The 72089-nt window shown below is 38.0% G+C and overlaps 1 protein-coding gene and 2 long non-coding RNA genes across 3 annotated transcripts; 2 read left to right on the top strand and 1 right to left on the bottom strand.

Moving 5' to 3' along the window:
• Nucleotides 1–41797: 41797 nt before the first annotated feature.
• On the top strand, nucleotides 41798–42746 carry LOC108947957 (uncharacterized). The gene is made up of 3 exons (XR_001972567.3): nucleotides 41798–42110; nucleotides 42204–42266; nucleotides 42439–42746. It is a non-coding gene; the product is annotated as an uncharacterized lncRNA (long non-coding RNA).
• Nucleotides 42747–45942: 3196 nt separating this feature from the next.
• LOC138910031 (uncharacterized) lies at nucleotides 45943–46563 on the top strand. The gene has a single exon (XM_070201250.1). It carries the CDS (start codon nucleotides 45943–45945, stop codon nucleotides 46561–46563), a length of 621 nt encoding a protein of 206 aa, XP_070057351.1.
• Nucleotides 46564–62389: 15826 nt separating this feature from the next.
• LOC138910649 (uncharacterized) lies at nucleotides 62390–62929 on the bottom strand. The gene is made up of 3 exons (XR_011415789.1): nucleotides 62779–62929; nucleotides 62619–62681; nucleotides 62390–62444 (listed from the first exon to the last, which is right to left on the bottom strand). It is a non-coding gene; the product is annotated as an uncharacterized lncRNA (long non-coding RNA).
• Between the last annotated feature and the right edge of the window lie 9160 nt (nucleotides 62930–72089).

Below are 72089 nucleotides of genomic sequence, written 5' to 3'. Positions count from 1 at the left end.
ATATTCCAAGAATAACAACTTCAAGTAAAGAATTCACGGCTAAATAATGAATAAGGAATAGAGAAGACAACAACAACTTCAACTAAACATGTAAGGCAATTAACAAGTAAGAGTATGTGAAGATAGAGTAGAAATGATGATTATAACATATTAAGGTAACTCAATTAATGCATGAAAGGAATCTACATAGCTAAAACCGGTAAATTTCCACATTTAGCCCGTGCACACACTCGTCACTTTGTGTACACGGCTTTCACACATCACAGTTATCACAAACAACACCAATCCTAAGGGGTAATTTCACCACACAAAGTTAGGCAAGACACTTACCTCAAAACACGCTAACTCAATCCACTAGTAGGCATTTTCCTCGATTATCTAACTTCGAACGGCTCAAATCTAGCCAAAACAACTTCATACCATAAATATAAACTATAGGAAACTATTTCGAACAATAAAATTACGATCTTTGCAAAGAAATAAAAATTCAACTCAAATAGTCAACTCGGGCTCGCATCTCGGGACTCGACCAAAATTACAAAATCCGAGAGCCCATTCGATAAAGAGTCCAACCATACAAGAATTTCTCAAATTCGACCCTAAATCGCCTTTCAAAACTCCAAAGATTAGTCTAGGAAGTTTTCACAATTTCCCCCTAAATTTCCAACTCAAATCACTAACTAGATGATGAAATTAACAATAGATTCATGAAATATAATTCAATCCGTGTTAGAATTACTTACCCCAATGATTTTCTTGAAAAATTCTCGAAAAGCGCCTCACACCGAGCTCTCTAGGTCCAAATTATGAAAAATGAGATGAAACCCACGTTTTGAAACATTAAATTCTGCCCAAGTGTTCTTCTTCGTGATCGCGGGAAATACTTCACGATCACAAAGCACAAATTTCACAGGCTTCCAAAATACTCTCCACGAACATAGAACTCCACACGTGAACGCGACTCACAACCTCCACAAGCTGCGCGATCGCGGAACCATTCACGCGATCGCGAAGAACAAAGTGCGTGGTTCCCTAGTTCCTTCTTCCTTCTTCGCGGACGCGACCTCCTTCACGTGTCCGCGATGCACTGAAATCCAAAGCTCCGCAATCGTAGACCTCTTTTCGCTATCGCATAGAACAATTTTCCACCAGTATCAACGCTTCACGATCGCGTATAAGGAAACCAGCAACATAAATCAGTAGTTAATCCAAGGTTCAAAATGCGCCGACCATTTTTCGAATCATACCAGAGGCCCCGATACCTCAACCAAACTTACTGACAAGTCCTAAAACATCATACGAACTTGCTCGAATCGTCAAATCACATAAAACATCACTAAAATCACGAATAGCGCGTCGACTCAAACCTAATGAACTCATGAACTTCAAACTTCTACATTCGATGCCGAAACCTATCAAATCAACTCCGATTGACCTCAAATTTTGCACACAAGTAATAAATGACATGACAGACCTATTCCAACTTCCAAAATCGGAATCAAACCCTGATATCAAGAGAGTCAACCCCCGGTCAAACTTTCCAACCTTCTAAAACTTCAACTTTCTAACTTGTTTCCCGCCGAAACGACCTATGGACCTCCAAATCAACATCCGGACACGCTCCCAAGTCTAAATTCACCATACGGGGCTATTGGAACTGTCAAAACTCTATTTCGGAGTTGTCTACACAAAAGTCAAACTACAGTCAACTCTTTCAACTTAAACCTCTAACTCAAGGACTATGTGTCCCATTTCACTCCGAAACTCACACGAAACCAAAACCAAATACCTCGACAAGTCACATAACCACAATATAACATAGAGGAGGAAATAAATAGGGGATCAGGGCTAAAATACTCAAAATAATCGGTTGGGTCGTTACATCATCCCCCTCTTAAAACAAACGTTCGTCCTCGAATGAGTATAGAGACATATCTGAAGTGGTAAAAAGATGAGGATAACAGCTACGCATATCATGCTCGGTCTCCAAAGTCACCTCCTCAACTGGTTGAGCCCTTCACTGAACCTTCACTGAAGCAATGTTCTTCGACCTCAACCTTTGTACCTACGTGTCCAAAATGGCCACCGCCTCCTCAACATAAGCCAAATTCTTGTCCAATTGGACTGAGCTGAAATCTAACACATAAGACGGATCACTGTGATACTTACGGAGCATAGAAATATGGAATACTGGATGAACTGTAGCTAGACTAGGTGGTATTGCAAGCTTGTTGGCCACCTCTCCAATCCTCTCAAGAATCTCAAAAGGTCCGATATACCTAGGGCTCAACTTGCTCTTCTTCTCGAACCTCATAACACCCTTCATGGGCAAAACCCGGAGCAAGACCAGCTCCCCAACCATGAATGCAACGTCATGAACCTTCCGATCCGCATAACTCTTTTGTCGAGATTGGGCTGTGCGAAGCCGATCTTGAATCAATTAAACCTTTTCCAAAGCATCCTGAACCAAGTCTGTACCCAATAGCCTAGCCTCACCTGGATCGAACCAAACCACCGGAGACCGACACCGCCTCCCATACGAGGCCTCAAAGGAGCCATTTGAATGCTCAACTGGTAGTTGTTATTGTAGGCAAACTCCGCAAGCGGCAAGAACTGATCCCAAAAACCCCCGAACTCCATGACAGATGCACAAAGCATATCCTCTAATATCTGAATAGTGCGCTCAGACTGTCCATCCGTCTGAGGGTGGAATGTTGTGCTCAACTCAACCCGCGTGCCCAACTCACGTTGTACGACCTTCCAGAACCATGATGTAAACTGCATACCCCGATCAGAGATGATGGATACCAGCACGCCATGAGGTCTGACGATCTCGTGAATATAGACTTAAGCCAGCTGCTCTGAAGAATAAGTAATCACCACTGGAATGAAATGAGCTTACTTGGTCAACCTATCCACAATCATCCATACTGCATAGAACTTCCTCTGAGTCCATAGGAGCCCAACAACAAAATCCATAATAACCCACTCCCATTTCCACTCTGGAATCTCTAGCCTTTAAAGCAATCCACTTGGTCGTTGATGCTCATGATTCACCTGCTGACAATTTAGGCACCAAGCTACATACTTCACTATGTCCTTCTTCATTCTCCTCCACCAATAGTGCTGCCTCAAGTCCTATTACATCTTGGCGGCACCCAAATGAATGGAGTACCGCGAACTGTGGGCCTCCTGAAGAATCAACTTATGCAAACCATCTACATTGGGCACACATAGCGTGCCCTACATCCGTAACACACCGTCATTCCCAATAGTGACCTCCTTGGCATCACTGTGTTGAACCGTGTCCTTAAGGACAAACAAGTGGGGGTCATCGTAGTGACGCTCTCTAATACGATCATAAAGAGAAGACCGAGAAATCACACAAGCCAAAACTCGACTCGGCTCTGAAACATCCAATCTAACAAACTGGTTGGCCAAGGCCTGAACATCCAATGCTAATGGACTCTCCGCTACCGGTAGATATGCTAAACTGCCCAAGCTCACCGCCTTTCGACTCAAGGCATCTGCCACCACATTGGCCTTTTCGGGATGATATAGAATGGTGATATCATAGTCCTTAAGCAACTCTAACCATCTCCACTGATGCAAGTTAAGGTCCTTCCTAATGAGCTCATGAACTTCTAACTTCTACATTCGATGCCGAAACCTATCAAATCAACTCTGATTGACCTCAAATTTTGCACACAAGTTATAAATGACATGACGGACCTATTCCAACTTCCAGAATCAGAATTTAACCCCTATATTAATAAAGTCAACCCCTGATTAAACTTTTCAACTTTCTAACTTTCGCCAATTTTTACCGAAACGACCTACAGAACTTTAAATCAACATCCGGACATGCTCCTAAGTCTAAAAGCACCATACAGAGCTATTGAAACCATCAAAACTCCATTACGGAGTCGTCTATACAAAAGTGAAGCTACTATCAACTCTTTCAACTTAAATCTCCAACTCAGGGACTATGTGTCCCATTTCACTTTGAAACTCACCTGAAACCAAAACCAAACACCCCGGAAAGTCACATAACCACAATATAACATAGAGGAGGAAATAAATAGAGGATTATGGCTAAAATACTTAAAATAACCAGCTGGGTCGTTATAGTCCGTGCGTATGCTAGATTCTTGATCATGTCCGAGTAGACTTAGAGTCACACCATGATTTAACTATATTACTTGAGGTATCCTTGCCTTTTTAAACACCTTAATTTACATTTTAGCCTGAGACAAGACTTGTGTAGAGTATCTGACTTGCAATTGTAATACTTAACTAGCTACTTGATTAGTCGTGAAAATTATTCTTCATTTTACGGATTCCTTCCGCGTTGAGCATATTCGTCTGAAAGTTTCTAGAATTTCATAACTCACATGTTTATTTGTGAGTGGGGCCTGTGACCCGTCAAAGTTTCATTTTCTTATGGGATCAAGACGTTCACCTCAGCAGTATCATGTAACATATTCTTATAGGATCGGGTTGAACGCCTCAGCAGTACTCTTATGGGACCGGGCCGTTTGCCTTAGCAGTATTATGTAACGCGCTCTTATGGGATCAGTCCGTTCGCCTCGACAGTATCATATAACATATTTTTATGCGATTGAGTTGTACGCCATGATATGTTATTGTATCGTCACTCTTATGGGATTAGGCTGTTCACCTTGGTAGAATCGTGTGTAATATTCGATAAGGAGTCAGCGTACCTATGAGTCTTTCTGACTTGGGATGCGACATTTTATTTGGTATTGATCATTATGTATCCCATTCGAGGTAGTATCTGGTACTCGAGGGCTTAGTATTTACTCTTCTGTTGAGGATCATGATACACACATACATTTGCTTCGTTGCTTTTACTTGCCATGCTTCACACCTGCCTATCCTTTATTGTACTTTATTTATTGGACCACTAGTAAGTGATGACGTCGACCCTTCATTACTTCTTCTTTGAGGTTAGGCTAGATACTTACTGGGTACGTGTTGATTTACATACTCATACCACACTTTTGCACTAATTGTACAGGTATTGAGACAGATATTTCTGGTTGTCACATAGGCGTGTAGGCGTTGCCACTGAGGAGACTTTGTGGTGAGCTGCATTCCATGTTACAATCTGTAGCACACAGAGTCCCCATCCCATTCATTTATTGCATTCTGTCTATTTCTTTATTTCCAGACTGTTGATGTAGTAGTGGTATTGTATATTCTAATAGATGCTCATGCACTTGTGATACTGAATTTTTGAAATTTAGTCTATTAATCTTGGATATATTTCTATTATGACATTAGGTATTGTATTTTGATCATATTCGAAGTTTGAAGATAATTTAATATTTTCTATAAAAATAGAGCAAATCTCGCTTAATTGTTTCACCATTATTTTAAAATATGTTATGAAATGCCGATTATCGTGTTGATTAAAATTTTGGCTTGCCTAACGGAAACGTTGGGCGCCATCACGACCTTTGAAGGAAACTCGATCGTAACAATTGTAGTCATACCCTCAGTCATAATTTTCCATTTGTATGTTACGTTTTAGTCTCTGTACGTTACTTATTTTTCATATCACATATTGTTGTTGCTTTCTATATGTGATACTGTTTGGGCTGAGTTCTATGAGAGGTGAGCCATTGAGACTTAAGCGGTTGAGTACAGATGTGGGCCATTGAGTCGTGTTGTGAGTTATGTTGGATAGGAAGGTTGCACGCCGCAACAGTTATATTGATTATTGATTAGAGCTATGGCCAGGATCCGCCCCTTCGGAGTCTGATATTACAGTGAGTGCAGGCACAGTGATATAATGTGCTTTGGTAAGGAACATTTATGCCAGGCACCCGTACAGTGCTGAGTGTGGTTTTGTGTGATGGTGAGGGGCATTTGTGCCAGGCACCGTGAGCGTGCTGAGAGTGAGTGTACTTGATGATTTCATTGTGATGTTATTGACTTGACATGTATATTCGACAGATAGGCATAGAGATGTCTCTTCCTCATGCTAGCTAGTAAATGAAATGCCTTATCTGTATTGAGCTTACTATTATACTTGAAAAGCATGTCTAATTTCCCATAATTGTGAACGAGCTGAACATGATATCTTTTGAGTTATTTGTTTTTGCTATCTTCATTATATTATGAGTTGTCATTTATTATGGGTGTTGGATATTGACTTCCTTCCGAGCTCGTCACTGCTTTCAGTCCGAGGTTAGGTTTGTTACTTATTGATTACATGTTATCGGTTGTACTCATACTACATTCTACACTTTATGTGCATATCCATGTACCTTCGGGCGTGGTGATTACAAGAGGTTTGCACCGGTTCAGTTTGTGGAGATTACGAGGCAACTGCAATGTCATTCGTAGACCTTGAAATTATCTTAGTTATTTACTTATCACTGTTCTATCATTCAGTCAGTTTGTATTGAATATTGACTTTGTATACTGAGATTCGGTAATGTTCATATACTCGTTGACACTAAATTATTGGGATAATTGTTTCTGCGATATTGTTGTTATTTTTAAATATTTATGATTTTGTCGTTGTTGAGATTATTAAACTTATGTTAAATGAGTTTATTGCTATTGTGAAACTGTTGGCTTGCCTAACGAGTTGTGTTAGGCGTCGTCACGGCTCCGGTGGAAATTCGGATCGTGACAGAAATATATTTGTGCATGAGTAGTGTAAAAAATAAGCTTAAGAGAGCCCGGAATCAAAGTAACGTGAAAAATTCAACAAGAACCTAAATAATGTGCGACAAAAAAACAGAAAAAATCATATCAAATATAACACATGGGAAGCATGCGATATATGAGTTTGGGCTCATGGCTCAGCTAACGACCGTTAGCCAGGTCACACTTGTATGGCGAGCGTATGCCTACCATGAACTATTTGTCCACCTCTTCTTTTTTTTAAAGTTAATTTCAAGTTAAGTGTATTTTCTTTGTAAGTATTATGTGATGCTTGTTCACTACGAATATTTGATGATTTTTACTTCTTCACTATTATTTATATGTGTAAGAATATTACACATGGTTACAAGTAAGTAAAAACAAACCATCAATGTATGCCATAGCTTAAAACAAGTAATCAATGAATCCTTAAAAGTTTAATTATATTCACTATTAAAAAATTAAATAACAATAACAACATACCTAGTGTATTCCCACAAGTGGGGTTTGAAGAAGGTGGGGGGTGTACGCAGATCTTACCCCTACCTTATGAGCGCTAGAGAGACTATTTCCAATAGATCCTCGGCTCAAGAAAAATATTTTCAGAACAGGTTTGAAAAATATAAGAATAAAAAAGTATTGACAGCAAAATAGTAAAGATAACTAAAGTAGAAGAAACAATCGTAGTTATACATCTAGGAATAAGATAATAATAGAATAATATAAATTAATAATAATAAAGAGAAGAGGGAGCAAATGAAGTGCTCTAAATTAGTACCATGCTCTCTCCACACACAGAAAAAGAAATTGCTTGACTATCTATTAATCGTCTACCCTAATTTTTAATTTTCATGCTCTCCTATCTAGAGTCATGTCCTCTATGAGTTGTAGATATGTCATATTCTGTCTAATTATCTCTCTAAAAAAATTTCTACGTCTACGTCTACGTCTGCTTATGCTTATCACTGCCAACCTCTCTCATCTCCTTATTGGTATATCTGTGCTGCTCTTCTTCACATGCCCAATTCATCTCAACCTCACTTCCCGCATCTTGTCTACGATAGAGACAACTTTTTGTCCCGTATATTCATCATTAAAACATATACACAAAAATATAGAGTTTAGTTTAATATACACAAAATCTATTAGCCATCAAGAAGTACCACATCCTGTATGTCTTAGCCTATTTGTCAGCCTAAGGGGCATACTTTTTCGACCACCCACAATATCAAAGTCATCCTCATCCACTTCCTCTTAATAACACATATATTTTTAAGAATAATACATAATTACCTCATTGGGATTGTAGCTAATTGTCAAGTGCACCCTTGTACTTTGCGGGGTCCTATGACCCCTCCTCCCATCCTCATCTTGGATGTACCATTTACCTCCTTTCAAGATAAAGACCACTACAATGGCAGTGACTGATAGACATGCGTTGCCATGTGTCAACTTGCTAAAAATAAAAAATAAGATTATTTTCTATATTACACCCACGCCACTTCCCCCATGTCTTCTCTTCTTCCCCAAACAAACCCAACAGAGACCGATCCACCCACCCCCACCTCACCCCACCCCTTCTCCTTCCGTCAACAATCTATGAGAAAAGAAATTTCATCTCAACGACATAGCACAAAGTGAAAATGCACGAAACATAGGCATCTCAAAATGCACAAAATTGATTTTTCTCCAATTGATTGGTTGTGGCGTTGCCCAAAAAAAGAGGACAAAATGAATCTTAAGCAAGCTTTGTGGATCTTAAGGAAGAATTTGTAAATTCCAAAAACTTTGATCAAATTTTAAGAAGGATGACATGGAATGGGATAATATTTATCAGTCGCCGGACATTTTTGCCGGTCACCGGATCTATTTCTTCTGGCCTTTCTCTCCCCACGTTAGTGTATTGTTTGGGTTCAATATTGGGGAACTTCCTTTGATTTAAAATTGATAGAGTTTCTTGTTATTGTTTAATGTTTTAGAATTTTTAATTTATGAGATTGAAGTTAGCTCTATCATATTAATCTCCATTGTTTCAGGTGAGGAGTAAGTGAAGAAGAAAAGAGAAAGAAGTAAAAGTAAAAGGAAAACTTGGAAAAAAAACTATAATAAAAAAAATAGGAAATACATTTAAAATGCGACAGAATAAAATTTTTAACCTGTGTTTTTGTCTCTCACTCTTCTCAAGAGAGTGTATATCACTCTCTATGGCACATCAGTTTAAAATAGAATACATATAGTGGGGTCATAAGACCCCCACAAAGTACAAGGGTGCTACTGACAATTAGCTACAACCCCAATGGGTAATTATATATTATCCCATTTTTTTACATTGACCAGAATTGACTACTTCCTCTAACCGCTTGGCATTGGCATTGCTCTAAGCATGTAATCTGAGTCATGGGGATCAGCATTAGCATTGCGATCATATGGATCATCAAGAGCATCGGAATCATCGAATTATCAGGATCAACGAGATGCAGTCGGATGGCTAGTCGAATCTACAGAAGAGACTGCATGCATCGAATAAAGCTAGAAAAATATGTTTTAAAATAATAATTTTTGACTAATACTGAACGGATACTCAATAAATTAAATGTATTGTCTAACATGCATCTTAAAGGACTCCTGAACGGGCCCCTCCATATATTTATGTTGTACATGTTATTTTTAAATTTTTCACTCCGAGTATTAGGAAGAGTCTCGTTTGTACCCATATCAATCCAATTTTTTATTCAATAAATAAACAACCCTAAGATACACCAAGCTCGCCAAATACCACACCGATTATAACGATTCGATCGGTTGATTTATGTAATTGAGTCTCGTTTCCCCTTTTGATTATCCACACATATGTGTTTATGATTTTATGACTTACGGGGTTCATTAGTTTTTTTCGAAAAAATTTCGGGTTGATTTGGACCCTTTGATTCTTGGCTTAGAAGCTTAAGTTGTGTATGTTGACCAATGGCTGACTTTTGTGAAAATGGTCTCGGAACGATAGAAAACTACGCATTTGCGATGTATCAGTCGCATTTGCAAAGCGATTAGGGTTCGCAATTGTGAACCCATTGTCGCATTTGCAAAGATCCCCTTAAGTATGTTAGTGCTGCAATTTCAAGAATTTCTTCGCAATTACGAGGGTTTGCAACTGCGAACCCAGTGTCGCAATTGCGACACCGCCAATTGAACAAAGGTTAGAAAGTCGGGATTTCATGTCATTTCTCACATTTTAGAAACCTAGACTCAATAGGAGGCAATTTGGAGAGTGAATTTTTATCTACAAATATTGGGTAAGTGATTCTAATCAATTTCCAACTATATTTTATCAATATATCTTAGATTTAACATCAAAATCATGTGAATCAAAGTAAAAATTTGTGAAACTTTGTCAAGTTTTTGAAAAATAAGAATTTGAGTTTTGAGAGTCGATTTGGACTCGAATTTTGAAACTAATCACATTTATGAACTCATGGGGTTATGGGTAGTTAGAATCTACCCTTGGACCCGAGTTTTGACCGGGCGAGGATCGAGTTGACTTTTATTGACCTTTTGAAAAAAGTGTAAAAATTATAGCTTTATCTATTGTAATTATTTTTCCTTGCATTGTTTGATAATAATAAGTCAATATTTGTTAGATTTGAGCTGTGTGCAGGCGAATTTTAGGGGAAAGCTATTTCCGAGGGTTGAGTTGGCCTAGTTGAGGTAAGTATCTTGCCTAATTTTGTGCAGGAAAAACTACCCCTTAGGAATTGGTTTGTTTGTGTAAATTGTGTTATGTGAAAGCCGTGTACGCAAGGTGACGAGTGGGTACACGGGTTATATGTTGTATTTGACCGATTTTAGTTATTTAGACTCTTTTCATGACTTTAATTGAATTGTCACATCTTATTTTAATTTTCATTGTCAATCTACTCTTACATGGGTTAGTATATCCTTACATGCCTTATTTTATTTTGTTAGCACTTGTTTTACATCTTACTTGATACTTTGCTCTTATGTTTTAGTTGAGTTTATTGCTTTCCTTATTGCCTTGCTACATCCTTAATTGTTGATTTACTTGTAAATGAAGTTGTTATTTCATGAAATATCATCTTGTTAAGTTATTGGTGTTGAAGTCGTGTAAGTCATTTTCACATTGAGTCGAAGATGTTAATTGTTGAGATTTCTCTCTTGTTAGGCAGTTCCGATTCATTTTGTTATTGGTATTCTATTGTTATTATTGATGTTGATATTCTTGCACACATTGTGGTTCAGCCATGGGCAATTATTTTGAAAATATTGATATTGTTGATTATTGGCTAGTTATGGCATATAAGCACTTGTGGTGCGAGTTATAATTATGTTGTGATATTGATACATATTTGGTGGTATAAGGCTTGGGGTTGATATGCATGCGGTGAGATAAAGTGGGCTTGATACGCGTGTTGCTAGTAGGGAAACTACTTGAGGTCATGTGGTGTGATGAGGTGGCTAAAACGCAGGTAGCTATTTCGCGAAAAATGATTTTTTAAAACCAAATATAAGGCTCCCGCAGTAATATAACGAAAGATTGTAATTGAAATTGTGAAACGTGAATACGAGGCGGTACCTCGATTGTGATTCTTGTTATATATGAGGCGATACCTAGGTTGTGATTCTTGTTGTATACGAGGCGGTACCTAGGTTGTGAATCTTGTTGTATATGAGGCTATACCTCGGTTGTGATTCTTGTTGTGTACGAGGCAGTACCTCAGTTGTGAATCAGTTGTGATCCTTGTTGTGCATCTCATGTTGAAAAAGAGTTATTAGTGGAACACTTCTTGTTGTTTTTATTCTACTTGTCTTATCAGTTTTTGCCCGTATTTGGCTAATGAGGTTCTCTTTAGTTGCTTATTTTATATCATCTCTATGCTTACAATTCTATCATTAGTCTATGTTATTAACTTGTTTCCTATCATTTATTTCTCCGCCTTCCATTACTTCTTGTTATTATATTTTCATTATGTTTATTATGTCCTCGTAGGTGTCTTGACCTAGCCTTGTTACTACTTTACCGAGGATAGGCTTAATACTTATTGGGTACCATTGTAGTGTACTCATACTACGCTTCTGCACATCTTTTTGTACAGATCCAGGCACGTCTGCTCTTGTTGGATGTTAGTGATTGACTATTAGCTGCTTCCCGAAGACTTCAAGGAATACCTGCTCGGCATCCGTAGGCCTCAGAGTCACCTTCCATATCATTTTATTTTGTTGTTTATTATTCAGATAGTGTTCTAGTAGACATTCTAGATTATTCTGTAGATCTTATGACTCAATTCCACCGGTTTTGGGAGAGTTGCGGTTATGATCCTATTTGGAAGCTTATATGAGTTTATCAGTCTTGCTTTAGTATTTCTATTTGATTATTCCTGTTAAGTTATTTTTATTGTTCGACTTAGTCTTAGAGACTAGGAGCTATCACGACATCCTAAGGTAGGAAATTGGGGTCGTGACAAGTTGGTATCAGAGCTCTAGGTTCAATAGAGTTGCGAGTCATAAGCAGGTTTAGTAGAGTCCTGCAGATCGGTAGGGAGACGTTTGTACTTATCTTCGAGAGGCTATGGAACTGTTAGGAAAACTCCACTTCTTTGATTCCTTATCGAGTGAATTAGTTGACTTCAAAATCTAAATCTTTGACTTTATATTCTCTCACAGATGGTGAGGACACGTACTGATGGATCCAACGATCAGACACCCGCGCCCCCTCTTAGAGCTGCGAGAGGCCAGGGCAGGGAAAAGGCCGAGGAGGGGCATGTGGTGCAGCTAGAGCACCTGCCCGAGCTATGATAGATGAGACAATAGTATCTCCAGTTGGGGGCAGGCACCCGAGGCGCCGTTTGCTACCCCTGCACTTCAGGAGACCCTCGTACAGTTCTGAGCATGTTCGGTACTCTAGCTTCTGCGGGGTTGATTCCAATTGCGCAAGCCACATCTCATGCTAGAGCTCAAACTCCCGCGGCCAGTACTCTAGAGCAGTGGGTCCATGCTGATTAGGTCCCAAAGGTTATGCCAGTGCAACCTATTGTTCCGGTCCAGCCCGAGGTTAAGGCAGTGGCATCTGAGGAGGAACAACTTAGACTTGAGAGGTTCAAGAAGTATCATCCTCATACATTCAATGGCTCATCTTCAGAGGATGCACATGATTTTCTAGAGAAATGTCACCGTATTATCTGCACTATGGGTATTATGGAGACGAGTGAAGTTGCTTTTACTACATTCCAACTGTCAGGAGCATTGTATCAGTGGTGGCGGGTTTACGAGGAGGGTAGCCCAACCGATGTAGCTTCTCTCACATGGACTCAGTTTTCGGAGATATTCTTGAGAGAGTTTGTTCCCCATATCCTTCGGGATGCATGGCACGCGGAGTTTGAGCAGCTACGCCAGGGTACTATGACAGTGTCAGAGTATGTTGTCCTATTCAGTGATTTGTCCAGACATGCACCTACCTTAGTTTATACAGTCAGAGATCGAGTCCTCCAATTCATCGAGGGGCTCAACTATGGTATTAGATTCAGCATGGCTCGAGAGTTAGAGACAAATACTCTGTATCATCTCAAGAGTTAGAGATCGCACGGAGATTGGAGGGTATGCGGGGTTGTGAGAGAGAGGACCATGAGGCCAAGATGCCTCGAGATTATGGCGGATATAGTGGTGCCCGCACCCCAGTTGCACCCAGTCATGGTAGAGACTATGTGAGCCGTTCGTTCATTCAACACTTCTAGCTTCTAGTGGTGCTCCAGTTATTCCGAGGTCTCAGGTTGCACACTTTGCTCAGCCACTTTCTAGTGCACCTTTTGCACGGGGTGCCTTTAGCGGTCAGTCTAGCCAACCAGGCTCGAACCAGTTATAGTAGCCATGCCCATCGAGAGCTTGCTTTGAATGTGGTGATGCCTGTCATATAGTAAGGGACTGCCCTAGACTCAGGAGGGGTGTTGTTACATCCCACAATTTCGTACGTTAAAGTTTTGTCGTAAGTTAATTGACTTAAGCTCAAGAATGAGATTATTTTGAGATTATAAGCATTATGCTATTTCAAACAAGTGATAAGTAAATTCGTGAAGGAGAGGGTAAGCGAATCAGAGGAAATGAGTTTCGTCGAAGTTTGACATTATGGGATACAATACGGTCCGAGCTATAATACCTGGTATTTATGGACTAGTGACATACAAGGTACTACATGACCATGAGAGTAAGGTGTATAAGGTGTGATAAAAATAAGTAGTATTTTAAGTAATTAGGGATAATTCTTAATTTTGTGGATAACTGGATAATTATAAATTTTTAAGTGGGAGATTATGGATAAAGCTTAAGGTGTCCCAAAACGTGGCAGAAAATTAGGTGGGAATTAAAATTCAAATGAGTGAATCTTACACTATAAAGCTAGGTGGCACAATTAATGAGATTGGTGGCCAAGTCATCACCCACTTTGATAAAAACAATTAAGGAAGACATATAAGCTTGCTAAGCTTATGGATGGAATTCACAAAGCAATAATCTCAACGTGATGGCTTCAGCAAATATCATACAAGGTAATGATTAAATTCACAAAATAAGGATGCTCACCTCCTTCCATCTCCAAGTAACGATCTCCATAGCAATGTACATTGCTTCAGCAAAATAAAATTTTTAGTAACATGAGCTTCACAAAAGAGAGGTGCTTAATCTAATCTACAAAGTGATGGATCTCCAGCCAAGAAATTCATACGAAGTTATACTACGTAATAGAAACGGGATTTGCAATTCTAAGGGAGCCCGATATAATCTTTCTCAAGAACATCATACAGATTTTTCCCTACTTCAATCTGCCATTACGTGTCTTTTTCGCAATTGATGGGTGTTAGAGGGATTGTCAAGAGAATCGGCTCAGGTATGTTAAGGCAATCCCTTATTTCTTTTGGCATGATCCATATGATACAAACGAAATGAGCAAATGCACAACTTTCATAAATGACTCTATTCATAGAAGTATTAGAGATGCCTATGTTCTTGATTCCCCATGTGAATTATTATTATATCTTCTGTTCATGGGTTTCAAAAAAATACGTAGTTGATAAAGTTTATCCGAAGGCATATTGGTCTTATAACATTCCGAGAAATCTTATTAACGTATTTCATATGCATTTCATGCATCTATACATGTGCATTGACCCATGACCAGATGGCGTTATATACAAGTATATTATATGTATATGGGATATGGGAAAAGGTTACGGCGTTATATATGCACCACCACCTGATCAGTTGGTATACGTTGATGATTTGCCCGCAGTGGCCGAGATGATATGATGGGATGCCCTCAGAGGCTTGATGATGTTATGAACGCATATACCTATGCATGGTATGACATCTATATGCATATGCATGGCATTGTAACTATTGATTCACAGAGTTATTCAGACTTACATGTTGAGTCTTTTACTCTATGTTTCTCTCATGTCTATTATTAACTTATTTTTATTTCGTACATACTCGATACATTATTTGTACTAATGCCCCTTTGCCTGGGAACGCTGCGTTTTATGCCTGCGGGTCCCGATAGACAGGTTGAGAGCCCTCCAAATAGGCTACCAGCTTAGTAGAAGATATTGGTGCGCTCCATTTGCTCCGGAGTTTCTATTTGGTCATTATCATTAGGACATGTATTGATTGGTATGGCGGGGCTCTGTCCCAACCTTTATGACAATTATGTATTCTTAGAGGCTTGTAGACGGATGTCATGTGTACGGATACTTGTATAGCCTTGTTGGCCTATGTTTTGAGTTTATAAATGATCATATTGGCCTTATAGGCCCGTATGTCACGTGTAAGAGTTTTTATATTAGGTTGGGCCGTCATACGAAATATACGTTACGTTGTTACTCGGTTGAGTAAGGTGTCGGGTGCCCATCGTGGCCCATCAGTTTGGGTCATGATAAAAGTGGTATCAGAGCAGTTCTGTCCTAGGGAGTCTATAGGTCGTGTCTACTAGAGTCTTATTTATGGGTGTATTGTGCACCACACTTATAAGCAGGAGGCTACAAGGCATTTAGGACTGTCACTCTTTCTTCTTACTCTAGATCGTGTGGTAGAGTTCAGTTGTAAGAACTCAGTTTCCTAAACTATATCTTATTCATAATACGATGATGGCTACGTCCAAAAAAATGGTTGGTAAAAGATATAGTTGTGGAAGAGTTGAGTCGGAGGAACTCAATTTTTGCATCATGCTTATGATGGATAAATGTGAGGCATTCAGAAGATCATGGGTGTACTAAGATATGTAAGCTTCTTGATAAGGATCCCTAATGGAAGAACGTCTATCCACTCTTACGGTAAAAATGAATAAGAGAATCGGAAGGTAGACACAAGTTTCAGCAAGTAAAAGAAGCAAGATGAAAAAGGGTACGAGCTACACAACTAATGAAGATTATCGCAGAGGAATATAAGCCTTTTGAGTTACCTTCAACAATAACAGAGGTATATACAATTGGCCACACCCATCTCATTAATGCCCTATGGGGGCTAACAGAAGTAGTATAAGAGAAGGACGGGATATCAGGATCCGGCTGGGGTTAGTGTAACCCAAAATGGTGAATGGATTGTTTGTGTTAGTTGACACTTCCGAAGGATATCGCAAATGTGGTAATAGATCTCCTTATGAGATGCCCAGATGGTGCACTCTAAAATATTACAATTAGATATGAGTACTACAAAGATAGGCACTGGAAGCCTGAAAGGGATAAATATTATCTTAGTATGACTCCAGTCCCTAGTAGAGAGAGAATGTTAGGCAACCCGAAGAGCCAGTGGATAGAGCAAGGGGAGATAAAAGCAAAAGAATGTCTTGTTGAAGTTTTCAGAATAAGGTGATAGACAGAAATATTAGCAAGGAAATAAGAAGAGAGTTAATGAAGCATTATGAGTAAGATGTGATACATGGATGAATACGGTAGATCAAAAAAAAATTGAAATTGAAACTGACAGTATTATAGAGTCTATAGTCAAGGGAAGAAAAAGATGAGAGGTGATAGGCCTTGAGACAACAAAAGAGTATAGGCCATAAAGTCATATCTTCATTTCGAGAAATAAGTTCGTGACTCTAACGCGACTACCAGAAGGAAAAGTTAGACCCCAGAGTAATAGAAATCAGTATGGGCTGGTGAACAAGATAAACTAAACATGAATTAGGGACTGAGTAATTTGATCATGGTCAACATCATGAGAATTTCAGATTGCGTTCCGGCGATAATAGAATGGACAACAAAAGAATATTCATGAGAAATTTAGATAAAGGTAATTCAGGAAAACGCTTCCCTAAAGCAAGCAATGTGAGCAAAGTTAAGCTTAAGGGCATGTTTGTGCCAGTTATACTAAGTGTCACCCTCGCGAGTAAGGAAATTTGTTATCCTTAGTACAGAAGGATTACCGCAAGGCGAGTAAGGATCATCGATGATGTGGAAAGACGCCAAAGATGAAGAGGTAAAAACATATATACGTAGATCATCGTAGCACTAAATCTTAGTACTCCCCTAAAGGGTGAATATGGAGTGTTGTGGCATTAAGTCAGAATTAAGCGGTTCTAGAGGAAGAATGCGATAAAAATGAGAAAAGGGATGAGATTGCACTGATTCAAATCCTACCGATATACTACGATTCCAGAACATTATGCAAACACAAGTAAAGGAAAGGAATTAAGGGTTCCTACCCGAGATTTTATTGATAAATAAGGAGCCAGTGCGAGACGTAAGTTAAGACAAAGGGAATAACCCAAGAGGGATTACACGGAATACAAATATGAGAATTGACCAACAAGCAGTTAGTAGTTGATTCAGGAAGAGTCTGGTTATGGCTAGACAAGAGGTTACAGACAAATCAACAGATCGTGCAAGATAAACATAGTGAACCCCAACAAGAGAATTCAGTCTTGCAGATACGACATCGTGACCCTTGAGAAATATTCAGATAAGAGTTGGGTAGTTAAAAGTACAGTATGAATGTTATGGAAATAAAAGATAGTCTCACTAGGAAGACATTCAAAACTTCAGTTCAGGAGCAACCCTACAAGCACAAGGGCATGAAATAATGTAACTACAGATAATTATAGGGAGGAAGGACATCAAAAATTCCGTCGAGTATACGATGTAATAAGCTAGCAGCTTTACAGGAGTCAGAGGATACTCCCTAAGTACTACAATGAGAGACTAGCTGAGGAAATAAGGAAGAAGGCTTCAACATAAGCACGGTGACCGAAAGAGGAAAAGATCTTGTAACAACAGTCTCACAACAATATTGTAAGCACTCTATAAGAAAGTGACACCTATCGTGGCTAATGAACGGATAGTAAAACCAAAAGTAATATTTGAGATCATATGAGTTGCACGAAAACTCCGACATGCGTGGGAGCTAAGATAAGCTAAGTAGTCACGCAACAAGGAGGCAGAACCTGGAAAAGTAATAGCTTACATTTAAAGAAAGCTGAGAAGGAACGAAAATAATTATTTGATTAATGATCCGGAGTTAGTTACGTTATGAACATACTTAAGAGTTTGGAGTTTTATACATGCAACATATATATTGACAATCATACCGCCATAGAAGATTCTGGTGTAAGTTAAAAGAAGGAATTGAGCCCAGGTCATAGACAAAGGATTGAATTGTTAGAAGACTGTATCATGGATATTCCAAAGCGCCCATGAAAGGCTAAAGTAATAACTAATACCATGTGCCGCAAATCGGGAGATAGCTTAAGCCTACATAAAGGTTGATCAGAGGTAAGAGGAAACTAAAGAGTTACATTAACTAAGTAAATCAGGAGTCTGAAAATTGGACCCAGAAAATTATAGACATCATGATTGAGAACATTGCAGAATCACTCTTAATACCAGAGTTACAAGAGAGATAGTACAATAGGCATATTCTATAACGGCTCTATGATAAAGCCAGTTAGAAGAGTACCAGCCTCATAAGAAGTCAGCATAAAGCTCCCATTGGATTGTGTATGCACCAGAGATGCAGGTATTATAATAGAGCTTTAAGTTGTGGATGTAAATTATACTTATATGCAGGGGAGGTTGTAAAAGAGATAGAAGATGTGATGCGAGATCTTAAGATACATAAGGTAAATATGAACAACGTGCGATATACTCAAATACATAAGGTTGTGAATAATCTATACTTCAGATAGAGGGCTAGAAGCACTGGGATTCAGTATCCGGGAATGATAGCGATATCGTCAGTGGCATATCTTCCAGCCTATGGTTTCTAGATATCGAGGAGCCTAATTAAGAGAGTAAAGAAGAGTTAGAGACCATGTGATGTCTCACTTGATGTTCCAGGATGACATAAGGAAATCTATGATGCAAGCAAGTTGAAGAAAGGTTGCAAATAATATAAATATATATATGCATGTCGCAAGCTAAAGTATGGTAAAGCGACAAGGTTTTAGGAATATGGGAGTAAGGATAAGAAAGGGAGAGTGAGAAGGTGATGAGAATGGATAAGTCCTCAGGATTAAGCCTATGAAAACAAGAGAGCTGATGGTTTCTCTAAGTTATACAAAGCTCGGTATAGCCTAAATGAACTTAAATGAGTCTAAGACTAATAGCATTTAGAAGAGATGGAATGCTGCCCTGGTAGTAGAATGAGGGTGTAATTGTGATAGATAAAGAATGACGTTTGGGCCTTCAATTGAGTAATGATTTGAAGAAAAAATAAAAAGAGAGAAGAAGAAAAGATTTCACGAACGACACAGGATTAGAATACCCCCCCCCCCCAATAAGATGAATCACGGTGGGATGCTATGAAATACGATCATGGAAGTATAGTTTCATATCGCCCCAGGTAGATCAGAATAATCACTTCAATTGTTCCACGATGCAACATACTATGTGAGCCCTAGTGATTACGTCAGAGGTTTCAAGTTATTAGTAAGTAGATTGTAGATCAATATTGAGGTGAATCAACAATAGATGGATACAGTTCCAATGTGTGAGAGGAAATAAGGATTCCATCCTTTAGATGAACAGTAATAAGGAAACATTGAATGACTTGGATTTATACATCTATGATAAGAAGCAACGAGAGTAACCTGGAGTTTGGTAGCAGACCTCAGCAAGGATAAATCGAAGTAAGAGTTATGGTACAATATGACCTACCTAGATGCAGTAAAGTCATTCGGATGGATAACCGGTTCTATGAAATAAGATATAGCAATATTCGTAAGTTCAACAAAGTACCGAGCAGAGAACTTCAGTGTACTTATAGATGCCCAGAGGGACATCTTATCAAGATCTGTATATGTTACAAAGTGAGGCCTAGATATTGGCTAAAAGCTAGAGGAAAGAGGAGAGAAAAGTCGCATAGGCGCACATACAAGGTCAGAGTCGTACAAGTTGCATGATAGAAGGTAGCAATAGTTACGAGATTGAAAAAATTCCGACCGCAAGTCATAGTATGAGAAAGAGGCCTAAAGGGGGGAATGCCCTGGCCATTAGATTTATTCACAGAACAGTTGCCTAGATGGCAAGAAGAGTACTAAAGTATTCGGAAGAACTATAGGTTATGATACTGATAAGTACATCAGTCAACATTTGAGGACGAATGTTCCAAGGGGGGAATAATGTTACATCCCGTAATTTCGTACGTTAAGGTTTCGTCGTAAGTTAATCGACATAAGCTCATGAATGAGATTATTTTGAGATTATAAGCATTATGCTATGACAAACAAGTTATAAGTAAATTCGTGAAGGGGAGGGTAAGCGAATCAAAGGAAATGAGTTTCGCCGAAGTTTGATATTTTGGGATAAAATACGGTCCGAGCTATAATACTCGGTATTTATGGACTAGTGCCATACAAGGTACTACATGACCATGAGAGTAAGGTGTATAAGGTGTGATAAAAATAAGTAGTATTTTAAGTAATTTGGGATAATTCTTAATTATGTGGATAACTGGATAATTATGGATTTTTAAGTGGGAGATTAACTTATAATTAAGAGATTATGGATAAAGATTAAGGTGTCCCAAAACGTGGCAGCAAATTAGGTGGGAATTAAAACTCAAATGAGTGACTCTTACACTATAAAGCTAGGTGGCACAATTAATGAGATTGGTGGCCAAGTCATCACCCACTTTGATAAAAACAATTAAGGAAGACGTATAAGCTTGCTAAGCTTATGGATGGAATTCACAAAGCCATAATCTCAACGTGATGGCTTCAGCAAATATCATACGAGGTTATGATTAAATTCAAAAAATACTCCCATCCTCCCATCTCCAAGTAACAATCTCCATAGCAATGTACATTGCTTCAGCAAAACAAAATTGTTAGTAACGTAAGTAACTTCACAAAAGAGAGGTGCTTAATCTAATATACAAAGTGACGTATCTCCAACCAAGAAATTCATACGAAGTTATACTACGTAATAGCAACGGGATTTGCAATTCTAAGGGGGGCCGATATAATATTTCTCAAGAACATCATACGGATATTTTCCTACTTCGATCTGCCATTACGTGTATTTTTCGTAATTAATGGGTGTTAGAGGGATTGTCAAGAGAATCGGCTCAGGTATGTTAAGGCTATCCCTTCTTTCTTTTGTCATGATCCGTACGATACAAACGAAATAAGCAAATGCACAACTTTCATAAAGGACTCTATTCATAGAAGTATTAGAGATACCTACGTTCTTAATTCCCTATGTGAATTATTATTATATCTTATGTTCATTGGTCTTAGAAAACTATGTAGTTGATAAAGTTTATCCGAAGACATATTGGTCTTACCAAATTTCGAGAAATCTTATTAACGTATTTCATATACATTTCATGCATTTATACATGTACATTGACCCATGAACAGATGACGTTATATACGCATATATTATATGTATATGGGGTATGAGAAAAGGTTACAGCGTTATATACGCACCACCACCTGATCAGCTGGTATACGTTGATGATTTGCCCACAGTGGCCAAGAAGATATGATGGGATGCCCTTAGAGGCTTGATGATGTTATGAACGCATATACCTATGCATGGTATGACATTTATACGCATATGCATGAAATTGTAACTATTGATTCACAGAGTTATTTAGACTTACATATTGAGTCTTTTACTCCGTGTTTCTCTCATGTCTATTATTTACTGATTTTCATTCCTTACATACTCGGTACATTATTTGTACTGACGTCCCTTTGCCTGGGAACGCTACGTTTCATGCCCGCAGGTCTCGATAGACAGGTTGAGATCCCTCCAAGTAGGCTACCAGCTTAGTGAAAGATGTTGGTGCGCTCCATTTTCTCTAGAGTTGCTATTTGGTCAGTATCATTAGGACATGTATTGATTAGTATGGCGGGGTTCTATCCTGACCTTTATGATAATTATGTATTCTTAGAGGCTTGTAGACAGATCTCATGTGTACGGATACTTGTATGGCCTTGTCGGCCTATGTTTTGAGTTTATAAATGATCATGTTGGCCTTATAGGCCCGTATGTCACGTGTATGAGTTTTTATATTAGGTTGGGCCGTCATACAAAATATACATTATGTTGGTACTCTGTTGAGTAAGGTGCCGGGTGCCCGTCATGGCCCATCGGTTTGGGTCGTGACAGGTGCACCTTTACAGACTACTCAGGCTTTACGGATTCAGTCAGGTCCACAGACTTCACAAACCATGGTTGCTGCTCCAGCTGCCGCTCCACATCCATAGCCAGCTAGGGGTGGGGAATGGGTAGGTAGAGTTCGCCCTACAGGGGGAGGCCAGTCCAGATTCTATGCTTTTCCGGGTAGAACGGAGGCAATCACTTCAGAGGCAGTCATCACAGGTATAGTTCTGGTTTGTCATAGAGATGCATCGGTCTTATTTGATACGGGATCCACTTATCCATATGTGTCATCTTACTTTGCTCTGTATTTGGATATATGTCGTGATTCTTTGAGTTCTCCTATTTATGTGTCCACGCATGTGGGAGATTCTATTATTGTGGACCGTGTGTATCGGTCGTGTTTAGTTGTTATTGGTAGTTTTGAGACCAGGGTTGATCAATTATTTCTTAGTATTGTATACTTTAATGTAATCTTGGGCATGAACTGACTGTCGCCCTATCATGCTATTCTAGATTGTCACGCCAAGAATGTGACATTGGCTATGCCAGGTTTACCACAGTTAGAGTGGAAGGGTACATTGGATTATGATCCCAATAGAGTTGTGTCATTTCTAAAGGCTCAGCAGATGGTTGAGAAGGGGTGTGATGCATATCTACCTTTGTGAGAGATGTCAGTGCTGATACTCTTACTATTGAGTCAGTTCCGGTAGCGAGGGACTTCCCAGATATATTTCTAGTAGATCTTCTAGGCATGCCGCCCGATAGAGATATTGATTTTGGTATTGACTTGTTGTCGGGCGCTCAACCCATTTCTATTCCACTATATCGCATGGCACCAGTAGAGTTGAATGAGTGGAGGATCAGTTACAATAGTTTCTTGATAAGGGTTTCATTCGGCCTAGTGTGTCGCCTTGGGGTGCTCCGGTTTTGTTTGTGAAGAAGAAGGATGGTTCTATGCGCATGTGTATTGATTATCGGCAGTTGAAAGGTTACAGTGAAAAACATGTAACCATTATCGCGCATTGATGACTTATTTGATCATCTACAGGGTGCCAAATTATTCTCAAAGATTGATTTGTGGTCAAGGTATCATCAGCCGAAGATTCGGGATCTAGATATTCTAAAGACTGCCTTTAGGACTCGGTATGGTCACTACAAGTTCCTTGTGATGTCATTTGGGCTGACCAACGCCCCAGCAACATTTATGCACCTGATGAATAGTGTATTCCAGCCATACCTTGATTCATTCATCATTGTTTTTATTGACGACATCTTGGTGTACTCCTGCAGTCGAGAACTTCATGAGCATTATCTGATGACCGTGCTCCAGACCCTGAGAGAGAAGAAGTTGTATGCAAAATTCTCTAAGTATGAATTCTGGCTTGATTCAGTGGCATTTTTGGGTCATGTGTTATTGAGTGAGGGGATTAAGGTAGACTCAAAAATATTGAAGCAGTTCAGAATTGGCGCAGACCGTCTTCAACTATTGAGATTCGGAGTTTCCTTGGTTTGGCCAGGTATTATCGTTGTTTAATAGAGGGTTTCTCATCCATTGCTGCACCTATGACCAGATTGACCCAGAAGGGTGCTCCTTTCAAATGGGTAGAGGAGTGTGAGGCGAGCTTTCAAAAGCTCAAGGCTTCTTTGACTATAGCCTCAGTGTTGGTGTTGCATATGGGTTCAGGGTCTTATACTGTGTATTGTGATGCATCACGTGTTGGCCTTGGCGCGTTGTTGATGCAAGATGGTAGTAATTGCCTATGCGTCTTGGCAGTTGAAGGTTCATGAGAAGAATTATCCTATCCACAACTTGGAATTGGCAGCTATTGTTCATGCCTTGAAGATTTGGCGGCACTATTTGTATGGTGTCCCATGTGAGGTCTATACCGATCACCAGAGCCTCCAACATCTGTTCAAACAGAAATATCTTAATTTGCGGTAGCGGAGATAGTTAGAGTTGCTTAAAGACTATGATATCACCATTCTACATCAACCTAGGAAGGCTAATCTGGTTGTCTGCCGGTCCTCTTTATATGATTGCATCAGAGAGCGTCAGTATGACGGCCCCCATTTGCTTATCCTTAAGGACACGGTACAACACGACGATGCCAAGGAGGTTCCTATTGGAGGTGATGGGGTGTTGCGGATGCAGGGCTGATTATGTGTGCCCAATGTGGATGGGTTGTGTGAGATGATCCTTGATGAGACCCATAGTTCGCGGTACTCCATTCATCCGGGTGCCGCTAAGATATATCAAGATTTGAGGCAGCACTATTGATGGAGGAGAATGAAGAAAGATATGGTGGAGTATGTAGCTCGGTGCCTAAATTGCCAGCAAGTGAAGTATGAGCATCAGAGGCCAAGCGGTTTGCTTCACAGACTTGAGATTCCCAATTAGAAGTGGGAGAGTGTTACCATGGACTTCGTTGTTGGGCTCCCATGGACTTAGAAGAAATTTGTCATTGATAGGTTATTGTGGATAGGTTGACCAAGTTGGCTCATTTCATTCTGGTGGTGACTACTTATTCTTCAGAGCAGCTAGCTCATATCTATATCTGCGAGATTGTCCGACTTTATGGTGTGCCAGTATCCATCATCTCTGATCGGGGCACACAGTTTACATCGCATTTCTAGAAAGCTATGCAGTGTGAGTTAGGCATTTCACCCCCAGACGGACGGACAGTCCAAGTGCACAATTCATATATTAGAGGATATGCTTCTTGCATGTGTTATGGAATTCGGGGGTACTTGGGATCAGTTCTTGCCGCTTGCGGAGTTTGCCTACAAGAATAGCTACCAATCGAGTATTCAGATGTTTCCTTATGAGGCATTATATGGGAGACGGTGTCGTTCTCCAATTGGATGGTTTGAGCTGGGAGAGGCTAAGTTATTGGGCACGGATTTGGTTCGAGATGCCTTGAGAAGGTCAAGTTGATTCAGGATCGGCTTCGTACATCCCAGTCTAGATAGAAGAGTTATGTTGATCGGAAGATTCATGATGTAGCATTTATGGTTCGAGAGCGCGTCTTGCTCCGAGTTTCAACTATGGAAGGTGTGATGAGGTTCGGGAAAAAGGCCAAGTTTAGCCCTAGGTATATCGGACCTTTTGAGATCCTTGAAAGGATTGGTGAGGTGGCCTACAAACTTGCATTGCCACCTAGCTTATCTGCAGTTCATCCGGTGTTCCATGTTTCTATGCTCCGGAAGTATTATGGTGATTCATCTCATGTTTTAGACTTCAGCTCAGTCCAACTGGACATGGATATTACTTATATTAAGGAGCCAGTGGCTATGTTAGACAGACAAGTCCGGAAGTTGAGATCAAAGAATATTATTTCAGTGAAGGTTCAATGGAGTGGTCATCCGGTCGAGGAAGCGACCTGGGAGACCGAGTATGACATACGGAGTCGTTAGCCTCATCTATTTATCATATCAGGTATATCCTTATGAACATTCGAGAACGAATATTTGTTTTAAGAGTGAAAAAATATAACGACCGGATCGGTAGTTTTGTATAATTGTGCCCCGTTTTCACTTTTGATACTTCACACATGTGTATTTATGCTTTTATGACTTATGAGGTTGATTAGTTGCGTTCCTGGAAGATTTCGGGTTGATTTGGACTCTTTGAGTCCTGGCTTAGAAGCCTAAGTTGTTTATGTTGACCAATGGTTAACGTTTATGAAAACAGCTCCAAAACGATATTTTGATGGCTCTGATAGCTTCTTATCTTGATTTTGGACTTGGGCATACGCCTGGAATCGAATTCGGAAGTCTGTAAGTTGAATTGTGTTGTTTTGCCAAAATTTGGCAATTTTGAAGTTGAAAAGTTTGACTGTAGGTTGATTTTTAGCTATTTGAGTTCGGAATTTGATTTTGGGACTTGGAATAGCTCTGTTATACTATTTAGAACTTGTCTGCAAAATTTGGTATAATTTGGAGTTTAATTAATAGGATTCGAACGCCTAGTTGCAATTCTAAAAGTTCTTAAAATTTACTTTAAAACTCATGCGTTTTGGTGTCCGATTTGTAGTTTTAGATATTATTTTTGAGTTTTGATCGTGCGAGCGAGTTCGTATGATATTTTTATACTTGTGTAGATGTTTGGTTTGGAGCCCCGAGGGCTCGGATGTGTTTCAAACATAATTCGGAATGGTTTGAACAGAAAACATAAAATATGGTGTGTTGTTGCTCTAATATCGCAATTTTGACCACCAGCTTCGCAATTGCGAACATGGCAGAAGAGGGATAGGTATCGCAAATGCAATGCCTAGTTTGCATTTGCGAAATAGTGGTATGGGTAGGAAACTTCGCATTTGCGATGTATCAGTCGCATTTGCGAAGGGATAAGGTTTTCATTTGCGAAGATCCCCTTGAGTCTGTCAGTGCCGCAATTGCGAGAAATTCTTCGCAATTGCGAACCCAATATCGTAATTGCGACATCTGTAACTGAACAAAAGGTTAGAAAGTTGGGATTTCATCTCAATTCTCACATTTTAGAACCCTAGACTTGGTAGGAGGCGATTTGGAGAGGGGATTTTCATCTACAAACATTGAGTAAGTGATTCTAATCAATTTCCAACTATATTTCATCAATATATATTAGATTTAACATCAAAATCATGTGAATCAAAGTGAAAATTTGTGAAACTTTATCAAGTTATTGAAAAATAAGAATTTGAATTTTGAGAGTCGATTTGGACTCGAATTTTGAAACTAATCACATATATGAACTTGTGGGGGTATGTGTAGTCGGAATCTACCCTTGGACCCGGATTTTGACCAGACGAGCCTCGAGTTGACTTTTTTGACTTTTTAGAAAAAGTGTATAGATCATAGCTTTATCTATTGTAATTGTTTTCCCTTGCATTGTTTGATGATATTAAGTTAATTTTGGTTAGGTTTGAGGCGCGTGGACGCAAATTTTAGGGGAAAATCTATTTCTGAGGATTGAGTTGGCCTAGTTGAGGTAAGTATTTGCTTAACTTTGTGTGGGAGAAACTACCCCTTAGGAATTGGTTTGTTTGTGTAAATTATGTTATGTGAAAGCCGTGTACGCAAGGTGACAAGGGGGTATACGAGTTATATGTGGTACTTGACTGGTTTAAGTTATTCAAACTATTTTCATGCCTTTAATTGAATTTTCACATCATGTTTTAATTCTCATTGTCAATCTACTCTTACTTGTGTTAGTCTATCCTTACATGTCTTATTTGACTTTATTAACGCTTGTTTACATCTTACTTGATACTTTGCTCTTATGTTTTAGTTGAGGTTATTACTTTCCTTATTGCTTTGCTACATCCTTAATTGTTGATCTACTTGTAATTGAAGTTGTTATTCGTGAAATATCCCCTTGTTGAGTCATTGGTGTTGAAGTTGTGAAAGCCGTTATCACATTGAGTCGAAGTTGTTAATTGTTGAGATGTCTCCCTTGTTGAGCAATTCACATTCATTGTTATTGTTGATATTCTATTGTTATTGTTGATGGTGATATTCTTACACACATTGTGGTTGAGCCATGGGCTATTGTTGTTGAAATATTGATATTGTTGATTATTAGCAAGTTGTGGCATATGTGCATTTGTGGTGCGAGTTGTGATTATATTGTGATATTGATATGCATGTGGTGGTATAAGGCTTGGAATTAATACGCATGCGGTGAGATCGGGTGGCATTGATACGCGTGTTGCTAGTAGAGGAACTACTTGAAGCCATGCAGTGTGATAAGGTGGGATAAAACGCGAGTAGTTATTTCGGAAAAAAATAATTTTTAAGACTAACTGTAAGGCTTCCGCAGTGATTTAAGGAAAGATTGTGGTTGAAATTTAGAAAAATGAATACGAAACGGTACCTCGGTTGTGATTCTTGTTATATACGAGGCGGTACCTCGGTTGTGATTCTTGTTGTATACGAAGCGGTACCTCGGTTGTGAATCTTGTTGTATACGAGGCGGTACCTCGATCGTGATTCTTGTTGTATAAGGGGTGGTACCTCGATTGTGAATCTTGTTGTATACGAGGCGGTACCTCGGTTGTGATCCTTGTTGTATATCTCATGTTGAAAAAGAGTTGTTGGTGGAACACTTTTTGTTGTTTTTATTCTTCTTGTCTTATCAGTTTTTGCCCATATCTGGCTAATGAGGTTGTCTTTAATTGATTCCTTTATGTTATCTCTACGCTTACAGTTATGTCATTAGTCTATGTTATTAACTTGTTTCGTATCATTTATTTCTCCACCTTCCATTACTTCTCGTTATTATGTTTTCATTCTTTTTATTATGTCTTAGTAGATGTCTTGACTTGGCCTTGTCACTACTCTATCGAGGTTAGGCTTGATACTTACCATGTACCATTATAGTGTACTCATACCACGCTTCTACACATCTTTTTGTACAGATCCAAGTACGTCTGTTGTGCTGGATGTTAGTGATTGACTATTAGCTGCTTCCCGGAGATTTCGAGGTATACCTGCTCGGCGTTCGCAGGCCTTGGGGTCACCTTCCATATCATTTCATTTTGTTGTTCCTTATTCAGACAGTGTTGTAGTAGACATTCTAGATTATTCTGTAGAGCTTATAAGTCATTTCCACCGGTTTTTGGAAGAGTTGTGGTTATGATCCTATTTGGAAGCTTATATGACTTTATCAGTCTTGCTTTAGTATTTATGTTTGATTATTCATGTTAAGTTATTATTAATCTTAGGGTTACCTAGTCTTAGAAAATAGATGATCTTAGGCTTACCTAATCTTAGAAAATAGGTGTCATCATGATATCCTAAGATGGAAAATAGGGGTCGTGACACAGACTATGATATTCGGCAATCAACTACCAAAATAACATTAACCGATTTGAACCTAATTCACAAACTCTCACCAAATATAAATAGTATTCTGTTAAATTATTATGCAATTAGTATAATATTAAGTCCTCCTTTTTTAGAAATACGGAACTTATATTAATACTAATAAGGTTTCGTATTACATCCCATACTAATGCTGCTTAGAGCATTTAAGTTTCTAAAGATACTAGCCTATTATATTACAGTCACCATTCGAGAGAGTTTTACCAAAATGTATCCCATCTACTTCTAACATATTACACTGGTAGGGGGCATAGAATAGTGCATAATATTATCTAGATGGGACTGCTTGAGAGCCTTATCAAACATAACATGGGCCACTTGATTTCTTTGCCTAAAGTTATGCCTTGCACCTGCTTCACCTGGCGCAGTCACATGCAATCAGCAATAATATTTGTGTTAGCTGAATATCCAATTTTTAAGTATTTAATTGCATCAGTGGAGTCTAACTTTATTTCGAGAGACATCATCAGATTTAAGTCGCTGCTAGTACTGGTGTTGGACCATGAGTTTTACCTACAAAGCCAACCACCCATTCTCCATTACTATTTCCTAAAACACCTCCTATTATAGCTGAGAAGTGAGAACGAACCGTTAGTGAGGGTATTTCAAGGTCTTGCTGTTAAGAGCTTATAATAACTAAATCAACAATAATTATACTGGCAACTATTTCGTAAAAATTCTAAACTAACAACTAATCAATAGAATTTAACTTCATTTAAACATTAAACTAAATTCAAAATTCAAAATTAAAATTAAGGGAAATCTTAAAAATATAAAAATAGAGAATCAAAGAAGAAATTAAATTTAAAAAACATAAATTTTAAATTTACAGAATTTAATTACAAAAAAATACTTTAAATTTTGAAAAATAAAAAATGAAAAATGTAGAAAATATGGTAAAAAGCAATTAACTGCATTTTAGCAAGTCAAGTACCAAAATCTATTGAATAATGTAGGTCAAGAAGTTAAAAAAAGATCTCAAATGAAGAATTCCATAATATTTTTGAAGCTATGGAAATCATTCTTTCTTGAAATTGGTCCAGAAGCTTGTTTAAGTCTTTAATATGCCATGTATTTTGACTTTTAAATATTAAATTTATATAAAAAGTCAAATTTTGGAAGTGGAAAAAGCTCCAAAAACGGGCTTCATTGTGAAAAGTGGTAGGGCTGGGCGTTTAAAAATAGGAGGCATAAAGCGCATGGGTAGCATGATTTAAGTTCTTATGGTAATTTTACGCGTTATTTTGGTTTCTGACTCAGTTTAAGGAGAGAAGAAATATGACAAATATCAGTGGGATCCCAATTGACAACAGTGATATAGGATTTGAGTACAATCCAAAGGTGTTAGTTACAAGTATAATCCCCAACTGATAAGGATGGTGTCAGTTTTGTGTAAACAAGAGATTAGAGAATTTGAGCATGACACGTGACTTTTCATAATAACGAGTCATAAGTTACTTAGATTTGAGATATATAAATAAAACAATATAAGTATGAGCTATACGTTTCTTTAAGTTGAGTTGTGGATTTTCTTGAAACGTGTGAGTTATGAGTTTCTAGACGAGATAATACGGTATTACCCTTTGGGATTGTTTCAATTTACGAGACACACCCTTATACTTTGCGGTGTCCTACGACCCTATTGGCTTTGTTTGAAGTGGTGTAAACTCGGAAAAACAGTATACTATCATCTTTTGCCACATAATTTTCTTTTTAATACTGTTTTTATTTTCTTTTTCAATTTTTACAATATTTTTAATTAATTTTTTTGCATTATTATTTTTATTATTCACCTTTTCTTTTCTTCTTCCCCGACTAATTTCCATCTTTCTCGTCGGTAAAAACAAGGAATCCAGCAAAATATCACTAGAATAAAGAAAAGGCACCATCTCCAAGAAAGCCACCGGAAATCAGCCCACTTCAAAACAATCCGCCTTCTACAAAAAGTCACCACCATCGAAAAGAGAGAACCAGTGAACCACCGTAGAAAGAATCACAGGACCACGGATTTGACCAAAAAACTTCGTTCTGTCGACCACCATCTCTTTCCTAACCCATTTCGGTGCCTTCTTATAGAACTCCATAAAATTAGTGATGAAAGAATCACCACCAGAGAAGTGAAGATTCGGTCGAAAATACTTCTCTAGCGACTTCTCCTTTTTCTTTCTCTCATCCAATTTTCCTCGCAAAATCTTCAATGTAAAGACTACCAGTCAACAACCTTCAATTCACCAGAAAACACCTATTCAACACCAAATGTGAAGCGCCACACAAAACACAACCTTCAAATTGGAATAACTAGATATATACTTCCTCTAATGATTCAGGAATAAGGAGGCTTTCTTCCTTTAAATCCTTTTGCCAGAAAAGGTTAAATTCAACTGTTATTAAAAAATAAAAAAAAGGAAGATAAAGTAAACAAAAGAAAATGGTCTATTTTGTTTCGACTTCACTGAGGCAGGATTGGAAAATGAAGGTCTAGCCTCCTTTGTGCATTATAGGTTTAATAAAAAGAAAGAAAAGAAAAGGAAAGAAAAATAAAATTGGAAAAATAATTTGATTTGAGGTAGATTTTTTCATCTCACGCGCTCTGTTTGCATGCAAAACAATATATGTGCAACACAAGCTCAAAAAGTGGAACATGTACCACTTCAAACAAAGCAAATGGGGCAACTCTCCAAAGTATAAAGGTGCATATGGTAAAGTAAGAAATCCTAAGAGGTAATTATGTATTCTCTCTTTCTAGACCTTGAACTGTTACGAAATTATGATATTAATTCCACAAGATGGGGTTTATTAATTTGAGGTAAGTTATCTTTAATTATGTATTGAGTATTGGGAAGGTGCTCTCCACTAAAAACATTTTTGAAACATAGTCCGATTATGTCATGATATAAGTTATTATTCTTTGAGTCTATTGACTTACTGTTTACCCGAAAAATCGGATAACGTTAAATTTAGATGCGGTTCTAAAGGTATACAATTTCCTTTGATACAAAATGACAATACAAGTATTTTTGCTATAAAGTGGGAATAATGAACAGGAAGACTGAAGGAGTTAAAGAAAACAAGCACAATGAAATCTCCATGTCTCTTCCCCCTGTCTATTACAGTCTATTTCTCTTTTTATAGTAGAGGGTCACTGCTTTATCTATAACAACATAATAAAATAATACATATAGTGGAGGACTCATGATGGTTTGTCTCTGCCTTGATTCCCGCCAAGATTCTCTCCCTCGGTGCGGTTGTAACGGCTTTTGTCTGCGAGCTTAGCACTGGCTCGAGCTCGGTGTTAGATCAAACCCCCAGTCTTGGTTCGAGCTCGATTCTGCCTTAGGGCATCGATATTCGGGGCCTGTGTCGATCGGTGTTGCCCCGTAGTCCGATTCGGACACGGGCTCGATAACGATATCGGGTTTTGCCGTCGATTTATCTTATAGTTCGAAGCTTGACGCCCCTACTTCGGAATTCGTCTGAGCTTGTCGTGTGGATACCCTTCAATTGAAACGTCATTGTCTCGACCAGTCTTTATGACTGAGAACCGATTTTGATCGTACACAGATAGTCCCCTCGTTTCTCGGAAAGGATGTGGCGAGGAACGATATGATTTCCCTACGACTCGATCAAGTTTATGTTGACGTTTCTATCGACCCCGACCATGACGTATGTAATGCTCGATCATCTTATGCGTCTTTATAGTCCCCGACTTTATCGAGGATACCCGAATTTTTTCTTTCCCTGTGGGAATTGCCAGTTACCTTCGGACCTTGGTGACCGGAGAAGATCAATCAGTGATGAATGCGGAGGGGCTTCCTGTCTTTTCAACGATGCCCAACATGCTTTGAATCAGGTAACTTCTGATGGCGTTTTCTCCACTTCTTTTACACAGAGTTGTAGGTAATTCTAATGTTTCTCCTTTTGTTTGCAGGCTTCGATGTTGTATCACGGGGCTTTTCTCCGAATCAGAGAGGAGCATGATGCTGAGGTTCAGAGCCTCACTGAGAAGAGTGACTCGTAATGGTCGAGTGAGTGATTGTTCGAACTCGAAATAAAGGTAGCCCGTAGGCTTGGCAATCGAGTGAATGATTCGAACTCGATGCAATGTAGCCCGTAGGCGTAATGGTTGAGTGAGTGATTGCTCGAACTTGAAATAAAGGTAGCCCGTAGGCTTGGCAGTCGAGTGAATAATTCGAACTCGATGTAATATAGCCCGTAGGCGTAATGGTCGAGTGAGTGATTGCTTGAACTCGGAATAAAGGTATCCCGTAGGCTTGGCAGTCGAGCGAATGATTCGAACTCGATGCAATATAGCCCGTAGGCGTAATAGTCGAAGTAGCCCGTAGGCTTAATGGTCGAGTGAGTGATTGCTCGAACTCGAAATAAAGGTAGCCCGTAGGCTTGGCAGTCGAGCGAATGATTCGAACTCGATGCAATGTAGCCCGTAGGCGTAATAGTCGAAGTAGCCCGTATGCTTAATGGTCGAGTGAGTGATTGCTCGAACTCGAAATAAAGGTAGCCCGTAGGCTTGGCAATCGAGCGAATGATTCGAACTCGATCCTGTTTGCATAATAAATCTTGAACATAGAATATCGGTAAAGAAGAGAGCTTTCTTTGCAGGTCATTATACATGGGTTCATGTTTTGCGTCAGGGCTCAGGCCAACTATATAAGCATGGTTCGTTTTGATCATTTAGCCCTTACAACGTTTCCCGTTGAGACACTGTTTGTCATGAAATAACGAAGTAACTTCCTTTGCACTGAACTGATAATCGTCATAGATGCGTTCAATGATAAAGCCCCCTGTGTACGAGGTTGATTTTAAAGCGGCCTCGGATACTCAGTAGTAGTATCGTTTCCACTATATGGCTGGTATCGATCTCTGGTCGACTTTTGCTTTTTCGTAATAGACCTAGAAGTCAACTGGTCATCTTCGACTCTTATTTTGTATTGATATCGATTGTGCACATCGGTCCAAGCAATAGCTTGGTACTCAATCAGATTTTGCTTCAGCCGCCGTGAAGCCCTCGATCTCCGCTCATTTAGACCTTGAGTGAAAGCTTGAACAACCCAATCGTCTGTGACTAGTGGCAGATCCATTCGTTCCATTTGAAAACGAGCTACGAACTCCCTTAGCATCTTGTTATCCTTTTGTATTATCTTGAACAGGTCCGACTTTCTGGTTTCGACCTTTATGGCTCCGGCATAAGCTTTTACGAAGCAATCTGCAAGCATAGTAAAAGAATCAATGGAGTTAGATGGTAAATTATGATACCATATCATTGCCCCCTTTGACAGGGTTTCACCGAATTTTTTAATAATACAGATTCGATCTCATCATCTTCCAAATTATTGCCCTTGATGATACACGTGTAAGAAGTGACGTGCTCGTTGGGGTCGGTCGTTCCGTTATATTTGGGTATTTCGGGCATACGAAATTTTTTGGGGATTGGTTTTGGGGCTGCACTCGAGGGAAAAGGCTTTTGAATGATTTTTTTCGAATTTAGCCCTTTTATCATTGGTGGAGCCCCTGGGATCTGGTCGACCCTGGAATTATATGTTTCTACTTTTTTATCGTTGGCTTCGACTCGTTTTGTGAGTTCCTCGAGCAATTTAGTAATTTCGGGAGTAGTCCCCGATTCTTGCTCATTTGGCTTCTCTATGGCTGGTTTCGTTCTGTGGGTGACTTCTCGAAGTGGATTGGGCTCCGGCCTGCTTTGCACCTGAATTTGGCTCTGCAACTGAGCTATCGTTATTTGTTGGGCTTGTAACATCTCGAAGATCATCCGTAAGCTGACTCTGATCTCCTCCTCGTTATGGGTGTCTCGAGCTACGGATCGAGTACCGCCCTGAATGCTTCTTTCCGGTTCGGAATGCTGATTCGCCTCTAAAGCTATTTGTGAATTGACATCCAATGATACTTCGGCTCGAATTTCGGGTGCTTCGATTCGAGCCTCAGCGCCTTCATCGAGTGGCCTTCCGCCCCCGGGCGCCAAGTTGTTGGTTTCATCTTGAAGGCCGGCTTCGTGGTCGATAGGTGAAGCCATTGCTGATTTGAAGTTGCAAACTGGTGTGTACTTTAGGTTTATATCAAACGATCACTGTTACCCTTAGCCCCACGGTGAGCGCCAAACTGTTTACCCGAAAAATCGGATAACGTTAAATTTAGATGCGGTTCTAAGGGTATGCAATTTTCTTTGATACAAAATGACAATACAGGTATTTTTGTTATAAAGTGGTAATAATGAACGGGAAGACTGAATGAGTTAAAGAAAACAAGCACAATGAAATCTCCATGTCTCTTTCCCCCTGTCTATTGCAGTCTATCTCTCTTTTTATAGTAGAGGGTCACTCCTTTATCTACAACAACATAATAAAATAATACATATAGTGGAGGACCCATGATGGTTTGTCTCTGCCTTGATTCCCGCCAAGATTCTCCCCCTCGATGCGGTTGTAACGGCTCTTGTCTGCGAGCTTAGCACTGGCTCAAGCTCGGTGTTAGATCGAACCCCCAGTCTTGGTTCGAGCTCGATTTTGCCTTGGGGTATCGATATTCGGGGCCTGTGTCGATCGGTGTTGCCCCGTAGTCCGATTCGGACACGGGCTCGATAACGATATCGAGTTTTGCCGTCGATTTATCTTATAGTTCGAAGCTTGATGCTCCTACTTCGGAATTCGTCCGAGTTTGTCGTGTGGATACCCTTCGATTGAAACGTCATTATCTCGACCAGTCTTTATGACTGAGAACCGGTTTTGACCGTAGACACTCACATCACTCATTTTTTATGTGTAAGGATATATCTACTGACATTGACCTGTAGAGACTGAGTCTTAAGCTGATTCGTCGAGTCTGATTTTTAGTAAATTACACTTGTTTTTAAGAAATGCAAGAGGAGAAGGTGCACTTTAAGTTACGCTTCCATAGAATGAAATTTGGTAAGGCCAGGTAGAATATGTTCAATGCTCATTCGAAGGTGGCGTGCCACTATTACTTGTAGGAGCATATTGATATAAGCAGGGGTGTACGTGGTTCAGTTGAGTCAATTTTTTATTTTTTTTAGAAAAAAGTGCAACTACATCTATTTGCTAATCGATCAATCAAATCGTTACAAGTTGATTTTTCATGTTTTCTTTTTTGTTGGTCTTTTGATTTTGTTTTTTTTTTTTTATATATGTTGGGCGTACGAACAAAGTACCATATTGGTAGCTGAAAAAATTGGGAGTCTGCATATAAGGTGTAAGATCTCTTAATAGTATGAGGCCTTTTGGAGAAAACCGTACGAACTTGACTCAAAGCGGACAATACCATACCATATTAATAGTATCATTGAGTCGTTTTATCCCAACAACTATTATCAGAACCAGGTTCAACGAGATGGGTATGACAATAATAGAGGAAGGTGCGAGGCTCAGTTTGCTTACAAGCTTGGAGATGTGCACATCTAAATAAGCTAGTTGTGGCCTTCGATTTCCATAAATACTTTGACGATATGGGTAGCATGCACACATTGCATAGCAAAAATTAACTCGTGGTAATGCGTCACATGGAATGTAGTATGAGCGAAAGACCCGTGGATCATAGTGATGGGCCGCGTAGAACTTAATTCGAGGAAGAAATTGTAGGGTGCGAGAATAAAATACCACATTGATAGCTGAAAATATTGGGAGCTTACATATAAGGTATATGATTCTTTTAATAGTATAAAGCCTTTTGGGGAAAATTGTATAGGCTTTGCCGAAAGCAGATTATATCATACCATTGGGCCGCCGTTTTAGCCAACAATATGAATATTAGATAGACTGTGATTTGTATCTTAATATACTTAAGTATGAAAATTTATTGAAGTTCATGGGTATTTGAATGAAAAGTGACTTGAGGTTAAAAATTAACAGAGCACAACCTATAATAGACTTTTGAGTATACATGTTTGCACAAGTCATCTTCAACGGAGATGAGTCCGTTTGAGATAATATTGGGGAAGCAACCTGTACAACTAGCAGCGATTGTGCAACAAAAGACTGGGGGTAAATGTCTAGCCGCTTACCGCTATGGTTTGGATAGACAAGCTATTATCAAAGAAGCGACAGATAGCTTGTCAAAGGCTCAGTGAAGGATGAAGAAATATGCCGACAAAAACAGGCGCCCTTTGGAGTTCAAAGTGGGCGATATGGTGCTGTTAAAACTTACTCCACAGATGTGGAAAAAAATTGACAGTCGTGTCAGGCATAGAGCCTTGGTTGCAAGGTATGATGGTTCTTTTGAAGTTGCTGCAAAAGCAGAGCTCCCAAACTTGTTTAAACGGTTGTAAATAAAGTGGCAACTATAAGATTGAGGACCTAAATCATATATTAGTAGTACTAGCATATGCAAGGGAATGCAAAAAAATAAAAAAATTCACTAGATGGATCGCTCATTCGCATGGATCCTAAGCAAGTGACAATTGGTCTCAAAATTTTACAGCCTATGAAAGACCTGGGTTCTTTATATTGATAAATAACTAGTACACGTATCCGTGCGATGCGTTGATCATTTTAAAGGAAAAAAAACGGAGGGAGATATTAGAAACAGATATATATTGCTACATAAGTACTTGGCTTTAAACGGATTAGTCCATCTGAAAAAGCAGATATTTTTGTCTCAAGTTATGATCAGACAAAATAAAGGACAGTTAAATACATGTGTAATTCACAGATTAAGACACTACTTTCTGTTGTGATGTACTTTGGAATTAGAAGTATGTGAGAATATGAGCAAATCAGTCATGTTGGTTGATGATATAAATGACGACTCATACGGAAACCAAGACCTCGGAAATATCCAATCCTTGTAAGTAGAATCTATATAACAGTTTTAAGTCTTAGATAAAATGCATACAATAAAAATATTAATTCTCATCAAGATTTTATGTCACATACCGACATAGCAGTGATGTCGTTGTTCCAATCGAAAACACCTTCATCATAAGCTACATGTTCCTTTATAGTTGAGGCAAAGTTCTCTGTTGCATGCTTAAGGTAAGTTTTCTTTACCTGTAGAAACAAATGTATATTGCTGAAATAATAGATGGTACTCTTAGTGAAACAAAACAATGTAAAACACTAACGGATTTTGCTTACAATTTGTTGCCTTTATTGCTCCAGGTGAACCCACCCCTAACCTCACATACAAAGTTGCATAAAGGATGGCCACACCCATTACAGCCATTCCAATGACTACCAATGCTGAAAATCCACCAAGATGAACAACTATCTACATCAGAAAGATCTCAAGTCAATTTATACAACAAAGGACCTTAGTGTCGCTCCTGTTGAAATTATTTTGAGAAGTGAAAAAAAAGAACCTGCAAAGCCTCTCGAGCATACCTCCTTACTACACTTGATACTCGAACATTAGCACATATTGACACCCATATGCCCACGTACCCGGCAACACTAGAATATTGAGCCCCGAAAAAAAAAAGTAGAGCATATAATATAAGGTCTACTGTCTATATTTTTATTTGTTGCAGGAAAATCAAGAAGAAGAAAGGAATTCTTAAGTTTGTTCATACGACATCTAATACATGGGAATTATCATATTCTTAAGAAATCAAGCAATCAACAAATACATACTCAAGGTTTTACCTCTAATCAATGGTTTAATACAAAAATAAATTGTATAAATTCTCGACTTCCTTGTGAATAAAATCAGCAATCAACTCTTGAGAGAATTAATAAAATAGTAACTCAACTCTGTCATCCTCTTCTTGCGGCCAGAACTCGCTATGATAGTTCCATTCATTGACAATCTCTCAACAGAATGAACATCAAGTGCTAATACCATATATTGGAAAATAGTCAATAGATAGAACGTGTATAAAATAATATAACCTGCAAAAATGAACACAATGAAATAATTAAAAACTTACCCAAGAACTTTTTAATTATAAAATAAGCTTTACCCACACTGATTTTTTTCTGTCATCCTCGATAAATGCACTTTCTCAAAGAATAAATTTTTTTAATCCACTAAAACTAATTAAAGTATAAACAAAAGTAAATAAATAAAAAGCTTATTGCGTCATTCATCATACTTTGTCAAAATTGTTCAAAGCTTCAAAGTACTGCACTTATCATTACAACTGAATACTATTGTACTTAGCTTAAGCTTTTGACTGAGCAAAATCAATGTGATTCATTTGTGACATATAACATGTAGCTATGCTTTCTTGTGCAATTTTAGTGACACAGAGACAAATTTGCCAAGCAAAAAAAAAACTTACACCGTTTGCTCTAATCTTTGTCCTCTTTTAGAGTTTTTGTAGCCAAGAGAAATTCCCTTTTCTTTTTCACTTTGATAGCTCATTTTATTGCTTATTTCTAATTTCAGGTTCATGCTGGTGCTCCTACTGGTAAGACCCGATATTCTCATTAACTTTTGCATCAAATACTGAGTTTTGCTCTAGGTATCGCACTCAATGACACATAAAGTGCTGATCTTCACACTCCATCTCGGACCAAAGTAGCCAAAGACGCAGCTCGATATCGCACACAAATTTCGCACCACTTGGTTCCATTTGCAACATAATGAAAAAAAATTGAGCTTCACATTGGAGTTTATAATCTTTTGTGAGCTTTATCCACGTACAAAATTATTGGCTCGATTTATCGGCTACAAAAGGAAATGCATAAAATCCCAAAATTGCTACTGACAATTGATTCCACATACCTGACAGCCACGAAAACTCAACTTGCTGTCAATATGTTCAGACATCACAATTGGTTCGAATCTTATTTCTTGCGAATAACAAAATTTAAAAAATCACGCATCATTTGATTTTAGTTAAAAACCTGGCAGCAAGAGAAGAAGAAAAATTTACCTCAAAAAGTTCAATTTCTTTGTTAGGCGAACGACCAACTAACTCATTTAGCTTTGCTAATATCTCTAGAGGCTTGCCGCCTCCTTTCACAAAAAGTTGTCCAGTATACCTGACAACAAAAAGAAAATTAAAGAGAGATGCTAAAAATTTCCTACAAATCCATAAGGACTGAAAGTTTGCTTCTACATTAGTTGATCAAATAAATCGACCAACTTACTTTAATTATCATCATTAGAGTTTTCAAGTACCTTATTTATCAGAGGTTAAAATGTATAAGAACCACTTCATGATAGTCCGCTCAATTGAAGGAACAATACCTTGTCTGCAAAAAATATTCTTCTTGTAATGGTTCATTGAAAGTGCCAGAAAAGGTTCTTAGAAGTAAAATACATGTAAAGAAAAAATTACTTCGCATAATCTATTGACTAATGGATCCTATTTGTCACAAAAAACTAAAAATGGTAGAGTGTTTTTCATTTTCTTTTTTTTTCCCAATATTGAGCAAGAGAAAATGAAGGCAATAATATGTTTAATAGTCTCTCCACTCCGGCATTTTCTATTGAAAGTATGGAGTGAAAGCAGAGTGAATAAGAAAAGCAAACAATTTGACCAATAAAATAAAATTAAGCAAAAATAGAAATAGCAACAACGACACAAAAACAAAAAACAAATACACTTTTATCTTTGAAATAAAAATTAATACATACCCATTCATCTTTCAGTGATAACATTCAAAGATTCATCAATTAAAAAGATTAAACTTTAAAAAGAATTACAGTTCAAATTTCTTGTAACATATAATATGATAAAGTGTTCACGAGTATATATAAATTATTTGTTATACATCGAAAATTATGTTGCTCCTCTGCTATTCAACATGTCATATTTGCTGCACATTTTATTTTTGGATAACCTGAAGCTGGCCTTTCGATGTCTAAACCAAATCACCATGTGCAGGATCAAGTTATTTTAGAAGCTAAATTTATATGTTGTCATCGATAATAACTATGATGAAATTTTGTAATGTTTATAAATAATATAGCTAGAACAAAATAAGTGAATAAAAGTGTATATGATAAAGGTCTTAAATAAAGAATACTCTGAGGTACTAATCTTGCAATATAGGAATTATGTTTAAATCAGGAAGAAGATGATGTGTTGTCATGTCTACATAATGAGTACATATGCATCATCAACTCCCGGTCATACTTGTGAACTCTCCAATTCTTCAAATAGCCATATTTTCGACAATTAGGGCTAAAACCTTCTAGGAACATCCAAATTTCAAATCCGAACATAAGCCCAAGTCCAGAATCGCCATACAAATCTATTGAAACCATCAAATCTCGATTCCAAGGTGCTTTACTCAAAAGTCAAACCTTGATCAACTTTTCAAACTTAAAGCTTCCGAATTGAGAATTATTCTTCCAAATCAACTCTGAACCTCTCGAAAGTCAAAACCAACTACACGCAAGTCATAATGCATAATATGAAGTTTCTCAAAGTATCAAACGCCGAACGAAGTGCTAAAATTCAAAATGAGTGTTCGGGTCGTTACAATTTATTACTACTAGCATGTGTAAGGGAATTTTTTTAAAAAAAATAGTCACTAGATATAGCTCATTCTGTGCATGGAATCTAAGCAAGTGACAATTGGTCTCAAAATTTTAAAAACCTATACAATACTTGGATTTTTTAGCTTATTGATAAATAATACCCCATATTCAAGATAAGATACATTTTAAATAACCGTCTGAGTTTCATCATTCATGACCTTGCTTCTTACCAAAGTTGCAATTTTAATACTTTGACCAAATATAGAACTTTTGATATTTTTGTTACAGTTGGAACTAAATCAGATTTAGTAAAGTTGGAAACAACTTAATTACTAAAGGAAAACAGAGACCCTGGGGTTCCATTCGTCTCCTATATAAACTCATGTTTTTTATCATTCTCTCATCCATCAGTTCTCAAGTTGCAGCTATACATGAAGAGAGCTCACAACGATGATGATGAAGATGAGGATGTTGGAATTCAATTCCAACGACATGAATCCTGTAAAAGGATTCATCCAAATTGAATCAATGAGTCACCAAATTGTAAGATCTTTACTTCATTGCCTTTTCCTTAATTGATATGTTATATCCATTTGTTCTTTAATATCTAACCCTTGTAAACGTTGATGTGCATAGGTTATGGAGCCATGGTGCTTGTGTGGGCTCTTTTTTGCACAGCAGTTGCTGCCAAAGACCATGGTATATATCGAAATGAACATAAATTTGTTTCTTAAAGTAACACATTAACTAAAATTGATATACACTAACCGTTCTCATTTAATTTAAGCGTCTCATTTAATGGAAATTATGTTGATTGAATTTAAGAGTGAAACTAAATCTTCTAAATTTAACTCTTTCCTTTTATTTTCAGATCCATAATGTGCATGGCTTTGTATCCATAGTCACATAGAAATGACTAACAGGGACTTAGCTGGATCGTGACAAGTGTTGAAAGAATGTGGGTCTTTTAGGGTAATTTTTGGTGATGCCATTGCTGAAAAAATACAACTGGAAAATATCTTGTATGATGTATCTCTATTTTTGTGGTTGTCTCACAGCCTTTATGTACCTAAAAAGGGATTCTATATACAACTAGTGATTACATACATACTTTTATTAATACGTTCCTATATGTAAAAACTCTTGGTTTCGAAAGAGAATTGTGTCTTGAATTTTTGTTTTGCTAGCATTAGAAATTATAACAATAGCATGGATACATAAATGACATTGATTCACATCTCATACTTAGATACGTGAATCCAAGATCTACGATTAATGGGTTTAGAATGAATATAATTTTATTAATTATAAGAATACATTTTAAATATTTTTCTGCATATACATACATATTTTGAGGAAAAAACGATCGATTAGACATATAAATACATATATCAGGTAAAAACGATGGGCTCAATTGAACCTATAAAACCCTAAATCTGCTATGATCATATCGAAGAAGCACTAAGTGCCGATCACAACCCTATAGTTTTGATTTGTGACAGTTTCATTCTAACATTTGCTTTATTACAATTGTTTGTAATTAAATTCTTGAATTAATTAGATAATCAATATAGTTGTCAATTATATTTTACGATTCACTACTCAAAGGTATTCTTACTAGTCTATGCAAGTATCAGAATATTTAAGGATATGAGTATTAATGTTCACAATTAAAAGTCATATTTAGAATCATTATGTTAGATTATTCCGGTAACTTTTACCTTGTTGGTGAAGGTTTGATTCCCACTTTGTAATCTCAGGCCCTATTTTCTCTTTCCCTCCTCCCGCACGTATAATAAAACATAAAATAGGAAAAATAAGTGGGACTATAACATATTCAGTAATAAAAATTTAGGTGTTAAGGGCTCGCTCACTTGGTAAGCTTCCTGCCATCTACAATTGAAATGGAGGGTTTAAACTCTATTAGTAGCGTAGTACTCCCCTTCCTCTTTTTTACTCCCCTACTCCGATGTAATTAAAAAAATATAAAATAAAAAGTGACAAAGACTTCGTTTCCAAGTTCACTATGTTTATTTTATTTTAGCGGGTTGATGACTAGCTCAAATAGTGAGCTTCTTGCCATCCACATTTGAAGTGGAGGGTTTAAACCCTATTAGTAACGTAGTATTCCCCTTCACCTTTTCCCTCCACCGATATAATAAAGATTTTTTCTTAAAAAAGTGACAACGACTTCGTTTCCAAGTTCACTCTTTTTACTTTATTTTCTGTGTTGTCTTTTCCTTTTTTTTGGGACATGGATGGGGTACGGGACTAAACAATACTTACGAATGTTGAGATTCAATTACATAAGATTAAATAAGATTCAGTTTCAGCCTTTAATCGCACTCTGATATTTTATTAAAGCAGAATTTGCTAAAGTTGGCAACAACTTACCAAAGAAAAACAAAGCCCAAGAGTCCAATTCATGAGGCCCTCTTTGGTCCTGTGTATGATTTAAAAAGATCCAATTCGTAATCTGAAAATTAAATTCAAAAATTCAAAAAATATGAATTTCAGTTTGAATTTCGGGTTTGTCCAAAATATGCATGCCTTAATGAGCAATGACAATTGAGGATTGACGAAAAACGAATGTTGTAACTAAAAACTAAATTTTAATGACAGTTAGTGAAGTTAATGCTGTGTTTCTGGTCATTGAATATATGTATGCGACATTGCCTAAGAAAACATGGAAATGCCTTAAGGATAGTTATTTGAAAGTATCTAAACTTTGTCGTGACATTTCTGCTTCTAGTTTCACACTTCTAACGAGAAAGTAATTTACCTCATCTCAAATATATAGAGAAACTCTTCTTAATAAAGGGCAAGAAAATAATGATGATCAACATAATCTTTAATTCGGGGACATTTCGGGAGTTCAATTTTTTCTCTGTTTCATAAGGTAACAAGCTGAAAAAGTCATTTTAGAATTGAACTCCTCTGATGATCTTATTATAAAATCTAACATAAACATTTAAGATAATTCCTAATAATAACAGAAAAACTCATCCTAGTCAACTTGCAGCCTTTAACTGTTTTAGGGATTTTAGCATTTAAGTCAAACATAAGGCACAAAAAATCTTCATTTCATGAAATTGTTGTCTTTGTTAATTCACATGGAATAGTTATTTGAAAGTATCTCCTCTCGTTTAATTCCCTTCCAAATCTTTCCATCCAAATAGTATATGGGAGGAAATTCGTCTCTTAATTCCCGTTTGGTTTGTTAGTCTGCTAACTAAAGCCATATTTTTCTAAATTTTGTAACAACTTACTAATTGTTTTCCTAAGTTTAACAACATACCATTAACAGCTTACTATACTTTTTCATTTTAGTAATTATGAGACAAAGAAAGAAATTAAAGAACCCTTGACTGCTCCCTCCTATATAAACTACTCATTCTTAACAATCTTTCATCTTCAACACAATTTAAGTGGTTGTTAGATGAAGAGAACTCACAACAATAATGAGAAGGAGGATGTCAATTACGATGAAGTCTCGTGAACTTTACTGATACAACTGGCGTAAAGTGATCAACAAACATTCGTGAAATTTATCTGATGGACTTGATGAAACTGATGATGCGTGACTAAAAGGTCGAGATAATCAACGATGAAATGTAAGATGTGTATTCTACAAATAAAATGATATAGAAGCTACAAAACTACCCTCACATCTTGCATTTTATTGTTGATCATCTCCACTTTGTAGTCACTCATCATTAGTTTCATCAAGCTCATCGGGTTAATTTTGTGAGTATTGATTGAACTTTACTCGTTGTATCAGTAAAGTCCATAAAATTACTTTTTGTAGTGTTAAGTCACTAAATTTACCCATTGTATAAGTAAATAAAGTCATAGAACTATTTCTTTTATCATTAAAGTTTGTTGAGATTATTTAATAGTTAGCCACATTGTACTCACATTACATTTACATAGGCTATTTCTGTATAGGCTATTTCTGTAAATATTTAGGCTATAAGTGTAATAAGGTGTTAGAGTCGGTGTATGTGTATAAGGTATTGTACAGATATTTTGTAAGTAAGAAAAATTCATTTCTCGCTGCTTCAATCTGTTTCTCGAAGCTTCCCGGTGTGGATGTTTTTCCCTTTTCTCCATTGGAGCTCAATCTGAGCTCGAATACATCACTCATCCTCAATATTTTATCATGGTATCAGAGCCTAGGCTCCGATTCTCTCTTCAGTCACTCAATTTCCTCATTCATTTCTTTTGAAATTACCGATACGACTCAATTAGAGCAAGAGTTGCAGAAAGATATTACTTCCACTAATTTTGACTGTTGTTTGATCGCAATTCGATTCGCACACTTTGATTCATGGCATGAGACAAAGAAACTTTGAATTTGTCTAGTCCTTTATACATGCATCCGTCAGAGAACGGCGGAACGATGCTGGTGCCGGTGGCTTTCGACGGTACCGGTTATAAATCCTGGAGGAGAGGAGTACTTAGGGCGTTATCACTGAAGAACAAGGTAGGATTTATCACAGGAAATGTTAAGAAACCAAATGTGGGTCATGCCACTTTTGATCAATGGGAACGATGCGACGATATGGTCACTTCGTGGATTCTCAACTCATTGTCGAAAGATTTGGCTGATAGTCTGCAATACATTAGGGATGCGAAGGAATTATGGCAGGAATTGGAAGATAGATATGACCAAACCAACGGTGCTAAGTTGTATCAGCTTCATAAGGAAATTAGTGATTTAAGCCAAGGAACTTTTAACATCACTGGCTACTACACTAAAATGAAGAAGTTTTGGAAAGAACTTAATACCCTAAATGCACACGCTCAACGCAATTGCATCTGTACCCATGGAGCTAAGGCAAACATGCACAAGGCAGAACAGGATAGAAGATTAATTCAGTTCCTAATGGGGTTGAATGAGGTATACACTGTGGGGAGAGGCAGTACTTTGATGATGAATCCACTACCTAGCATTGCACAAGCATTTTTCATACTCATTCAAGAGGAAAAATAGAGGGAAGTTAAGCCACACAATCAATTTGTGATGGAGTCTGTATCTCTTAATGCAAGTGCTGGAAACAACAATTTTAAGACCAATTATAGTACAAATGGATACAATACTAGGAACAATGCAAATAGAGAAGGATAGTCGTCGAACAAGCATCGTCTGTTTTGTGAGTATTATAAGAAGCCAGGACACAGTAAAGATAAGTGTTTCAAACTGTACGGGTACCCTTATAGTTCAAAGTATCCCAGTTACAGCAACAACAATACAGGGAAGAGAGTTGCATCAAATATGTTTGGAATACCAAATGAAGGACCTAATGTTTCAGAAATCGAAGGAGGTCCTCATGAACAGGGAAGAATTATGCAGCATCTAACTCAAGAACAATGTGGACAGCTTCTCAACATTTTGGAAAAATATCAAATAGGAAATACAATGGAGAAGCTAGGAGACATGAACTTGACTGGAGGAGCTGTAAACTTTGGAGGTATTGTTGCTTGTTCTTCTTCTATTGAGCATAGTAATCAGTTGCATGAATGATCTAAATCAGATGTTGACTCGTGGATCCTTAATTCCGGGGCCACAAACCATATGACCTATAATAAGATATTACTGTGCAATATCAAAACCTTAGTATACCCTTACCTAGTCTCACTGCCCAATGGGTACAAAGTGAAGGCGACACTTATTGGTGATGTGATTCTTAGTCCAAAGTTTGTTTTAAGAAAAGTACTTTATATGCCCAGTTTCAAGTTTAACTTGATTTATGTTCATTCCGTAACTGTCCAACTAGACTGCATAGTTGTATTTACAAAATTCTCCTGTTTTCTTCTACAGGGCCCTTCACTGAAGAGGCCACTGGAGATTGGTGAAGTCAAGAACATCCTTTACTTTCATTGCTCAAATTCATGCAAAAGTAACTTAGTTTTACCTTCTGCACTTGACACTATTGTTTCAGCACATAGTTCTCACACTGCACCTTGTGCATCCACTACTACTTCCACACACAATAGAAATAAAGTGCACTCCATTGTAGGAACTACTGTTTCATGCAATAACAATGAGTGTCCTGATTCAAATGCCTCTTCTTATCTTTCTTCGAAAACCCATGAACTTTGTAGTTCTGTTCCAAATGCATCTATTTCTGAGAAATATAGTATAGATATTTTGTGGCATAATAGATTGGGCCATGTGTCTTTTGTCAAAATGAGGGGCATCTCAGCCATCCCAACTACCTTTGGCCAAAAACAACCATTTTTCTGCCTTGTCTGCCCAATGGCTAAGGCAAAGCAGATCCCCCTTACCGCAAAGTACCACAAATACGCTTAAAGCCTTTGAGCTATTACATGTAGACCTCTGGGTTCCCTATCATATTCCAACTCATGATGGCTATAAGTATTTCATTACCCTTGTAGATGATTACAGCAGGTCTACATGGACATACCTTCTAACTTGCAAAAGCAATGCTTTGTATCTCATCAAAGTTTTTGCTGCCATGGTAAAGAATCAATTTCAAACTACCATTAAGACAGTTAGAACAGATAATGGTCTGAAGTTTGTTAATGCTGCCAGCACCATATTTTTCAAAAGTAAAGAAATCATACATCAAAAGACTTGCTCTTATACACCTCAATAAAATGGCATAGTAGAAAGAAAATACAAATGCCTCCTTGAAACAGGTAGAGCATTGTTGTATCAATCCAAATTGCCTTTACAATATTGGGGTGAATGCATCCTCACCTCAACTTATCTAATAAACAGACTGACATTATCCTCTATCAATAACAAGTGTCCATATGAACTACTCTACCAGAAAAAACCACTTTATTCACATCTTAGAAGCTTTGACTGTCTTTGCTTCCCACTCACTCTCAAAACACACAAAAACAAATTTGAGCCTAGATCAACCCCACATATTTTTATGGGATACCCCTTTGGGAAAAAAGGTTACAAGGTATTAAATCTTGCCACAAAAAGAATATATATTTCTAGAGATGTATTGTTTCATGAAAATATTTTTCCATTTAGTTTAAAACCAAATTCTAATGATCTGTTCTCTAACTTTGATGTTTCCTCCTTCCCATTACCTCAAATGCATCTGAATGTAGAAAATCACACTCCAATTGACTCTAGCTCAGATGATTCTATTACATCTCCTATTGCATTACCTCACTGTCACAATATGGTGTCACCAACACTTGTATCAGGACATTATAACACTGGAAGTGATCAGGATACAGTTGAACCTAGTATCCCATCTGTAGAACTTCAGAATCAAAACACCCCACAAAATACTACTAGCTCATCTGATTCTAACCAAAGTACCCTATCTCCAGAAAATATCAGACCACCTACAGTTCATTAACTTCCCACCTACCTACAGGATTATGTGTATACACTCCCAAATCAACCTGTCAACATTTCATCTCAAGATGAACAAAGCACATCTTCTCTTTCCTTTAATACTTTTATTCCTGATATGCAACCCATTGACTTTAGAGCCTTGGCCACTGATAGTCAACATTTGATAAAGAATGTGTCACTAGACTATGAACCTGTCTCATATAAAGAAGCAGCTATTATACCTGTATGGCAAGCAGCAATGACCCAAGAATTTGAGGCATTGTATGCCAATAACACCTGGGATTTAGTGCAACTTCCAGTTGAAAAAAGGGTCATAGGCTACAAATAGGTGTATAAAATAAAGCACAGGGCATATAGGAGTGTAGAGAGGTTCAAAGCTAGGTTGGTAGTTAAAGGTTACACTCAATAAGCTGGAGTAGATTACACTGAGATCTTTTCACCTGTTGTGAAAATGACAACAGTGAGGACTCTGATTGGGGTATCAATTAAGAAGGGATGGGAAATGTTTCAATAAGATGTGAATAATGCATTCCTCCATGGTGACTTACATGAGGAAGTATATATGGAGGCACCACCAAGCTTACTTGTAGAACAATCTGGAATGGTATGCAAGTTGAACAAATCTTTGTATGGATTGAAACAAGCTAGTAGACAGTGGTATGCCAAATTGACAGAAGCTCTATGTTCTAGAGGTTACACACATTTTATGTTTGACTACTCCTTGTTCTATAAAGGTAAATGGAATTCAATAACTTTTGTGGTTGTGTATGTAGATGATGTTATTATTACAGGGGATCACTTAGAAGAAATTACCAGTTTAAAGAAGTTCCTACATGAAACTTTCAGAATAAAAGATCTGGGAGACTCCATTATTTCCTAGGGTTGGAGATACTTTATAAAGGGGATGGATTTGTGATTACACAGAGGAAATTCACTCAAGACCTTCTTAAGGAGTTTGATTGTATAGGATGCTCTGTTGTGACTTCACCTCTTGATCCAACAGTAAAGTTAAAAGCAGGAGAAGGGATATTACTTCCAGATCCTAGTCACTATAGGAAACTAATTGGGAAAATGAACTTTCTTACAAGAACTAGGCCTGATATAGCTTATATTGTTCAACACTTGAGTCAATACATGCTAAGTCCTAAAGATAGTCACCTAAAAGCAGCAGTACATGTGTTGAGGTACTTGAAAGGAAATTTATCTCTAGGCATCTTTCTGTCCAACAGTAGAGATTACAGAGTAAGAGCCTTTTGTAACTCTAATTAGGCTGCTTGCCCTTAAAGTAGGAAGTATGTCAGTGGTTACATAGTATTTCTTAGTGACAGCCACATCAGTTGGAAATCCAAGAAACAATCTACCATTTCCTTGTCATCAGCAGAAGCTGAGTATAAAGCAGTGAGAAAAGTAGTTGGGGAACTGGTCTGGCTTGTACGTCTACTTGAAGAACTCACAGTACCTCTTTCTCTACCCATACTTGTCCTTTGTGATAGCCAAGCAGCATTTCACATTGCAAAGAATCCAATCTTCTATGAGCGGACCAAACACATAGAAGTGGACTGTCATTTTGTAAGAGACAAGCTTCAAGATGGCCTGATTTCACTACATTACGTTCCTACTCAAGAACAGCTCGCAGACATCTTTACTAAGTCCTTGCCAGGCAACAAACATACTCTTTTACTTGGCAAGTTGGTTGTGGGTTCCCCACCTCCAACTTGAGGGAGGGTATTGAGATTATTTAATAATTAGCCACATTGTACTCACTTTACATTTACATAGGCTATTTCTGTATATGCTATTTCTGTATGGGCTATTTCTGTAAATATTTAGGCTATAAGTGTAATAAGGTGTTAGAGTCGGTGTATGTGTATAAGTGTATTGTACAGATATTTTGTAAGTAAGAAAAATTCATTTCTCGCTGCTTCAATCTGTTTCTCGAAGCATCCCGGTGTGGATGTTTTTCCCTTTCCTCCATTGGAGCTCAATCTGAGCTCGAATACATCACTGATCCTCAATATTTTGTCAAAGTTACTGATCTATCTTTGGCGTTTGCTAGGGGAACAACATATTCTGATTATTTCCTCTCTTTTTTTCTTTTTTTCATCTTTTGCTTTTACCTATTGAAATGATAATGATGCATAACAATTGGATGGCTTATTTAAATATCATACGAATTATCTATACTTAGATAATGAGACATTTTAGTGGCTGGTCCATAGTGAAGATGAAGATGTTGTAATATGATTCATCATGAATCATTTGTATGAAGTCGCTAATATTGACTCAATGATTCACCATTTTAAACTGGAGGATCTTCTCGTCATTGCTTTTTCTTTTATTTGATGATGTTCTATATCAAGTTCTATTGACATGATCTTCAGTCCATAAATTAAAGAATCACAAAATAGGAAAAGCAAAAAAAGATACTATCATGATGTGGCAATTGTTTTTGTGTCTCTTGATGGACTGAATCTTACTACTTAAAGATACTATTCATTGCTTAAGTTTTTTGTTTCCTCTCTCACAGTTTCTGGCTTTACGGTGTATATGCTAACGCCTGCTTCACTATAGATACTGATCCTAAGTCATTGTTTTCTAATGGAAATGAAATTAAATTCTCAAATATTGCTGTTAAAGTTCGTTCAGTGAACACCTATTCTTTAAGTGCGGGCCACGAACCTATCATTTTAGATCGTGACATCGAAGATTTTCTCAGTATATAATCGAAGAGGAGAATATATACAATGACAATTGATTCCAATATTTTTAAATAATATTATATATCTTCTTTCAATTTTCACCGATTAATTTGATGGTTCCAAATAGATTAATGTTACCGATAATCTATTAATTGACAAACGTAATGAAAGGGTTAAGATGTGCATATGAAGAAGACAGTTCGAATCAAATCCACTGATGAATCCAGCTTTAGATTTCATCAAAATTAGATCAATGATGTTCCAACATGCGTGGTCTATATGCTTCTTCTTTTTTTAAATTATATATATATATATATATATATATATATATATATATATATATATATATATCACGGCCCAAAAATCACATAGTCGCGATGACACCGAACCCAACCCGGTAGTTAAGCCAAACAACAGTCAGCACAACTCAAATAAAAATGATAAGAATCAATAAGTGAAATAACTAAATTTCTATAGAATAACCCACGGATGGTACAAGTCATGAGCCACTAAGACTTAGATTTATAAAGCCGATATGAAAATAAATACAATGTCTGTTTGGAATATTCATAAACAGATAACAAATCTAAAGCTACCAAGGACAAGTGATTGTTATATCCGGAAAGTAGGTAATTCTTCAATGTTATCTTCCGCCATCCACAGCAACTCAGCTTCAAGATCTGCACGCAAGGTGCAGAAGTGTAGTATGAGCATAACCTACTCCATGTACTCATCAAGTATCATAACTAACCTTGGCGAGGTAATAGAAGTAAGAATTATAAATGATACTAGCTAATCACCTGTACAGTTCATAATTCCAACAAATACAGATCAATAATATGATCATGTCATAAATAACAGATAAAAATATATTGGTGCATACAATAACTTAACGTATTTTGCTAAGTTAACCATCCATCATATAAAGAAGATATGCAAATATCTCACTTAAACAACCAAGAAAATTGCAAGTAGAAAAGAAATGTAATAATCAGATCAAACACTCACCAGTCTTTCCTCAAAGATACCATAACCGAACCAAATCACTGATCAGCTTTTCCCATATCGCGTATACACCATCAAGGGAGAAACATGAGAGAGTGAACCTAGGAGGATGGATCCATATCCACACGCTGCACGGATAACTCACGTACTGCACGGACAACTCACGTGCTAATAATATATCAACCGCACAGATAACTCATGTGCTGCAGACAACTCACATGCTAATAACAATAGTATCTCGGATCCACATGACGTGGTCACGTGCTCATAATCACAATCCGTAAGACATGGTCACGTGCTAAAAATCACAATCTGCACGGTGTGTTTATGTGCTCAAAATCATAATCGGCACAACGTGGTCACGTGCTCATAACCACAATCCGCATGGCGTTGTCACGTGCTCGTAATCACAATCCATTATCAACCCTTAATCACAAGCATGATAAATATTCCATCAGCCAGAAACTTCCATTTAACCCCTATCTAAGAGAAAATCATATGTCACGACCCAAAACCTAACTAGCCGTGATGGCACCTAACCCAACCTGCTAGGTAATCTAATTAACAACTATCCAATTCAAATGAAATTTACTGAGAGAAATAATGAAAATATAACGGAATATTTATACAAAAAATTTCCATGGGCTGGTAGTACAAGTCATGAGCCACTAAGACTTAGATTTTTACAAAACTGAATTGAAATAGCTACAACATCTATTTGAAATGTAAATGAACAGAATCTGAATCTAATGCTACCAAGGACAAGTGATAGCCATAACTGGAACACAGGTACATCTTCAAATCCAGCTCCCGTCATATATATCAACATTAACATCCAACATCTGCACGCAGGGTGCATAAGTGTAGTATGAGTTCAACCGGTCCCGTATACTCAATAAGTTACAAACCTAACCTTAGGTTGAAAGTAGTGACGAGCTGGGACAAGGGTCAGAGTTCAACTACAATAACCAGCAACAGTTCATAACAACATAATATCAATGGTACAAGAAATAACTCAGAGATATGATGCTCAGTTCCTTCACAATTATAGAAAATAGGCATGGTTTACAAGTATAATAGTAAATCCCAAATCTTTCACCGGAAACACTAAAAATATTAGTAAGTTTGAAAAACTGTGATTTTCCCAAAAAATTCCAACGATAGTTAAGAAGTCTCATTATCAGATGGCATGAGGTAAGTACATCTCTATGCCTACATGTCAATGTGCACGTGAAATCATGAATGTCACCAAAATCGCGTAGTATGAGGAAATGCATCTATATGCATGTATGTTAAGTATGCATGTCAAATGCAATGCATCATAGTAATGAACTCATGTACTCACACTCTTAGAGTGCTCAATCCCACTGTCTCACACTTTCCACTCATCATGCTCAATCACTCGACACACTCAGTCACTCAGCATTGAAAAGGGTAAATCCAGCCCAAATAAATCAATAACAATTGTGCTCACTATGGGTGTGCAAACTCTGGAGGGGCAGATCTAGACCAAACGCTATAATAAGCTAATGATGACATGAATCAATAATACATGCTACGGCGAGCAACCTGATCAACAACACGGACAACTAACGTGCTATAGTATCAATATCTGGATCCGCACGGACAACTAACGTACTGCACGGATAACTCACGTGCTATAATATCAATATCTGGATCCGCACGGACAACTCACGTACTATAGTATCAATATCTGGATTTGCACGGATGCTATAGTATCAATATCCTCACAATCAGGCCCTCGGCCTCACTCAGTCATCAATCTCTCCAGTCTCTCGGCTCATAATGTCATGAAAATCAGCCCAAACTGATGATGTGATGTATCAATAAATAGTATCAGAGACTGCGATATGTTATGCGAAGGAATGCATATGACTGAGTATCTAAATGCAATGTAAACAAATAACTCAACAATAGAGATGACCTCAGTGGGTCTCAATAGTACCAGCATATAGCCTAAACATGATTTCTAGCGTAAATTACAGCTCAAGTTCTCTAACACCTAGAGTACAGTAAAAATGTTCAGATAAGATAGCTACAAAGTTCCATGGAATTGACTAAAACACAATTAACACGGTGCACGCCCACACGCCCGTCACCTAGCATGCGCATCACCTCAACATCAATCACATAACACGTAATTCGGGATTTCATACCCTCGCCACTAAGTTTAGAAGTGTTACTTACCTCGAACAAGCCAAATCCAATACAGAGTAAGCCAAAAGAAGCTCCAAATATGCCATCCCGCGCGTACTAACCTCCGAACGGCTCGAAACTAGCCAAAAGTAACTCGAATACATCAAATAATGCCTAAGGAAACAATTTCAAAAGATAAAGGTCGAATTTTTAATCAAAAGCCCAAAATCAATCCAAAGGTCAAACCCAGGCCGCACCTTGGAACCCGACAAAACTCATAAAATCCGATAACCCATTCAATTATGAGTCCAACCATACTAGTTTCACTCAAATCTTACTCTGAATCGACGTTCAAATCTCGAAAATTCACTCTATGAAACTTTAGGTAAAAACCCCCAATTTCTCTTTTAAAATCGTCAACTAAAAGCCAAAAACGAGGATAGATTCATGAAATATAAACAAAATCGTGTTAAGAATGCTTACCCCAATTCGTGTGGTGAAATTCCTCCTCAAAGGCGCCTAAAACTGAGCTCCAAGTCTCAAAAATAAGGATAAAACAACCAACCCTCGAAAATATAGGTTCTGCCCAGCATTGTTAACATCTGCGAATAAAATAGCCGCTTCTGCGACGTCGCTTTCGCGACCACAAACGTGCTTCTGTGAAAACCCAATGAAATTCGCCCATCGCACCTGCAGAAATATACCCGCTTTTGCGCATGCGCAGGTGTGACAGCAGCTTCCGTTCCTGCGACGCCCTTCGCTTCTTCGACACCTACCGCCGCATTTGCGATATTGCGGGTGCGGAACAAATTCTGCTTCTGCGGCCTTTACGCCCAGCTTCCCCTTTTCACTTCTGCGAAGGAAATCCCCGCTTGTGTGAAGTTGCTTCTGCGATCAATTTTCCGCAGATGCGGCCACACCAGAACCAGCAGCCTTAGCCAAATGCAACATGCGACAAAATGGTCTAAACCTCGTCTGAAACTCACCCGAGCCCCTCGGGACCCCGTTCAAATATATCAACAAGTCCCATAACATAACACGGACCTAGCCGAGGCCTCAAATTATAAATAACAACATCTAAATGATGAATCACACATCAATTCAAACTTAAAGAACTTTGAACTTTCAACTTCCAAAACTCGCGCCGAAACATATCAAATCTACCCGAAACGAACTCAAATTTTGCACACAAGTCCCAAATGACATAATGAAGATATTCTAATTACCTGAACCACAATCCGAATCTGATATCCTCAAAGTCAACTCTCGGTCAAACTTATGAACTTTCCAAAACCTTCAAATTTTCAACTTTCACCAATTAGTGTCGAAACCTTCTAGGAATATCCAAATGCAAATCCGGGCATACGCCCGAGTCCATAATCATCATCCGGACTTAACAAACCCATTAAAACTCCGTTCCGGGGTCAAATTCCCAAAAGTCAAACTTGGTCAGCTCTTCTAACTTAAAGCTTCAACAATGAAATTCATTCTTCCAAATAAGTTCCGAAACACCTAAAAACCAACACTGATAACTCACACAAATCATAATACATCATACAGAGCTTTGCATGCTCTCAAACTACCAAGCGAAGTGCAAATGCTCAAAACGACCGGTCGGGTCGTTACATCACAACACGCAACATACTCCTCATGCCTGTCGAAAATATTTGTCCCAAGTCATGGTCAAGATTATCGAGAACTCTTGGAAACCCATTAGCACAAAACCAAGCCATCAAAACTAAATCTCTCTAACTCAACCAAGTTACACATGCCGCTAAAGCCCAAGACTATTACCACAAAACACTTGTAGAGTCTTACCATACCAAAGGAATCGATTATTTCTACTACTATGTTAATTCAATCTACTACCAAGTTGTCCCATTTCTTAGAGTTCCTCCCGATTTGCCTTTAAGTTAACACTTCTCCCAGATAGTACACTACGATCCTTAACCCCAAGCTCCCACAAGAGATCCTAGCATGAAACCATGTCGTCCTAAGGTCTATAAGCTACTGTCCCTCTTAAGCACCCAATAGTACCGCAACCGAGATGCCTACTCTAAAGAGACCTTTTGTGAATATGAAGTTGTTCCTCTAACCTCTCTAATACTGAAATGCAGAATCACTAATGATATAGAACTACCATAAGTCTCGGCACCATCCAATGCAAATCCAGATCTTAGCCATATACAAATCCGGGGAACCCTCAAATACCACATGTGAATCTTGAAATCATTAGAACCTTCTCGAGAGGCATCCACTATGCTCTAATTTCCGATGCACCACCAAAATGAGCCGAGCAACTTGTGCCCCATTAGCACACAAACGTTGAAAGAAGTAACCCCCACCTTAAGAAACCGAGTGAATCCCTTCTCCTTGCACACAACGTCCACCACAAATAACAAACCTGAATTAATCCGTGATTTTCATATATCCATAAATTGTAAATCATGTGTCCAAAAATTTCCTTACTCGAATCATCCTTGAAATCAACCTCTCCAAGTCATAATCGATCCATAAATATTCCATAGACCAAAACTAATATAACACATGACCATGCAATCTGATCATCGATAACAGACTCCCCCACGTGGCTCGAGGCCATAGAACATAACCTCCAATAACCCACATTACCCTTACTCCATATCTGCCATAATCTTGCACTGTAATTCAACTAAATCCTTCATACGCTCATGTAGCACCGACCATAAAATACCTCAAATATTCCGTTAAGCACATATCCATCCTCATGACAGTCGTGCAAACTTTTTCAAGTGATACGAACTCAAATTGCATCACATGCATTCCACTAGGTTGAAAGAAAACTATTCACAGAAACATCATAAGGATCACACATCCGTAGACCACCCCGCAGGAGCTAACCCACCCGCTTAGCCTCAAACTGGCATCTCTCTACGCCCTATCATGGTTACAACCACAATGCAATCATTTAATCTTCCCGGGTCTAAACTCGTCAACAAAACATAAAAATCTACTTCATTCCACAACTGAACAACATGAAAGATCCCTCAATACGCTCATAACTCGAGACTGTATAACACATCAAGACAAAAATCAAGCATCCATAGTCCTTTCGTATACCAAGAAAAAGTTTTTGTGTCACATCCAAACCACTTAAGCATAGTCCTCACTCATATAACACTCATCATATAACTATCCAACCACTCACTGAGCCATCAATCCCACTCCTAGGAAGACTACCGGACATATAAGTCCAAGAGCACATACTCACACAACTGAAACCACCGAGCCCAAGCTGCAGTCTGAACTTAGCCTCAAGTCCTCCAGACTGACCTATCTCCACAATACAGATAATACATATCGCACCTCATCTAAGTCATTGATGCACATTTGATACCTAGTGCTCAACATAACATACAAATGGATGGAAGAAAATCAAAGATATATGCTTCAAGCTAAATTGAGGTTGCACGATAAAAGATGGGAAGTATCCTAGATGCCTTGTAGCCTCTCGAAGATAGGTATGGCCGTCATCATACCGATCCACAAGATTCTACTAGATATTTGCTCTTTACTCGTAAAACCTATGAACCTAGAGCTTTGATACCAACTTGTCATGACACAAAAATTACCTAGTCATGATGGCACCTACCCCAACCCGCTAGGTAAGCCAAACAACAGTCAACACAATTCAAATGAGAATGATAAGAATTAATAAGTGAAATAACTAAATTTACATACAATAACCCACAGATTGGTAGTACGAGTCACGAGCCACTAAGACATAGATTTACAAAGCTGGTACAAAAATAAATGCAGCATCTTTTTGGAATATACATAAACAGATTATAAATCTAAAGCTACCTAGGACAAGTGGTAGCTATATCCGGGAAGCAGGTACATCTTCAATGCCAGCTTTATAATTCCAACAAGTACAAAACAATAATATGATCAATTAATGAATCACAAATAAAACCACCTTGGTGCACACAATAACTTATCGTACTCCGCTTAGTCAACCATCTAGCATATAAACAACATAGTCAAATAACTCACATAAACAATCAAGCAAATTTCAGGTAAAGATGAAATGCAATAACCAAATCAAACACTGGCTAGTCTTTCCTCAGAGATACCATAACTGAACCAAACCATTGATCAACTTTTCTCATACCGCGTGTACACCATCAAGAGATAAACATGAAAGGGTGACCCTAGGGGGATAGATCCATATCCACATGCTGCACGGACAACTCACGTGTTGCACAGAGAACTCACGCGCCAATAATACATCAACCGCATAGACAACTCACGTGCTAATAATAATAATATCTTGGATCTGCACGGCGTGGTCACGTGCTCATTATCACAATCTGCACGGTGTGGTCACGTGCTAAAAATTACAATCCGCACGGCGTGGTCACGTGCTTAAAATAATAATCCACATGGCATAGTCATATGCTCATAATCACAATCCGCACAACGTAGTCTTGTACTACCAATCCTATTCATATCACACAGAAAGCAGATTACAAGAATACATGTACATGATCAATGAATATCAAATTTCATACTCCTTGACTGGTATAAGTGACATGCTAAGGTGTATGAATGTTCAAAATATGCTATCATAGCTCAAATCAGGCAAAAATATCACGAAAGTAGCAATTATTCGGTTCAATCAACAGATTAACCTCTAGGTAACCTCAAACATGGTTCAAATAGCTCAAAACGGGGGTATAAATATAAGAACCATCACAATATGACTTTTAGAAATTAATCCAAGGCGTATTATAGCCTAAACACTACCTCGAGCATATATAATACCCCATTGCACGCACATGGGCTCAATCCCACACATGTGAGCCTCCCATAGCAAGTAGCTATCACAAATAACTCAGGCAACAAGTGCCTCAATCAAGTTTAGGTAAGATACTTACCTCAAGCAAGCCAAATCTAAAAGCGCCATCCCACACGAATCGACCTCCGAACGGCTCGAAACTAGCTAAAAGCAACTCAAAAATATCAAATAATGCCATAGGAACCAAACCCAAGCAATAAAGGTCGAATCTTTAATCAAATTTTTAAAGTCGATCATAAGGTCAACACGGGCCCGCATACCAAAAATAAAAAAACTCATAAATTTCGATAATTTATTTGAATACGAGTCCAACCATACTAGTTTCATCCAAATCCGACTCTGAATCGATGTTCAAAACCCAATTATTCACTTTAGAAAATTATTGCTAAAACCCCCAATTTCTCTTTTAAATTCATTAATCAAATGCCAAAATCAAAGATGGAATCATGTAAAATAATTAAATCCGAGTAAAAAGTACTTACCCCAATCCAAATCGTGAAAATCTCCTCCAAAATCGCCCAAATCCGAGCTCCCAAACGCAAAATATGGTAAAATGAGTAAAACCTTCGAGTATGATATCTCATATGCACTGACCAGCAGTACCCTACGCGATCGCGGTTGTACCCTCGCGATCGCAAAGCAAAAGTCAACCCTGCCTCCAAAAATCTTTTCGCGAACGCGACCAGCATCCTGCAAACGTGAAGGCCATCTGGCCTCACACCATCACGAACGCAAGCTCCAGTCGCGAATGCGCAAGTCTGATGCTCGACCTCTTCCATCACTCCGCGAACGCGGTCCCCAAATCGCGAATGTGATTCATAAACTCACGTCTGCCATATTTCTGCTCCACGAATGCTGAAGCTTGACCGCGAACGCTATGCTCATCAGACACACCAGAAAAACCAGCAATACAACACAATAAAAAATGATCCGAAACTCACCCAAGCCCCTCGGGACCCCATACGAACATACCAATAAGTCCTAAACATAACTCAGACCTACTCGAGGCCTCAAATCCCACAAAATAACATCAAAATCACGAATCACTCCTCAATTAAAGCTTAATGAACCATTTCAAACTTACGCCGAACACATCTAAAAAACTCGAAGTCACCTCAAATTTTGCACACAAGTTCCAAATGACATAGCTAACCTATTCTAACTCCGAGAACAATAATCCGAACTTGATAACATCGAAGTCAACCCCCGGTCAAATCTATGAACTTTTCAAACCTTCAAATTGCCAACATTTACCAATTAGAGTCAAACCCTTCTAGAAACATCCAAATGCAAATTCGGGCATACGCCTAAGTCCAAAATCACAATCCGAAGCTAATCGAATCATAAAACTTTTCGATCCGAGGTCAAATACACAAATATCAAACTTGGTCAATTCTTCCAACTTAAAGCTTCAAAAATGAGAATCGTTCTTCCAAATTAATTCTGAACCACTCAAAAACTAAAACTGACCATACACGCAAGTCATAATACATTATATGAAGCTACTCACGACCTCAAACCACATAGCAGAAATACAAATGCTCAAAACGATCAGTCGGATCGTTACAATGTATGCTTCTATTTCATTTCGTGGAATATTAGTAATATCAATAGTGCATGATGAAATTGTTAATGTGTTGTGTTCAAACAAGGAAATCAGAAAAGCAGCAAGTTACAACAGAAATGTAAAAATATTTTGAGCCCATAAATTTCTCATGTGTACTTAAGGAATTTAATCCCTTTACTGTTGCCCAAGGTATTCAGATTAATTCCTCCCTAGGATAGAACAAGAAATTATTTTGTAATAGCGGCACTTCAAATTTCAGAACTTCAGTCAACTCAAATGACAGAGCAGATCACGCTTGACACTTATGTTTAATTTGGAGAAAAAATGCGGAGAAGACGGGAGAAATTTCAAAACTTTCAATGTGTAAAAAATGAGGTCAAGCCTATGAATTTATAGAGGATGAAAGGGTGAGATGGAGAAGTACAATCCAAAAGGTGCCTCCTCTATTTTCCATTCACGCCCTTAAACAATCCAACATAAATCAACGTCTTCCAAGTCTGTATGATATTTTTCATATGATTCGTTCTTCCGTTTCATACTTCTATTTCAACCTTATCGGCTTATCTTTAAAGGGCAGCTAGGTGCATGAAGTATTTCTGTAACGATCCGACCGATCATTTTATGTATTTGTACCTTGTTCCCCTATTTGATATTTCTCGTATGTTTGTTTGTTTGTTGTTTTGTGACTTGGGATGGTTTTGCTTCCGGATGGTTGAGATGAATTTGGGACACTTGGTCTCATTTTGGAAGCTTAAGTTATAAGAGTTGACCAAGGTTTGACTTTTGAGTAAACATCCTTGGATTGGTGATTTGATAGTTATAATAGGTTCGTATGGTAATTTTGAACTTAGGCGTGTATTCGGATTTAGATTTGGAGATTTCTAGAAGAGTTTGAGCCTATTTGTCGAAAGTTGGCAATTCGAAGAATTATAGAGTTCTTAAGTTTGACCGATAGTTGACTTTCAAATACCAAGCTTTTTTAGAATAAATTAATAAAGTCAGCATGTAATCACTAGCTGTATATAGAATCCCTTTTTTGGGTTACATAAAAGTTGAGACAAGCATAACAATAGAGATACAAGACATTTTCCAATTGTTTTTTCAGCAATGGCATCAGCAAACATTATCCTTAAAGACCCACATTCTTTCCACACATGATAGATAGATAACTTTTCACCCAAGACTTGTCACAGTCCAGCTAAGTCCCTGTTACTCATGGCTATGTGACTATAGCTACAAAACCATGCACATTATGGATCTGAAAATAGAAGGAAAGAGTTAAATTTAGAAGATCTAGTTTCACTCTTAACTTCAATCAACATAACTTCCATTAAATGAGACGTTTAAATATAATGAGAACGGTTGGTGTATATCACTTTTAGTTAATGTGTTACTTTAAGAAAACAACTTATGTTCATTTTTAGATATATACCATTATCTTTGGCAGCAACTGCTGTGCAAAAAAGAGCCCATACAAATACCGTGGCTTCATAACCTAAGCACATAAACGTTTACAAGGGTTAGATATTAAAAAACAAATGGATATAACATATCAATTAAGGAAAAGGCAATTAATGAAGTAAAGATCTTACTATTTGGTGACTCATTGATTCAATTTGGATAAACCCTTTTACAAGATTCATCTCGTCGGAATTGAATTCCAACATCTTCATCTCCATCGTCATCATTGTCAGCTTTCTTCATGTATAGCTGCAGCTTGAGAACTGATAGATGAGAAAATGATAAAAAGCATGAGTTTATATAGGAGATGAATGGAACCCAGGGTCGCTATTTTCCTTTAGTAATTAAGTTGTTACCAAGTTTACTAAATCTGATTTTCTCCAGCTGTAATAAAATATCAAGAGTTCTCCATTTGGTCAAAATGTTAAAATTTGCAATTTTGGTAAGAGGAAAAGGCCATGAATGATGAAACTCAGACAATTATTTAAAATGTAAGTCACCTTGAATATGGGGTATCTATTATTAATAGGAACAAGTGTCAAGAAGAAAATGCCATATGGCAATTTTAAGACAATATTAGTTAAGTTAGGTAAAATTAGTTTATTTTTAAAATTTGAATTTCAAAATAATAAAATATCTATGTTTTTTTTAAAGGAAAGAGTAATTTTCAAAATAAAATTATATTCTTAAACCTACGCATAATATAACTCCTCCACGTGCGCCTTTGACCTAAAACATATCAATATCTACAGATTCGACTTTCATTCCCGAGATGCTCTGCCAGTGCAAACTCAAACTGCTTAGTTAAAAACCATTTTGCTCTTTTTAACAGAAGTCGATCTTTTTTTGAAATCCCACTTTCCATCAGTGCAAATCATCAAACCACTTCATCTTTCATCCAGTTTCTTTCGAAAAAAGCATACTAATCCAACTTAACTGATCCTTCTCCATGGAGTATAAAAAAACCCCTTTCTAGACTAAACAAATGCAATATACATAATCAGAGACGGCGCAAAAAAACCTCAGTTACCAAAGGTTTGTTCTTTGATTTCTATTACTATCTCTTAAATAATTTTTATGTATTTTTGATATGCAAGCATATAACTATAAGACCATTAGACTAAATCTCTGATCTTCTTTGTATATAAATGGGGGAAGAAGATAATTTTGGTGATAATGGTATATAAAATTCAGGTATAAGTTGCATTCGCTATGGTGAATGATCTCCTATAAAAGAGTAGAAAAAAGTATTCTAATAAACTACGCTTCTAATAGGACTTGATCACATGAAGTTTTTTGGAGAAGTTCAACATTAATCGATATTATTAAGATCGCGTCGCAAAGTCTTGCAAGGTGGAGAAGGGAGTGAAACTATAGTATAGAAAATAATTTTTATATATTTCTAAACACTTATAAAATCATATGTTACAAGAACTTTGAACTGTAATTTTTTTTTATGATTTAATCTTTTAATTATAAATGTTTGAATGTTATCACCGAAAGATGAATGGGTATGTGTTAATTTTTGTTTCACATATTAAAAATAGTTCTTTTTTGTTTCTGTGTCGCTGCTGCTGCTATTTCTACTAAATTTTATTTTATTGATGAAACTGTTTTCTTTCTTATTCACTTTGATTTACCTTCCTCCTTTCAATGGGAAATTCCGGAGTTGAGAGAATATTAAGCAAATTGTTACCTTCATTTTCTTGTGCTTAATATATTAAAAAAAAAAGAAAAAAAAACCATTTTTAGTTTTTTGGGATAAATAGGATCCATAACAGAATTAGTCTATAGATTATTAAAAGTAATTTTTCCTATATGTATTATTACTTCTATAACCTGACTTAAAATAACATACAAATCAATCTCTTCTACAGACAAAGTTGAACCTTCTGAAAACAAAAACTATTCAGTCAAAAGTGAAGAAATATTTCCTCCTTTGTCTGATATAATAAATGGTGAGTGACAATATCATCGATTTACTATATTTATAATTATGCTATTAGAACTTACTTTACCATAATTTATTCTTATTAGAATGTTTGGCTAAGTTGATTAATAGTTAGTTTCATTTTGTCAATTGAAACTTGTGTGCAAAGTTTAGTTGTGATCCGGAATGCCTAAGTGTGATTCAGACAATTCGGCGAAGTTTGAAGGTGGAAAGTTAAGAGAATAATTTCGACCTTTGATATGTGGTTTTGATGTTAATTATAGTGTTTGAGCCTTTTGACAAGTTTGAATTAGGTATATGGATTTATTGTTATGATTGGATGAGATTCCGAGAGGCTCGGGTGTATATCGGATAGAGTTCGGACCATTTTGGGAATTGAGGGCATAACTGGTTTTGGTGCATCGCACCTGCGAGAATGGTTGCACAGATGCGGAGTCGCATCTGCGGTGCATTGTGCGCAGAAGCGGATGTTGGTCAATCTGGGAATGTCGCGGGCAGGAATTGGTGGACGCATCTGCGAAGGATGCGTGCATGGGGAATCTTGCTTATATTCCATTTGGAGAGAGATTGTTAGCATTGGATGTTCAGGCTTTGGCGAATCAGTTTGTGAGGTTGGATATTTCGGAGCCTAGTCGGGTTCTTGCTTGCGTAGTTTCACGGTATTCTTTGTTCGTGCGCATCATGGCGTATTAGTATGATGATTCCCACTTGCTTGTCCTGAAGGACACGGTGCAACACGGTGGTGCTAAAGAGGTTATTATTAGAGATGATGGGATATTGAGGATGTAGGGTCGTATTTGTATTCCAAATGTGGATAGGTTGCGAGGATTGATACTTGAGGAGGCTCATAGTTCATGGTATTTCATTCATTCGGGTGTCGTGAAGGTGTATCAAGATATCACTATTGGTAGAGGAAGATGAAGAAAGATATTGTTGAGTATGTTGCTTGATGTTTGAACTGTTAGCAGGTAAAGTACGCACATCAGAGACCTGGTGGTTTGCTTCAAAGCCTTGATATTCGAGAGTGGAAGTGAGAGCGTATCATGATGGCTTTTGTAGTTGGACTTCCAAGGAACTTGAGGAAATATGATACAATATGGGTTATTGTGGACAGACTGACCAAGTCTGTACATTTCATTCCAGTTGTGACTACCTGCTCTTCAGAGCAGCTGGCTCGGATTTACATTCGTGAGATTGTTCGCCTTCATGGTGTGCCTGTGTCTATTATCTCATATTGAGGCACTTAGACCATATCACATTTTTGGAGGGAAGTGCAACGAGATTTGGGCATTAAGGTCGAGTTGAGTACAACATTTCATCCCCAGACTATCACGATATGGAATCCCAACCTTGGGGTCGTAATGGCGCTTAACATCTACTTACTAGGCAAGCCGGCGTGAAGAGCTTTGTGAACTTATCCAATCTCATCAATCCCTCAGAAGACATCGCGGACCTCTCCCAGGTCTGTGCAGCAACAACATGCTAAACTACCCCAACTGGCTGGACTATTGGAGTCTGATAAATGGGGGCCATCTGCTCCAGAGTGTGAGTAGTGGGAGTCTTTGCTTCTCCCCCAGCCTGAGAGACGGTTGGTGCCACCGAAAAAGCCCCGGTCTGGGCCACACGCTCCATCGGGCCCACTAAACAGACTAGAGCGTCCTGAAGCACGAAAGTGGCTATAAATCCCTTCGGGACCTGAGCTGGTCCGATTGGTGCAGTCTGAGCTGGGATCTCCTCCTCATGATCAATCTGAGGCTCCACTGTGAGTGCTGCTGTTCGAGCTCTAGGCTGAGCTCTGCCTCTGTCTCGGTCTCTGGCTCGACCTCGGCCTCGACCTCTACCCCTGGTAGTGGCTGCAACAGGGGGTGCCAACTCTAGTCCGGCTATAGATGATGTGCATGTTCTCACCATCTGCGAGAGAACAAGAATGGAATGATTCAAACATCAATGATAGAATACAATCATACGATATGGAAAGAAAGAGGTGAAATATTTCCTAAAACTCCATAGCCTCTAGAAGATAAGTATTGACATCTCCGTACCGATTCTCCAGACTCTACTAAGCTTGCTCATGGCTCGTGAGACCTAAGGAACCTAGTGCGCTGATACCAACTTGTCACAACCCGAAATCCCAACTTCGGGGTCGTGATGACGCCTAACATCCACTTGCTAGGCAAGCCGACGTGAAATAAGTAATTAATCAATTTTATTAGTTAAAGACAAAATAATAATATTCAATGAGAAATAAATATCAAATCTAACACAATGCGAATATAAACCACGTGATGCTAACTACTCCCAGAAATCCGGAGTCACGAGTCCACGAGCAGATAGAAGTCAACAAACATAGTCTGAAATAAATACAATTGTTCGAAAGAGATAAACAGTAAAGATAGGAAATGGAAGGGGACTTCAAGGTCTGCGAACGCTAGTAGATCTACCTCAATTTTCCGAAGTGAATGTGATCCGAGCCAACGCACCTCAAGCACTGTTGGGACTAATACCACTATCTACACAAAAAGTGCAGAAGTGTAGTATGAGTACAACTGACCCAATATGCTCCATAAGTGTCGAGCCTAACCTCGACGAGGTAGTGACGAGGCTATGACAAGACACCTACGTAAAATCCTGTACAAGTATATACAAAGTAACAAAATAACAAGAAGAACGATAGAATATTAACTAGAAGGAGACATGCGAAGGGGGAAAATATCATAAAAACGGCAAGTACGAAATCATGAAATAACATCTTCCGAATTAAGAAACAGTATAACCAAGCAAATCATAAAACCAGAAATCAAATAAACAGTGATATGAAAATGGCACAATATCTCCCTTCATGCTTTTACTCTCGTCCTCATCATGTAATATCATGAATATAACGGAATCACCCTTCGTGCTTTTATTCACCGCACGTCATCACCCTTTCACGCTTTTACTCTTAAATCTCTCAATATGTGATAATGAATGCAAATAAGGCACGACAACACCTTTCGCCCTTTTCTCTCTTTCTCACCAAACAATTATATAAATCCGAATAATAAAAACAAGGCGAGGAATAATTTCACTTCAAATATGGTGCCATGATATCAAATTTTAACTTCCAAAATATTCAACATCATTAAAATAAACAATAAATAAGAAATGAATAATAAAAAGAAGTAATAATCTAACCTAAGCATGGATAACATAATTAAAGAAATAATATAATACAAAGAAATAATTTCCACCCGTATGCTTTAACCCAATGATAGCGCATAGGTACTCGTCACCTCACATATACGTTGTCCCCATACATAAAATATATAGCAAATAGACCAACAAGTCATAATCCCTCAAGTCAAGGTTAACCACGACACTAGCCTCACTTCGTAACCAAATCAATGCTCAACCGTGGATTTTTCTCTAAAATTAGCTTCCAAACCAATCAAGTCTAACCAAATATAGTTCAAATAAATAAAAATAAGCTTTTGGAACTACCCATGAGTGAAAAAGATTCAATCTTTAATGATTTTTGAAAAAGTCAGCCCCAGGCCCACCTGGTCAAAACCCGAGATCGGACCAAAATCTAATTACTCATTCACCTCTGAGCCCGATTATGTGATTTATTTCGAAATCCGACCTCAATTTGAGGTCTAAATCTCAATTTCTCAAAATTCTCAATTTTGACCTAAATCCCTAATTTCTACCTTGAAAAAGAATAGATTAAAGGTTAAAATTAATGGGTGTTTATGGAAATGTAAGGAAACAAGTTAAAATCTACTAACCTATGAAGTTGGGACGAAAAGCCTCTAGGCCGAGCTCAAACATGAAAATGGTGAGAAATGGGAAGAATCCTGATTTTTGGACTGTTTTAATTACCGGTGTCAGGTCTTCTTCGCATTCGTGAAGGACTTGACGCGATCGTGAAGCATTAGCGGCCCAAGGCCTTCACGTTCGCGAGCCACTCTTCGCGTTCGCGAAGGCTTACTCCTCCTTCCTTTGCGTTCGTAAAGAGTAATTGACATGCTCCATCCCGGACCCCATAACCCTACGCGTTCGGGAGAGAGACGATGCGTTCGTGAACGGTAAACTCCCCACTACTTCGCATTCATGACCAGATCCTCGCGTTCATGAAGAAGAAACTCCTCCCCAGCCCAGATTCCCTTTCGCGATCGCGAAGCGCATAACGCCAGACATCAGTAGCAGCCAAAACCAACAATTCTTTCTAAGTTCAAATGGTCCGTAGCCTATCCGAAACTCACACAAGCCTCTCGGGATCCAAAAAAATATGCACATAAGTTTAATAACATCGTACGAACTCCCTCGCACGATCAAAATACCAAAATAATACATAGAACTACGAATTAGACATCAAAATGCATAAAAATCTTCAAAGAAACTTAAGAACTTCCAAATTCACAACCGAACATCAGAATCTAATCAAATCAACTCTGTTTTGCACCAAATTTTGCAAACAAGTTCTAAATAGTAAAATGAACCTATACCAAGTTCGGAACCGAAATTTGAACCCTATAGTAATAAAGTCAACCTACGATCAAACCTAGAAAATCTTTACATCTTCAAATTACCAGTTTTCAACAAATCAAGTTAGGGACTTCCGAATTCAATTTCGAGCATACACCCAAGTCCGAAATTGTGATACGGACCCATCGAGATCAACAAAATACTGATCCGGGATTGTTTACACAAAATATTGACCGTAGTCTACTGAAGTCATTATTAAAGCTAAAATTCATGTTTTATTCAAATTTTCACATAAAATCTTTCTAAAAAAAGACACAGACTATGTACGCAAATCGAGAAATACTAAACGGAGCTAATCGAGGTCTCGAAATATGAAAATTAGGGATATAACGCAAAATGACCTATCGGGTCATCACATAGATGGACAATCCGAGTGCACTATCCAGATCTTGGAGGACATGTTACATGCTTGAGTTATTGATTTCGGGGGTTCATGTGATTAGTTTCTACCATTATCAAAGTTTTCCTACAACAACAACTATCGGCCGAGTATCAAGATGGCTCTTTATGAGGCCTTATATGGGAGGCGGTGCCGTTCTCCGGTTGGCTGGTTGAGCCTTGGGAGGCTAGGTTGTTGGGCACTAATTTGGTCCATGATGATTTGGAGAAGGTAAAGTTGATCCAGGAGTGACTTTGTACAACACAGTCCAGGCAGAAGAGTTATGCTGATAGGAGGGCTCGTGATGTTGCATATATGGTGGGTGAGAAGGTTTTACTCAGAGTTTCTCCCATGAAGGGTGTGATGAGGTTAGAAAGAAGGGCAAGCTGAGCCCTAGATATATTGGTCCTTTTGAGGTGCTTGAAAAGTTGAAGAGATGGCCTACAGACTTGCCTTACCACCTAGTCTATTGGGAGTTCACCAGTATTTCATGTATCTATACTCCAGAAGTATTATGGTTATCTATCACATGTTTTAGACTTCATCACGGTACAATTAGACGGAGATCTGACTTACGATGTGGAGCCGGTGGCCATTTTGGATTGGCAGGTTCGAAAGTTTAGGTAAAAGAATATTGCATCTGTGAAGGTTTATTGGATAGGTCAGCCGGTCGAGGAGGCTACTTGGGAGACCGAGCATGACATGTAAAGCAGATGTCCTCACCTTTTTGAGACTCCAGGTATGATTCTAGTCCCGTTCGAGGACGAGTGTTTGCTTAAGAGGGAGAGAATATAACGACCCTGCTGGTTGTTTTGAGTATTTTAGCCCCGTTTCATCTGTTTGATGCCTTATATATGTGTGTTTGTGGTTACGTGACTTGCAGTGGTGATTGGTTTGATTTCGGGGAGGTTTCAGAGTAAATTAGGACACTTAGTCCCAAGGTGGAAGCTTAAGTTGTAAGAGTTGACTGGACTTTGACTTTTGTATAGACGACTCTGGAATGGTGTTTTGATGATTCCACCTTCGTATGGTGATTTTGGACTTAGGCATATGTCCTAATTTGGATTCGTAGGTCCATAGATTGATTTGAAGCTTTTCGAAAAAAGTAGGAAATGTTGAAGGCTTGGAAAAGCAGAAGTCCGCAGATGCGGAAGTCTAAGCAAAGAAGCGGGGCCGCAAATACGGAGGAAGACCGCAAATGTGCAGGTGCGCACTATGGTCCATAAATGCGAAAGGTCGGAGGGTGAGGGGAAATCGCAGATGCAATATTGTGACCGCACCTGCGGAACCGCAGATGCGGTTAAGTGACCGCAAATGCGGAATCACTAACAGAGTTTATATTCGAAGGGTTTGATTGTTTTTCTTATTTTGGGAGTTGTGAAACTCAGCTAAGGGCAATTTTTGAGAGACTTCTTGCTGCAATTAAAGATGTAAGTGAAGTTAAATCACCTTTTATGATAGATATTGATTACCCATGGATTATTACACCTTGTTTATGCGAATTTATGGTGAAATTTTGGTATTTTAGGCTATGTTATTGGAGAGTGAGATTTGATGGTCGATTTGTGGTTGGAATTAGATAAAATTAGTATGGTTAAACTCGTATTTGAATGGGTGTTTGGAATATATAGATTTTGTCGAGTTTTGGGGTGCGGGCCCGGGGTTGACTTTTTGGGTTGACTTTGCATATTTGATTCAAGACGTTAGCTTTATCATTTAGAATTGGTTTCAATGGCTTCTATTGATGATATTAAATTATTTTGATTAGATTTGAGTCGCTCGGAGGTCGATTCGTGTGGGAAGGGCTTTATGGAGTATTGGTCTCCGCGTTTTGAGGTAAGTAACATATCTAAACTTAGATTTAGGGTAATTAACCCTAAAAACTATGTTATACGAGATGAGTTGGGGTGACGCACATGCTAGGTTACGAGCGTGAGTGTGTGGACCAAAGTATTCATGATCCGAGTTGACTTTAGACTATTGCCGGACTTGTTTTGCTATCATGATTTGTTATATTCGTGTTTTCCCTACTCTTTTGATTACTTGAGTTATGATTCATGTTAGAAATCTTGTGCTTACTTGGTTAAGACATAATGGGCTATTCCTGCTATTTTGAGCTGTTTGACTTAACTGTAATTATATACTCAGTCATGATTCCTTATTTAGATATCATATCTCAGTCTTTGTGTACTATGTGTTTAATTCATGACATGTTGTTTTTTCCATATGTGGCACTATTTGGGCTGAGTTATATAAGGTTGTGAGCCCTGGAGACTTGAGAGGTTGTTGACTGATGTGGGCCGTAGAGCCGTGTTGTGAGTAATAATTAGATCGGGTTGCACACCGCAACATGCCTTATTGGCTATTGATTGATATTTGGATCTGGTTGCACGCTGCAATAGGACATATTAGCTTTTAGTTAGCGCTTGGACCAAATTCGCCCCTCCGGAATCTTAAATACTAGCAGTGAGCACATGCACAGTGATATATATATCTACGTGCTTTGGTCATGGGCATATATGTCAGGCACCTGTACAGTGCTGAGTGTTGTGTGTGTGATGGTAAGGGACATTGTGCCAGGCACC

Source organism: Nicotiana tomentosiformis, chromosome 4, assembly GCF_000390325.3.
Source record: "Nicotiana tomentosiformis chromosome 4, ASM39032v3, whole genome shotgun sequence".
NCBI lineage: Eukaryota > Viridiplantae > Streptophyta > Magnoliopsida > Solanales > Solanaceae > Nicotiana > Nicotiana tomentosiformis.
Note: the sequence above shows the minus strand (reverse complement) of the source record. Positions and strands in the feature narration are given on the sequence as shown.

Excerpts from the sequence above, each read along its gene's own strand:
- LOC138910031 (XM_070201250.1), top strand. The coding sequence starts at position 45,943 with ATGCATCCGTCAGAGAACGGCGGAACGATGCTGGTGCCGGTGGCTTTC.